The sequence below is a fragment of the Phacochoerus africanus genome, chromosome 4 (assembly GCF_016906955.1).
Source record: "Phacochoerus africanus isolate WHEZ1 chromosome 4, ROS_Pafr_v1, whole genome shotgun sequence".
NCBI lineage: Eukaryota > Metazoa > Chordata > Mammalia > Artiodactyla > Suidae > Phacochoerus > Phacochoerus africanus.
Window position 1 is genome coordinate 119603796 of NC_062547.1, and position 72089 is coordinate 119675884.

Here is a 72089-nt window from a genome sequence, read left to right on the forward strand (position 1 = left end):
CGGTGTTGCTGTGACCTGTAACGTAGGCTGGCAGCTGCAGCTCCAATTTGACCCCTAGCCTAGGAAATTCCATATGACGCAGGTGCCCTAAAAACAAACAAACAAACAAACAAATAAACAAAAACCTAGCTGAGTGTCTGTGCTCCTGAGGATTATAGCTTTCAGACTTTAGGGTCTGTGTGCCCTAAAGTCCCTGAAACAACACTCTTGCTCACGACGTTTTAAATTCCCGTAATGTACCCAGCCTAGTGCTAAGCACACATGAGGAAATGAAGAATCTTCAACTGATTTCACCTCTCTGTATTCCGCTTGTAACTAGAAAACCCAAGAAGAGAAATGCCGTCTGAAACAATTTGCTGATTCTGGACACAACTTGAAGCATCTTGAGCTTTCTATCACTACTGTTGTATTTTGTCTCTAGAATCCACTGATGTCCCGCTCTATAATCACCTTTTTTTTTTTTTTTGTCTTTTTAGGGCTGCATCTGGAAGTTCCCAGGCTAGGGGTCGAAATCAGAGCGGAAGCTGCTGGCCTACACAATAGCCACAGCAACATTAAATCCAAGCCACGTCTGCAACCTGTATCACAGCTCATGGCAACGCTGGATCCTTAACCCACTGTGTGGGGCCAGGGATCAAACCCACATCCTCATGGATAATAGTAGGGATCATTACCACTGAGCCACAAAGGGAACTCCTCATCTGACATTTTTATTTTTATTTTTTTTTCCTATTCTAGTCTTTTACGATTTTTATTTTTTCCATTATAGTTGGTTTAAAATGTTCTGTCCATTTCTACTGTACAGCAAAGTGACCCTGTCATACATATATATGCATTCTTTTTCTCAAATTACCCTCCATCATGTTCCAACACAAGTGACTGGATATAGTTCCCTGTGCTATACAGTAGGACCTCGTTGTTTATCCACTCCAAATGCAAGAGTTTACATCTATGAACCCCTAACTCCCAGTCCATCCCACTCCCTCCCCCTCCTCCTTGGGAACCACAAGCCTGTTCTCCAAGTCCATGAGTTTCTTTTCTGAGGCAAGGTTCATTTGTGCCGTATATATTAGATTCTGGATATAAGTGATATCATATGGTATTTGTCTTTCTCTTTCTGACTTAATTCACTCAGTATGAGAGCCTTCAGTTCCATCCACATTGCTATGAATGGCATTATTTCATTCTCTTTTTTATGGCTGAGTAGCATTCCATTGTGTGTATATACCACATCTTCTTAATCCATTCATCTTTCGATGGACATTTAGGTTGTTTCCATCTCATCTGACATTTTTAAACTTTAGCAACAGCACCACCAAATCTCTCTGGATGTTTACCATCAGTTACTTATCATAACACTCCTGTGGGGCAGGGGTTGTGAGCACCTGCATTTCATGGGCCAGGAAACGTACTCCCGGTGATACACAGGGAATCTGAGGCAGAACCATAATCAGACCTCTAGATACTCAGGGCTATATGTGCCCTGAGACAGTAGTAGGTGAATTTGCATCCTTTTAGGACTTACCCATTATTCAAATAATTCTTTCTCTAGAAAACCTTTCTCAACCACCCCAGTTCACTGTGACTCCTAAAGCACCCCTCCCCAACCACTTCCCAAACTCCTAACATACATCTCATTTGTGTGTTTTGCTGGCCTTTAATCATATTCTCTTTACATGATCAATCATTTTCAACGGATCACAGTACCTACCTGTGGAATATCACCACCTTAAGGCTACTCTTGTTTCTACTCCTCTGCCACTCCCATCACCATGCTGATTCCAAGATGGGGCTGAGAAGGCACAGTCTGTGACCATCACTAGCCTGGATGGCTGCTGAGAACAATGAATTGATATAAAAGTGAACCAGGATGTGTTTCTCAGCTTAACCCAAAAAGGACACACAGATGACCCCTCCCAGGTACCACCTCCCTGATGTTCTCTCTGACCCAAGTGATAACAGCTATTGCCTCCCTACAGCCTTTGCCAATACCATCTGTGAACTGCCCTCTTCATCTCTTAAGTTCATGCAGAAGTCTCACAACAAACCATGAAATGTGAGGCTGAAATGAGACTGTCAGTATGCCCTGGGGAGCTAGGTAAACAAAGACAGAGCTGTAGCAGCCTGCCTCCCATGTTCAAACCAACAAGCCTAAGAGTAAACCCACCTGTCTAGCCAACAAGCTTCCCATTTAACCTGATCATAGAGAAAACCAAAAACATACTGACATTAAAAAAAAAAAGTTAAAAAGTTCACCAAAGAACATTTGGGAAATGAAGAATACGAACTGATGAAATTATCCATTATCTCATCACCCAGCGATAAACACCATTAATATGTTGGTATATTTCTTTTCCTTTTTTTTTTTTTTGTCTTTTCTAGGGCTGCACCCGTGGCATATGGAGGTTCCCAGGCTAGGGATCTAATTGGAGCTGTAGCCACCAGCCTATGCCACAGCCACATCAGCGCAGGATCTGAGCTGCGTCTGCAACCTACACCACAACTCAGGGCAACGCCAGAACCTCAACCCGCTGAGCAAGGCCAGGGATCGAACCTGCAACTTCATGGTTCCTAGTCAGATTTGTTAACCTCTGAGCCACAAGGGGAACTCCAATATGTTGGTATATTTCTTTCTAGTCTTTTTTTTTTCTGTACAAAAGTATTTTTCTCATGTAACTGAAATGGTAGCTTTGTTACCTTTTTTTTTTCACATAGCATTTCACTTAGCACTTTTCATGCACTAAAAATTCCAGGAATTGGAGTACCTGTCATGGCTCAGAGGAAAAAAACTGACTAGCATCCACAGAATGCAGATTTGATCCCTGGCCTCTCTCAGTGGGTTAAGGATCCAGCGTTGCTGTTAACTATGGTATAGGTAGCAGACGCAGCTCAGATCTGGTGTGGCTATGGCTGGCATCTCTAGCTGTGATTTGACCCCTAGCCTGGGGACCTCCATATGCCTCAGGTGTGGCTCTTAAAAGACAAAAAAAAAAAAAAAAAAAAAAAAAATCCCAGGAATACCGCTCAGTGGTAACAAACCTGACTAGTATCCATGAGGATGCAGGCTCATTTCCTGGCCTTGCTCAGTGGGCTAAGGATCTGGCATTGCCATGAGCTGTGGTGTAGGTTGCAGATGCAGCTCAGATCCTGCATTGCTATGGCTGTGGTGCAGGCTGGAAGCTGCAACTCTGATTCAACCCCTAGTCAGGGAACTTCCATATGCTGCAGGTGTGGCCCTAAAACGCAAAAAAAAAGCATGCTGTTAATGCCTTCATAATACTTCCTATCACAGAGTTACCCTGCTAATTTAGCCATGCTTCTATTACTGTTCTGCTTACCTGTCATGTTACTGTTGCTGGAGGGTGGGACCTGGAAACCTGTCCTGAATCATTGCATTGAGTGCCTTTTTAGGAGATAGATAAACAGACCTTCCTCCTGTTAGAGACAGTAACTACAATTCCTCATAACAAACCTATATCTTCTAGCCAGTATCAACAGTAGCCTGTTGATGCCCCACCCCACAGTTCCCTTGATTTGTTCACCTACAGGATGTTAGACGCCCTCCCTGACCTCTGCCAGCTTATCATCTAAAGCGCTAAGCCTCTCCCCTTCTCTGCCTGGAGGTTTTCTTCAGGGTGCAAACCAGGCACTTCTCAACTAAGGAGGGCAGAGTTGATGGATAATCACCACTGCCCCCACCCCACCCCCACTTTCTTAACCCTCCCTGGGAAAGTTCTGAAGCTCATTCTACTCAATTAACAGTTCTTGGAAGGATTGAGCTGCAGTTGCCAGCAGTGGTAACACACTTAATACAGGCTTTCCACCTCTGTTTTACTATCTCCTCCCCTTTCAGAGATGCTTTCTAAAATCCACTCTCAAGTAACTAGCTAACCTCAGCCTTGTCTCCAGGTCTGCTTGAGGGGAGCCCAACAAAAGCAGTCATCGAAAAGCTTACCTAAAAAGGATATAGAAGGGCAAATCCCAATATTTCACAATGGAACAATAAACTACTGCTATTAGTCATTCACTCCATGTGGAAAATGCAAGCGTTTGCATCACTAACAAAAGGACTGTTTCAAATCTCCTTCATTTCTGAGCCATCTTGAGTCACTTCCAGCCCTTTGAAATTTGTCTCCATGATTTTAGTGTCACCAAAACACTAGTCCCCACTTCTTAGTGGCCATTCTTTAGAACACACATATTGTTTCTCTTTAGGACTATTTAGAAATAGCCATTGTGCCTTTAGTGGTTGTTCTGCAAAGATACCCAGAGAAACAGTAATCTGAAATTTCAGTGGATTTAAGCAGACCAAAGTGCCTGCTAAATCCAACCGATAGGTTAAGAGTCTTTGTTTATGCAGCTGTGGCTTGATCTAAACCTGAAGCAGCAGTCAAGTACCACACACATAATTTACTTAGGAGTGCTTGAGGCCAGTTCACAAAGCAATGAACATTTTAAGTAAGTTAGAAAGCAAGACTCTTTGAAACCTCAAACTGTTTACAAAAGAAGTAAGACTCCTCTTTCTATATAAAATAATGCAAATCTTTTGCATATTTCCAGAACAATCTCTACTAAGAGGTGTGTTATAACCCAATGATTAAAGAATCTATACCCTTCCCTTTTCCTCTTCAGGAAAAAGGTAAACCTTTTTCTTCTTCAGTTCTTGCTTTTCTGCTACTTAGTATTTAGAGACAGATAAAAATCTCTAGAGGCTAAACTATAATACATGCCCCATTCCCATACATAACTGAAAGGCAACACAATTCTAAATCACACAATGGGTAGCAGAAAAACAACACAGTTCTGACATTTCCTATTGTGAATATTTTGGTGCTTTTTTGAAATAGCAAATATATTTCAAAAATATTTTTTTTCCAATACCCTAATCAGAGGCTGAGTTTGCCTATCAGTAACCCCATCAGTGACACAACCAAGACTATGGAGCATTTTGCAGCAGAGAATTATGAACTAAAAAAGTCTCAAGTCACATATTCAACTGCACCCCATATACATAATAGCTAAAGAATCAAAAGATGCTTCAAATTTGGCCCTCCTGTTGATATTCAGAAAGGTGGTAAATTTATCTTATAGGAGCTCACCAAGGATGGCTACCTCGATGCCAAAGTCCCATCAGAGGAGGGTGTTAACAGTAAAAATCAAATTCATCTTCTTATCACTAAACGAATGCCCTCAGGTTTTCCTACCAGCTGCTAAAAAGAAACTGACCTTAAAATAGTCACTAGACAGGTCTGGCTGCCCAGCCAATTTATCAGCACTCATTCTGGCCAAAAACCTCAGCTGGGTTTGACGTCCAAGAGATGAATGAGAGCTAACTGTGCAAACAATTCAATCCATGTCTTGGGACTCTTTTAGTTGACAAAGAGAAAAATCCAATTCAAAGTAGCTCAAGAAGAAAAAAAAAAAAAAGGGAAGTAGAAAGTCAGGGAACTTTGGGCAAGGCTGAATCCAAGGGCTCGAAGAATGTCCTGGACCAGAGCTCCTGTCTCTCCAACCTCAGCTCTGCCTTCCCTGGAACACTGGAGTCATTCCATAGACTGGAACCTCTCCAGGGCCTCTGTAATTGTGGGGCTGTCCCTGAGTGGTTGAACTCGAGTCATTTGCCCACCCCTTAGTCTCAGGCTATTTTGGCCAAGGCTGGGGTTACTCCCAGCCATAAATCTAGAGGTGGGGCTGCTCACTTAACATATGAACTGAGAATGAGAAGGAGTGGTTCTGCCAGAGAATGCTGGCCAAGAAAGAAAATATGTTTACTATGATACTTATCTCTCATTTATATACTGTATGCTGATTGAAAGCAGCAACTATGTCCTGCATCTTCTTCCTGCTCAAAGCAGCTGGCAAAGACCCTCAGCTCAGGCAGGAGTTCAACTCCATTTGTTGACGACGAAATGATTGACGCCAGCAGAATAACAACAACAACAACAAAAATACCTTAGGGGTTGCTTTGAGCAAAGGCCGGGCATGGCAGTCCGCAAGAACAAAGGACCTTACCAAAGAGCAGAACTTAGTCACAGCGGTTATTATCTGTAGACACCTGCCTCCCTTGGAGAGCATTTTAACCTCAAATACGAAGTCCAAACAGGCTAGGAGACCTGACTCCATCTAGACTACACCCCAGAACAACACTTTTGAGTGGTGAACTTGTGGCGGGTCCTATATATAGGAGGACTAACTAGCTCCTTACACAGTATTTCGACTACTCACAAGCACTTCTAAGTCCTGACTTTCTCACCAGCCAATCAACCAAAGCCTGCGCAGTAGAGTGTGACAGAAAGAACACTGGGGTGGGTTCTAGACACCACACAGCTTTTAATAAAGATGTGTGATTTTGACCAAAGCACTGGGTCTCTCTGAGCATCAGCTGCCCCATCTTTAAAACAAGGAAGCTCTGACACTCTATAATTCACAATTTACTGAGCTCTGTAACAGGGCAGTAGCTCCCAACCTTGGCTGCACATTAGAAATAGTTTAACATCTTTAAAAAATAACCCTGATTCCTAGGCCACAACTCAGACCAATTAAATATAAATTTAAATATAAATTTCCGATGATAGAATCAGGTGTTAATATATACTCTAAATTTCCACCAGGTGATTCCAGGTGATGTGCAGCCAAGGTTGAGAACCACTATCCTATTTCATGCTGCAATCTTCTAGAAGAGCAAGATGAACAGGGAGAAAAATAAGATCCAGCAAAGCATAGTTCCCAGAGACCCCGTCTACAGTCATGTGGCCCTGAAACTAGTGGCATCTACCATAAGCATTTCACTCACTGCATTAGTAATTATTGTCCTTATTGACAAGCCTCGTGTCATCTGGCACTCAGCATTTTCCAGGGCAAGTTTCCAGAATTAGGGAATTGTTATTTGAGGTGCTGAATTCTGAGTACAAAGAGTCTACCTAAAACCATTGCGGTCAAAGGATATTTTTCACTCTTAAAAGAATAGAACGTTTCAAGGTACTTCACATGTTGCATAAGGAACTAGGAAATAAGAGACACCCAAGTGATAGTTTAATCATTTTCCTCCTCTTATGTAATAACACATGTTTTTGTTCAATTACATGAATCATCAAATTCACTCCAACATCAAAATGCATTGAAAAGCAAGGGAAATACATCCTTGGCAATTAGCTGCTTTTTAAAAGAAAAAAAAAAAATCATAATCAGTTGAGCTTTCTTTGGTTCAATAATACTAACCAGCATTCATGTCACTTTCAATGACAGGTTGGTCTGTTTCACTGAACCTTTTTTCCTAAGGAAAAAACTGCTATACAATTTTGTGATTCACATCCATACCTCCTGCCACATAATCGCATGTTCCAAGCAAGCCTGCCTCCTACGTGCAAGGGCTTGATTTTCACCTTTGTTGTTTGTTCCTGCTCCTCTCTGCTTTGTGAGCTCTGATAGCCTTTGAAAGTAGCAAGTCAGAAATAACTTTGGTTGAAGTTCCAGGAAGTTACCTTGTCTTCAAGAAACTCTATATTTCTTTAAAGACTTCTAAAAATATATCTGACAGGATTATGACATAAATCAGTGAGAAGGTGAGCTCTCTTCACTCCTTCCTTTTAAAAAAGGAAACGTTTTAGTGATTAAATAAAAACAAATGCCTCAGTTGACCAAAGCTAGCTTTGTTTATTTTCCTCAGAGAGACTCAAACTCACGAGACCCATTTTCCACTTTGGGGAGGGAGGTCCCTGTGGAAAAACGGGGCTCATGTTTCTTTTAAATGGCTTCAAATCCAGTAATTCCTACACTTCTGCGTAGCTTGCACTTCTATAGGAGTGCTCAAAATCTACTTCTATGAAACCCTTTCTAGAGTGATTTCTCATAATAATTTGAATTTTGGCTTCCCTGAATTAATCCTATCATGTGATAACACCAGACTGCACTCCTACATGGCAACCCTTGCCGGGAGTTGAGGGGACGTCACTCCTTTTAGAAGGAGCTTGGGTTCCTAATTCACCATTGTCTTTGTCACTCCTACTTCACTCCTTTCAGTTACCATTTTTTCCTTTGGGGTCTTACACTTAGGAAAGTCTCCAATTAGCTCAGGATCTCTGAATCCATTCGAAAGTTTTAAAAAGCTTGTATTAGTAAGCCCATGAGACAGATTAAGATACAGATAGATACCCCTATGTCTCTACACACACACACACACACACACACACACACACACACACACACCCCAGAGATAGAGAGATATAACGACCAGTTTTAAGGAATTGGTGCATGTGATTGTGGGGACTGTAAAGCCCAAAATTTGTAGGCAGGGCTGGCAGGCTAGAAATTAAGATAAGAGTTGATCTTGCAGGCTTGAGTACAAAACATGGAAACTCAGGCAAGGTTTTTATGCTGAGTCTGGAAGTATATTTCCTTCTTTGGAAAACCTCAGTCCACACTCTTTAAGGCCTTCAACTGATTGGATGAAGCCCATCCACACTACAAAGGGTAATCTGCTCCACTTAAACTCTACTGATTATAAATATTAACCACATCTTTAAAAAAAAATGCCTTCACATCAACATCCAGACAGGTGCTTGACAAATTCTTGGGCACCATAGCCTAGCCAAATTGAAAATGTAAAATTAACCATCACAGAGCTGCAGAGAGCAGGGTCCCTTTCTCAGAGATATAGTATTAATGCACTTCTCACTTCACCTCAACCCTCCTCCTTCCTTAACCAGAGGGGCCTTTATCTAGTCCTAAAACCAGAGATCCTCAAGTTCACCCAAAGTTATTGATGATATATTAAGAATTTTTTTGTCTGCTGCAGCAACCCCTCACTGAAGCTATGCATACTACAGGGCTGAGCTACCTGAGTCAGGGAAAGGTCTAGGGTACAAGCATATAAGGGAAAGCCACATCCTCAAGTAATATTCCAGACTATCACCTGCTCCCATTACAGTCCATGAGTGTTCATCAGTGCTGTTTCAAAAGTGCCCTCTTTTTTCCTTTCCTGTCCAAATTAAAGAAAGTTTCCTTTATGGCTTATTGCTAATTCTTCATCACCCACTCATTCTTAAATGTTTTTGCACCCTGACTTCTGCTGTTCACCCCAACCTAACTGAAACCACTCATTGGAGAGTTCTTGAAGACTCAGTTGCTAGATTTTCTTGGGTCCACCCTGCTTTAGCCCTCATTTGCATTTGGGGCTGTTACTACACCTTCCTTTTTTGGCTTTTTTTCTTATCCTCTATATGTCTTATCTGACATCCTAAGTGCAGTACTCTCCAAAGTTTTCCATCAGCTGGGCTCTCTTCTCTCCACCACTCTTTAACAATCCTACCTACCCCAAACTTCATTATTGTGATAAAAAACACTCCCAAATATGTCTCTCTAGTTCCAACTTTTCTCATAAGTTCTCAGTTTATTCAGGACCCCTCTACCCAGCTATCCCTCTGGTACCTATAAATCTCAAGATATCAAAAAGTCATTGTTTGGGGAAAAAAGAAGATCCTATAAAATGCTGTCTACACGTGAAAGATACACATAGATTGAAAGTGAGGGAATGGAAAAAGATATTTTATGCAAATGGAAATGATGAGAAAGCAGGGGTAGCAATACTCATATCAGACAACATGGACTTTAAAACAAAGTCCATAAAGACAAAGAAGGGACATTATATAATAATAAAGGGATCAATACAAGAAGACACCATCACACTCATTAAGACATATGCACACAAAATAGGAGACCCTAAATGTATAAAACAAAACAAATACTAAGAGACAAAGAGAGAAAGTGACAGGAATACAATCAGAGTAGGAGACTTTAACACCTCACTGACAGCAATGAATAGATATCCCAAACAGAAAATCAATAAGGCAACAGAGATCCTAAATTCAAAATAGAACAATTAGACTTAACTGATATCCACAGGATGCCACATCTAAAAAAAGCAGAATATATATATATTTTTAAAGTGCACATGGGACATTCTCTAGGATAGATCATATACTGGGATGCAAAACAACCCTTAATGAAGTTAAGAGGCTAGAAATTATTTCAAGCATCTTCATTGACCACAATGGTATGAAGCTAGAAATAACCACAGAAAGAAAAAATGCAGGAAAAAAATGATCACATAGTAACTAAAAAACATACTACTAAAAAAAACACCAACGGGTCAACAATTAAAGAGGAATTCAGAAAATACCTCAAGACAAACAACAATGAAAATGCAACCTTACAAAATCTATGGGATGCAGCAAAAACATTTCTAAGAGGGAAGTTCCTAGCAATGTAGGCCTTCCTCAAGAAATAAGGAAACTCTCAAATAAATAACCTAACCTACCACATTAAAAAATTAGAAAAAGAAGAACAAAGAAAATTCAAAGTCAGCAGAGGAAGAACTTAATAAAGATCAGAGAGAAAATAAATAAAATAGAGATTAAAAAACCAATACAAAGGATCAATAAAACAAAGAACTGATTTTTTTATTTAAAAAAAACAACAGGAGTTCCTGTAGTGGCTCAACAGAAACAAATCTGACTAGGAACCATTAGGTTGTGGGTTTGATCTCTGGCATTGCTCAGCGGGCTAAGGATCTGGTGTTGCCATGAGCTGTGGTGTAGGTTGCAGACACAGCTCAGATCTGGCATTGCTGTAGCTGTGGCATAGGCTGGCAGCTATAGCTCCAATTAGACACCTAGCTTGGAAACCTCCATATGCTGCAGGTGTGGCCATAAAAAGACAAAAAAAAAATCAACAAATCTCTAGGCAGTCTTACCAAGAAGATAAGAAAGAGGACATAAATGGATGTAACTGATACCCCCAAAAAACAAACAAACAAAAATCTTAAGAAAATGCTATGTAACAGTTAAATGTCAACAAATTGGACCTTCTAGAAGAAATGTACAAGTCTCCAGAAACACATAGCCTGTCAAAACTGAGCCAAGAAGAAATAACTAATTTGAACAGACCAAGATTTATACTAGAAATGAAATAGAATTTGTAATTTTAAAAAGACCCTACAAACAAAAGCCTAGGACCAGACAACTTTCTTGGGGAATTCTACTAAAAATACAAAGGAAAACTTATTCCTTTCCTTCTCAAACTATTCCAAAAGACTGAAAGGGAGAGAATGCTCCCAAAGCTATTCTATGAAGCCACCATCACCCCAAAACTAAAACCAAACAAAGACACTGCCAAAAAGGTAATTATAGGCTAATATCTTTGATTAATATAGATGCAAAATTCCTCAACATAACACTAGAAAATCTAAACCAAAAATACATAAAAAGAATCATATACCACGATCAACTGGGCTCATTCTAGGGTGGCAAGGATGGTTCAACATATACAAATCAAACAATGTGATACACCACATTAACGAGGGAAGACAAAAACCACATTATCATCTCCTCAGATGCAGAAAAAGCATTTGATAAAATTCAACATCCATTCATGATAAAAATTCTCACCAAAGTGTGTATAGAAGATACATATCTCAACATGATAAAAGCCATTTATGACAAACCTACAGCCAACATGATACTCAACAATGGAAAGGTGAAAGCCCTCCCTTTAAAATCTGGAGCAAGGAGTTCCTGTTGTGGTTCAGCAGGTTGTGAACCCAACCAGTATCCATGAAGACGTGGGTTTGATCTCTGGCCTCATTTAGTGGGTTAAGGATCTGGCACTCCATGAGCTGTGGTGTAGGTTGCAGTTGTGGTTCACATCCTTCGTTGCTGTGGCATAGGCCAGCAGCTGAAGCCCTGATTCAACCGCTACCTAGCCTAGGAACTTCCATATGCCACAGGTGTGACCCTAAAGAGAAAAAAAAAATTCTGGAACAAGGCAAGAATGACCACTATCACCACTTACATTCAACATAGTATCGGAAATCCTAGCCACAGCAATCAGAAAAGAAAAAGAAATGAAAGTTATCCAGATTGGAAGGGAAGAGGTAAAACTGTCATTACCTGCAGACAATGTGATACACTATGTAGAAAACCCTAAGATTCCACACAAAAACTATTAAAACTAATAAATGAATTTAGCAAGGCAGCAGAATATAAGATTATTATACAGAAATCTGTTGCTTTTCTTTATAATAACAATGAAACATCAGAAAGTACAAAAACCAATCCCGTTGAAAATTGCATCTGAAAAATAAAATAACTAGGAATAAACCTAACCAAGGAGGTGAAAGACTTATTGAAAACTATAAAACACTGTTAAAGGAAACTGAAGGTGATGCAACAAACAAGATAGCACATGTTCTTCAATTGTAAGAATTATTAAAATGGCTATACTACTCAAAGTAATCTACAGTTTTAATGCAATCCCTATCAAATTACCCATGGTATTTTTAACAGAACTAGAACAAAGAATCCAAAAATGTATATGGAACAACAAAAGACCCAGCATTGTTAAAGCTATCCTGAGTAAAAAGAACAAAGTTAGAGGCATTGCCTCCTAGACTTCAGACAATCCTACATAGCTATACTAATCAAAACAGCATGGAATTGGCACAAAAACAGACATATACAGATCAACACAACAGAAGAGAGAGCCCAGAAATAAACCCACACATCTATAGTCAATTAATCTCCTACAAAGGGGGCAAGAATATACAATGGAGAAATGACAGTCTCCTCAGCAAGTGATGCTGAGAAACCTGGATGGCTTCATGTAAATCAATGAAATGAGAACACTCCCTCACACCATATACAAAATAAACTTAAAAATGGCTTAAAGATTTAAATATAAGACATGACACCATAAAACTCCTAGAAGAGGACACAGGCAAAACATTTTTGGACATAAATCATAGCAATGTTTTCTTAAATCAGTCTCCCAAGGCAAAAGAAATAAAAGCAAAAAATAGAAAAACAGGAAATAATCAAACTTATAAACTTTTGCACAGCAAAGAAAACCATGAACAAAGCAAAAAGACTACTCACAGAATTGCAGAAAATAGGTGCAAATGATCCAATTGACAAAGGATTAATTTCCACAACATACAAATAGCTCGTATAGCTCAATAACAACAACAACAAACAACCTAGTTAAAAAATGGGCAGAAAGGAACTCCCTGGTGGCTCAGTGGGTTAAGAATCCACCATTGTCACTGCTATAGCATGGATCTGATCTCTGGCCTGGGAACTTCTGCATGCCATGGATGCTAACAAAAAAAAAAAAAAAGAAAAAGAAAGAAAGAAAGAAAAGAAAAGAAAAAGGGCAGAAGACCTAAGTAGACATTTCTCCAAAGGGGATATACAGCTGGCCAACAGGCACATGAAAAGATGTTCATCACTGCTAATTTTTAGAGAAATGCAAATCAAAACTATAATGACATATCACCTCAGAATGAATATCATATCACAGGTCATAATGAATAGCATCAAAAAGTCTGAAAGTAATAAATGATGGAGAGGGTGTGGAGAAAAGGGAACCCACCAGCATTGTTGGTGGGAATGTAAATTGGTGCAGCCACTATGGAAAACAGTATGGAGGTTCCTTAAAAAACTAAAAATAGAGCTACCATATGATCCATCAATCACACTCCTGGCACATATCCAGAAAAGATGAAAAGCCTAATTCAAAAAGAAACATGTATCTCAATGTTTAAGCAGTACTATTTACAATACCCAAGACAGGGAAGCAGCCTAAATGCTCATTAACAGATGACTGGTTTAAGAAGACACACACACACACACCACACACACACACACACACACACACAATGGAAAACTACTCAGCCACAAAAAAGAATGAAATGTTGCCATTTGCAGCTACATGGATAGACCTAGAGATTCTCATACTAAGTAAAGACGTCAGAAAGAAAAAGACAAATATTATATAATATCATTTATATGTGGAATCTAAAAATAATACAAAAGAATTTATATTCAAAACAGAAAGAGACTCACTGACATAGAAAACGAAATTACCAAGGTGGAACAGGGGTAGAAGAGGGGTAACTTAGGAAAATGGGATGATCAGATATAAACTGCTATACAAAAAAATAGATAAGCAACAAGGATTTACTATATAACACAGGGAACAAATTTCAATATCTTGTAACAACCTATAAAAGAAAATAATCTGAAATATAAATGTATATTTATATATAAAACAGAATGACTTTGCTGTACACCCAAAGCTATCACAATACTGTAAATTAACTATACTTCAATAAAGTAAAAAATTTTTTAAGTCACTGTTTATTTCTTTGCCAAAAAACTGTGTGTGTGTGTATGTGTGTGTGTGTGTCTGTGTGTCTGTGTATGTGTGTACTCCTGGTACAGACTCTGTATGAATGTACCCTATTTACCAAGTACTCAGGTTTCAACTCTAGGAGTATTTTCTAACCATTGTCTTTCTCTGGCCCGCACATCCACCTCGTTTCCTAGCACTATTTATTCTACCACCATCTGTCTTGAGTCTTTCACACTGTTCCTTCCCTACATGTTCTCCTTGCCATCAGCCTGGAAGGCCTCCTCATCACTCATCTCCTCCTCCAAGAGCCACCTCACTCCACCAGCAAAGGAGTCTCCTTAACATTCCCAAACACACCTACTTGCTCACTCACCACACTTTCGCTCAGGTCATTTCCTCTGCAAGCCCCTTTCAGCAAGTTACCCACAAACCCATAGACTTTGCTTTGCCATTTTGGCATTTTTACCCTATTGTCTTGCCGCAATTTCCGCACCTCTGATTTTTCATTATGACCTTAATTTATCCTGTAAGCCCCTGTAGAGGAAAAGGGTTTATAATCTGAAAGGGCAAATAAGCTACATGCACCAGTATGTCAGGTGTTCATAGAATGTGCTTCAAAGATACTTGTAGGAAAAAGAAACGTGTGTTCATTTTGTTTCCCTCTCAGGAATTTAACCTAAAGATGAGGACTTTGCCTTATACTCATCTATTCCCACGTCCATCCCAAGCCCTGGATAGTGTTCGTCACATACATCTTAAAAAAACTCTGTTACTTGAGGGACTCGTGCATTATAAAGACCTGGAGAAAACCACCCTGCCTTTGAGCCAGGAAACTATCCCAACTAGAGACAGCAAACTGTGGCCCGGGACTGACGGCACATACTTTGATGACCCTTGTAAGGTTTCATTTTTTAAATCAGTTGCTTAACATTCAATAAATCAGAAGTTTGCATTCAAAAGCAGGATTTCCAGTTTCTCTTAAAAAACAGTGACATTTCGCAATATTGGACCTCTATTCTCACTGGATGGCACTTGGCTGGGGCTGAATCAAGGCCCCACCTTAGGACCAAGCCTAGACTTTCCAATTTGCCACACTTCCTTCTTACCCTATTTAAAGTACCAGCCTGACAGATAAAAAACAAAGTCCTACAGTATAGCTCAGGGAATGAGACTCGATATTCGGTGATAAACCATCATGAAAAAGAATATGAAAAAGAATACGTATTACTGAATCACTGTGCTGTACAGCAAAAATTAAACACAACATTGTAAATCAGCTGTACTTCGGGAGTTCCCATTGTGGCTCAATGGGTTAAGGACTTGACATTGTTTCCATGAGGATGCAGGTTCAATCCCTGACATCGCTCAATGGGTTAAGGATGCAGCATTGCCACAGTTGTGGTACAAGCCTCAGCTGCAGCTCTGATTTGACCCCGAGCCTGGCAACTTCCCTATGTCTCAAGTGTAGCCATAAAAGAATGAATAAACAAACAAACAAATAAATAAATAAATAAATGATACTTCAATAATTTTTTAAAAAAGAGTTCAGGTCTGATCCCAATAGACACAGGATTTTAGAACCCCTGACCTTAGTCATTCTGGACCATTGCTTCATTTTGCAGCCCATTCACCAGTCAGGCTCTTCCCGCATGCAAACATGCCAAGGAGTCTTCCAGATTTCGCGCTGCCCTCCATCTCCAGGCTGACCTGCGAAGGCCCATTTCAGAGGGCTGGAGGAGCCATTCCTTACGCCAATTACTGCTCTGACCTCATTCCACTTCCTTTGGCCTTTCTTCTCCTGTGTCTCAAATGAAAGCAAGCCAAGACCCTAAACAAAAACAAGCTTTCATCCTCACTCTCCTTAAAGAACAAAGTAGAGAAATGACTGCCAACCCATCTCAAGTGCAAGTACCTCCCCAGAACAAACACTAGTAGCAGTTTTACATGGCCCAGAGGCCCCAGGCTTCATGGAGAAATGAAGGGAATTTCCGAAGTTGAGCAAAGATTCAACTCTAGGGCTTCCAAAAATGTTTTTCGATATAAACGTCAAAGTTCTAGAAGCCCTCTGGATATTTCATTTAGAAAGCAGATGTGTAGGGACTCCCAGGAATCCTCCAGATGTTTAATTAAATTCACCTCTCTCCATCCAGTTACCTCAGTGACGGCAGACTCAGCCTCCATAACTGCATAAGACGGTACAGTCTGTGAATAGATTGAACTCCTTTGACCCTTTATTGTAGCAGAAATCCTAGTGATTTGGAAAGTAAATTCTGGGTGGGGCACCAGAATATGGAAAGTAATTTCTGGGTGGGGCACCAGTGAAGATGAAAACTGAAACATAGCAAGTCTCCCACTGCAAGTGTGTGGTGAAGTAATGTGTCATCAAATTAAATTCCTCAAATTTTACTGTAATCTTTTTCACCCACAGCTAGTCTTTTCTGAGAGAAAAACATATATATATATATATATATATATATATATATATATATATATATACTCACACACACACATATTGTACATGCATTCATTAATAATTGTACACATGCTGGTTAAGATTTGACTATGCTTTTCTTCTTCCAGAGCTTTTGAAAAACACAATTAGATGTGTCAGGAGAGTGTTACCTAGGGTGTTGTTTAATATAAACAAGGAATGAGATGCTGCCACCTTTTCAGTTGCCTCAACTCTAAAGAAGCAGGAGTTGTTTTGGTTAAAATTCTCTCCTCAGCCTGATTTGTAACCAGAAATGTATCTAATAGGGATTCTGAGACATGTGTCCTTAGAAGGAACTATGCACAACGCAGCTGGGTAGGCACCAGAGGGACTAAAGGTCACTGATTTAATTACTGGTGCCTCCGCCCTCCACGTGTGTGGGGGTAGCACAACTACTGGGACCTCTCCCATGGGAAGGAGCCTGGGTGCCAGGCAGAGTCAGTCTGGCCTGTCGGGGGCACTGGCAATGGACACGGGCAGGCTCTAGCAGACTCAGTCTAAGGCCTTGCTCCCACATGCAATTACCTGGTGACAGCAGAGACAATCATAAAAAATAGTACAAGCATGCCCAGTTCTCCAGGACTGAAAGCATTTCTCAGCTGGGGCTTCTTGCTTCAGAGACATTGGCTAAGGGCTAACCTAGCAAGGGGGGAGCTTGCTCAGCATCCTGAGCCCCTCCTCCCAAGGCACCCCCGCCCTCACCACATCACTGTGTGCCACTTCTCTTCTCTCTGGCTGGAAAGTCTTGGCTCCTGTCATTTCTCGTTCCTTCCCCTGTGTGTCTGCTCAGGCCCTACCAGCCCAGAGCCTGCTTGCAAACTGGCAGCCAAGGGGCTGGACCTCGCCTGTGGGAATGGTACATTCATCCCAGAAGTGCTGTGTTGGTTCACTGTTATGTGCTCAGCCACTCGCCATGCCCCTGGGGGGAGGGTTCCCCCCCCCCAACCCTCTTCACTCGTTCCTGTCTTCTTGGAAGGTGAGCACAGGACCCATCCCCACCCCTTCAATACCTGGCCCTGAGGTCCAGACTCTACACCTTCTAGCCATCACTCTGGGCTCTTTCCCAAGGGCTCCTCTACCACTGTCCTACCACGTGACCTTATTCTTGTACAGTGTCTGTTTCCTTGTAGTCTTTTTTTGTATGTGCTATGCCTCCTTCCTGTTGGGAACAGTGAGCTCCATGAAGACATGGACTTCAGGAATTTTCACACAGGGTATTTTTTAAGGGGTGTTATGGTAGTACCAGGGAGAAGATGCGTGGGCAGGATGACAGTTAGAGACAGGGAAACAGAAATGAAGAACCAGCTCATTTCTTACCCATCAAAACCACAATAAGATACCATCTCATACCAGGTAGAATGGCCGTCATTAAAAAGTCTAGAAATAGCAATGCTGGAGAGGGTGTGGAGAAAACAGAACCCTCCTACACTGTTGATGGGGCTATAAATTGAGGCACCCACTGTGAAAAAAAAAAAAAGTAAGAGGGTTTCTCAAAAAAACTAACAATAGAGTTGCCATATGATCCATCAACCTCACTCCTGAGCATATATCTGGAGAAAACTCTAATTCGAAAATATACATGCACTCCTATGTTCATTGCAGCACTATTCACAATAGCCAAGATATGGAAGCAACTTAAATGTCCATCAACAGGAGTTCCCGTCATGGCGCAGTGGTTAACGAATACGACTAGGAACCATGAGGTTGCGGGTTCGGTCCCTGCCCTTGCTCAGTGGGTTAACGATCCGGCGTTGCCGTGAGCTGTGGTGTAGGTTGCAGACTCAGCTCGGATCCCGCGTTGCTGTGGCTCTGGCGTAGGCTGGCAGCTATAGCTCCGATTCGACCCCTAGCCTGGGAACCTCCATATGCCACGGGAGCGGGCCAAGAAATAGCAAAAAGACAAAAAAAAAAAAGTTCATCAAGAGAGGAATGGATAAATATGTGGTACATATATACAATGAGATACTACTCAGCAATAATAAAGACTAAGTCATTTGCAGCATCATGGATGCAACTAGAGATTATCATACTAAATTAAGTCAGTTAGAAAGAGAAAAACAAACACCATATGATATCACTTACATGTAGAATATAAAATACGGCACAAATGAACCCATCTATAAATCAGAAACAGACTCACAGACAAAAAGAACAGACCTGTCATTGCCAAGGGCAAGGAGGAATGGGGGAGGGATGGATTAGGAGTTTGGGGTTAGCAGATGCAATCTATTAAATATAGAATGGATAAACAAAAAATAAAATTTTAAAAAGAACGAGCTCATCTTCTTTCATAATGTCCTTTGCAACATACAAAGGAGATTCACTCACCCATCCCTCAGATGAGATACTGAGGCCCACAGACTATGATGAAATCACCCACAGATCATGTGTGGGTGGGGCCTGGATCTAAGAGATCTATTAAGGCCAGAAGAAGCGAAAGACGAAAGAAGTATTCCTTCTATCTGGGTAAAGGGAGAAAAGAAAAACCGATGAAAACTTCCCTTTGTGTCATTCATGGTAGAGGTAAATGAAGAGTGGAACAGACTGTCCAAATTAAGCCACCTTGCTCAGCAACCCCCACTCTCCTGGTGTGCATCTGTCACACCTGTGGGAAGAGTCCAGAGGTTCCTGTGGGACTCACTCTGCCCCCAGCACTTACCAAGTATCACAGGTGTTTAGTGTGTGCTAAGCTCATAGTTCAAAAAGTAAGCCAATTTGGAGACTTTTCAACGGGGAACTGTAAGCCTATTTTGCCTTGTAGGAGAAATCTGCTATTTCCACCTTATTTTCACTGCTCTAGGAAAATTGTAAGAATGACTAAGTTACTCCCACACCTGTCCCCTCCCTTCAGTGAAGTGGAGGTGGGGCAAGAGAACCACTGATAACCTTCAGGGCTTCCTGCCAGCTTGGCTGGTCAAGGGTGGACTCATTTTAATTTTGTCAAGTAAAATGAAGACACCGGAGGTTTCTTGATCTGAATCTGTACCAATGGCAAGAGGGGAGGGCAGATTCTGTGTGAGGAACGTGGGGAGTTAAGGTGCAGTTGAATTAGTTAATCTCCCCTGGGAAGGGCCAGAGCAGTCAGGCAACTTATTGGCTGCAGAGTGGGAAAACTCCATGCCCTGGGGTGCTTTGATGTCTCCAACATCATCTGGATAGTAGAACTGAGTGACTGGTGCCAAGACCTCACTCTCAGAAGCCAGGTCAAGCCAGGCTTCATTCCAGGCAAGGCCAGGACCAGCAGCAGAGCTGTCATCAGAATGTCCACGAATTCTTTGAGTGGCATTATCTCAGTGCCACAGGACTCAGTCAAGCCAGAGCATAGCAGGAAGATGACGTGGGGATTCCAAACAGTGAGGCTCTGAATTCCACAAAATCCCATAGCCTTTACAACAACCTTAGGCAGCTTCTCAATCCTCCACGCAATCAGTCTACTACTGCCCAGCTTAGGACACACCTTCCTTTTTCTCACATAGGCATTTGGGGTGACACATTCTCTCCCAGTGGGCTCCTGTGGGATACAGATTGTTCCAATGACTTGATGAGATTTCTGGGTGACAGCTCGGGGATTAAGGATTTGGATTCTCTTCACGTGCACATATTTCTAGGAAGACTCTGACTGGCTGACTGGTAGGGGGAAAATTTGTTGAATTTCTTTTTTCTTTTCTTTTAATGGCTGCACCTACGTCATGTGGAAGTTCCCAGGCCAGGGGTCAAATTGGACCTGCAGCTAGGGGTCAAATTGGACCTGCAGCTAGGGGTCAAATTGGACCTGCCATGGCAGCCTACACCACAGCCATGGCAACAGTGGATCCAAGCTGCTCCTCAACCTATGCCACAGTTTGGGGCAATACCAGTTCCTTAATGCACTGAGGGAGGCCAAGGATCATCCCTGCATTCTCATCATACTATGTTGGGTTCTTTTTTTTTTAATTTTTATTTATTTTTATGTTTGTCTTATTAGGGCCACACCCACAGCATATGGAGGTTCCCAGGCTAGGGGTCTAATTGGAGCTGCTGCTGCCAGCCTACACCAGAGCCACAGAAAAGCCAGATCTGAGCCACATATGCAACCTACACCACAGCTCACAGCAACGCCAGATCCTTAACCCACTGAGCAAGGCCAGGGATCAAACCTGCAACCTCATGGTTCCTAGTCCGATTCATTTCCACTGCACCATGATGGGAACTCCTATATTTGGGTTCTTAACCTGCGGAGCCACAACAGGAACTCCCAAGTTTGTTTGTTTCATTTTAATGATTTTTTTTCCCCATTATAGCTGGCTTATAGTGTTCTGTCAATTTTCTACTATACGGCAAGGTGACCCAGTCACACATACATATATACCTTCTTTTTTCTCACATTATGATGCTCCATCGCAAGTGATTAGATATAGCTCCCAGTGCTATATAGCAGGATCTCATTGCTTATCCATTTTAAAGGCAATAGTTTATATCTATTAACCCCAAATTCCCAGTCCATACCACTCCCTTTCCCTCCCCCTCCCCCTTGGCAACCACAAGTCTGTTCTCCAAGTCCATGATTTTCTTTTTTGTGGAAAATTTCATTTGTGCTGTATATTAAATTTCAGATAGAAGTTATATCATATGGTATTTGTCTCTTTTTGACTTACTTCACTCAGTATGAGAGTTTCTAGTTCCATCCATGTTGCTACAAATGGCGTTATTTTGTTCTTTTTTACAGCTGAGTGGTACTCCGCTGTGTATATATACCACATCTTTTTTTTATTACTCAAATGAATTTATCACATCTGTAGTTGTATACTGATCATCACAATCCAATTTCACAGGATTTCCACATCTTTTTTTTTTTTTTTCCCACTGTACAGCAAGGGGGTCAGGTTATCCTTACATGTATACATTACAATTATATTTTTCCCCCAGCCTTTCTTCTGTTGCAACATGAGTATCTAGACAAAGTTCTCAAAGCTATTCAGCAGGATCTCCTTGTAAATCTATTCTAAGTTGTGTCTGATAAGCCCAAGCTCCCGATCCCTCCCACTCCCTCCCTGTCCCATCAGGCAGCCACAAGTCTCTTCTCCAAGTCCATGATTTTCTGAGGAGATGTTCACATCTTCTTAATCCACTCATCAGTCAATGCACATTTAGGTTGTTTCCATGTCTTGGCTATTGTGAATAGAGCTGCAATGAACATACAGGTGCATGTATCTTTTTCAAGGCAAGTTTTGTCTGGATACACACCCAAGAGTGGGATTTCTGGATCATATGGTAGTTCTATGTATAGTTTTCTAAGGTACCTCCATACTGCTTTCCACAGTGGTTGTACCAATTTACATTTCCACCAACAGGGCAGGAGGGTTCTCTTTTCTCCACACCCTCTCCAGCATTTATTATTTGTGGACTTACTAATGATAGCGTTCTGACTAGTGTCAGGTGGTACCTCACAGTAGTTTTGATTTGCAATTCTCTAATAATCAGTGATGGTGAACATTTTTTTCATGTGCTTGTTGGCCATCTGTATATCTTCTTTGGAGAAATGTCTATTCAGGTCTTTTGCCCATTTTTCAATTGGGTTGTTGGCTTTTTTGCTGTTGAGTTGTATAAGTTGTTTGTATATTTTAGAGATTAAGCCCTTGTCAGTTGTATGGTTTGAAACTATTTTCTCTCATTCTGTAAGTTGTCTTTTTTTTTTTTTAATGGTTTCCTTTGTCAGTTTGATTAAGTCCCGTTGGTTTATTTTTGCTTTTATTTCTGTTGCTTTGGGAGACTGACCTGAGAAAAACATTTGTAAGGTTGATGTCAGAGAATGTTTTGCCAATGTTCTCTTCTAAGAGTTTGATGGTGTCTTGTCTTACGTTTAAGTCTTTAAGCCATTTTGAATTTATTTTTCTGCATGATGTAAGGGTGTGTTCCAGTTTCACTGACTTACATGTGGCTGTCCAGTTTTCCCAGCATCACTTTCTGGAAAGACTGTCTTTTATTCTTGCCTCTTGTGTCTAAGATTAATTGACCGTAGGTGTCAGGGTTTATTTCTGGGTTCTCTATTCTGTTCCATTGGTCTGTATGTCTGTTTTGACCAGTACCAGTACCATCATTGTCTTGATGACTGTGGCTTTGTAGCATCATCTGAAGTCTGAGAGAGTTATGCCTCCTGCTTGGCTTTTGTTCCTCAGGATTGCTTTGGCAATTCTGGGTCTTTTGTGGTTCCATATAAATTTCTTGATTGTTTGTGCTAGTTCTGTGAAAAATGTCTCAACGGTAATTTGGTAGGGATTGCATTGAATCTGTAGATTGCTTTTGGTAGTATGGCCATTTTTACAATATTAATTTTTCCAACCCAGGAGCATGGAATGTCTTTCCATTTCTTTGAATCCTTTTTAGTTTCCTTGATTAATGTTTTATAGTTCTCAGCATGTAAGTCTTTCACCTCCTTGGTCAGGTTTATTCCCAGGCACTGGATTTTTGGGGGTGTAATTTTAAAAGGTATTGTATTTTTGCATTCCTTTTCTAATATTTCATTATTAGTATACAGAAATGCAACTGACTTCTGAATGTTAATCTTATATCCTGCTACTTTGCTGAATTTGCTGATCAGTTCGAATAGTTTTTGGGTTGAGTCCTTAGGGTTTTCTATATATAGTATCATGTCATCTGCATATAGTGACAATTTTACCTCTTCTCTTCCAATTTGGACAGCCTTTATTTCTTTTGTTTGTCTGATTGCTGTGGCTAGCCAAGTTTGTTGAATTTAATTATGTGATCAGACAATCCATTAATGTGCTTCGAAACTCAAAATGATATTAAACATGTCCAGTGAAAAATCTAACTTCCTCTTCCCCATCACCACCCCATCCGTCCCATTCTCCAACCCCTAAAATAACTGATTACTAGTTCCTCAGTATCCTTCCAGTGTTCCTTTATACGAATACAAACAAAGAGGAAAATACACTCATTCCCCAGCCCTTACACAAAATGCAGCCAACTACATACACAAGTTTTGCATTTTATCGGCAATCATTCTCTCTCAGTTTACTGAGAACTTCCTCACTCATTTGTAGCTGTGGAGTGTTTATGTAGTCCCACGACAGTTCATTTGACAGGTGCTCTTTAGATGGTCCGTTAGATGGTGTTCAATCTTTGCTATCACAAAACAGGGCTGTAATGGAAAGTCTTGTATAAATATCTCATTCTATATATGCAAATCTGTGTGTACGGAAACTCTCAAGTGAGATGTCTGGATCCAAGAGTCAGTGCATTTGCAATTTTTATGGATACAATACTATTGCCTTCCACGCAGGTGGCATGTGAGTCCCTCACAAGCCATCGTAGGAGAGTGGTCTGGGGAACTGGATAAGGTTGACGGAAGCTCCTCACAAACTGTAAAGTGCTCTTCTATGTGGGGATTACTCTAGCTGAAAGGTAGTGTCCAATCAGAACATGAGGATTGTGGATGGGGAGGGGGACCCACAAGTGAATGAGAAGTAGGTTCTCATGGGTCCCTAGGGTGTAACCTAGGGCAGCTGCGGAGGATACACGAGCCAGCCTGCTCTACAGGCAAAGGCTCTGGCTGGAAACTGTCTGACTCCTGCCTCAGCACTGCTTGGCCTCTGACAACTTTATCAGGGACAGGAGGACATTCTGTTACTTCAGGGTCAGAGGCTGACTCATCTCCTGCTCCTCTGCAATAAGCACAAAGGCCAAGCAGTCACTCCACCCAGAGACAGCAAGCAGACCTGAGAGCAGCGTCCTTCCAGATCGGTGGCAGGGAAAACAGATCTATGAATATTCATCCACCACTCATCTCGGAGTGTTCTGTGTAAAGACCCTTTGAAAGCTGATGAGAACTGGCATAAAAGGGTTTGATTAATCCCTGAGTCAGCTGGCCTCTACCCCAGAACACATGCAATGGTTGTCATAGAGAGCGGGTTTGCAGAGTAAATGTTTCTGCAGATGTGTGGGCTTGGCATTGCAGCAGCCTCCCACTTTCCAGGAGAAAGAAAGCAGGGTCTGGGATTGGACTGGGCCCTTAAGAACTAAGCCACAGGTCTCAACACCAAACTCAGTGCCAGCTCCCCCAGGAAACATCCTCAAAGTTCCTATTTTTTTTGAGACATCAAGTCTGAGGACGATGGACCTCTACCTGAAAATGCCCCCCTTCCCTGTCTCCTTCCTCAGCCCCCACCTACCCTAGACAGATCATCTCAGACCCTCCTGCCTTCTGGGAAGACTTCCCAACAGCACTCTCCCTGCACAGGGATGCTTCATTCTGCAGTCATTGAACTGCTGGTGGGTACCTCCCATGAAAAATGAGTGGTACACCTTGCCATCTTGTCATGCTCCCCTGCACTGTTTGCCTGCTTTAGCAAAGAGTTTCATGATCCCTGTTCATTCATTCCTATACTCATCTTCACTCAACAAACATGTATTGAGGGGTTCCCGTTGGGGCTCAGCAGTAGCGAAACTGACTAGTATCCATGAGGATGTAGGTTTGAGCCCTGGCCTCGCTCAGTGGGTTAAGGATCTAGCACCGCCATGAGCTGTGATACAGGTCTCAGATGCAGCTCAGATCTGGTGTGGCTGTGGCTGTGGCATAGGCTGGCAGCTGGTAGCTCCAATTAGACCTCTAGCCTGGGAACTTCCATACACCAAGGGTGCCGCTCTAAAAAAGAAAAAGAAAAAAAAAAGAGAGAGAGAGAGTGAGAGATGAGAGAGAGTGAGAGCATGAATTTGCAAGAGTTCCCCCTTTTTTCTGCCTCTGTATATCTGTAAACAGTGACTACATGTGAAGCCTGGAGCTCTGGCAGGCCTCTTGAGACCAGGGGAGGCAGATAAGCAAACACATTGAAGTCAAAAAGAACCAGGGTCTTTGATGATGCAGTTTAATAACTAAATTAACCAATCCTGGAGCTGCCTTTCTGCCAGATTTTTAACTAAGCAAGATCATAAATCCCCTTACTGTCCCAGCCTTATTTCATCTCACTGCCAGTGTTTGTGCATGAAATGCCCCTATGCTCACTGCAGAGATGGCCATCCATGGCAATGTCCCCCAGAAGAGGAGGTGGGGGAATTAAGTACACATGCCATCCACAGTCAGCCAGAGTCTCTGTCCCCTGTGGTGCACTGCCTGCCAGCTCCCTTTCCCTGGTTCCCAGTCCAGTCCTCAGCCCCTGGGGATAGGAGCTCATCTAATCATCTGAGTCTGACTTCTCTCCAGGCTCAAGTCACGAGACCTCACTAGGACTTCAGATGACCTGCCCTTCAGAGGACATAGAGGTGGGGTAGCACCTGGTGACAATGCTAAGAAAACCACATGAATTTGAATCCAGGACTGAAAGGAGGAAAGTGCCCACTAGCAGTGAGGTGGTCTCCAGGAAAAGAGAAATAAGAGAATTTCTAACAGTGCCTGTGCCCACAAACTCAGCTTGCAGTTTTGCAGGGCTGGAATAAGGCATGTGGAGGGGGAGGAGACAGGAAATGATAACATTCCTTTGTTTTATAAAAGACACCATTTACTGAGCATTTACGCCCTGTCAAACTGGACTAAGCAAGGAATAGGCATCATCTCCTTTTCTCCTTACTCTTTCTCCTTTCTTCTTGCCCTGTGAGGTAGAGAGTTCACTGTCTCTCTTCCAGAGAGGAATGTGGAGGAGATTATGTAACCTGCTCAACTCTAAGCTGCCGGTAAGCAGCAGAGCCAGGATTCAAACTGCCTTCAGCCTGACTCAAAGCCCACACTATACAAGGTACTGCCTCATTCATTCCTTGTTTTACTAAGAATGTGCTGAGCATCAGCACTGAACCAGCCAGGACTTGTGCTAAATGTGGAAGGTACAAAGGCAAGAAAGACGTAGTCTCTGCCCTTAGGGAACTCACAGGTCAGCAAGGACACAGCCACATCACCACCCCGTACAGTACCAAAGACAGACAGAGCATAACAGGGTCACCTCATGTGTCCCAGGGGCAGAGAGGCCACAGGAGGAGTCCTGTGGGCAATGATACCCACTCAATTGTATCTAAGGGGGCAGGAAGGCGCAGCACTGCAAAGGGGACCAAACAGCAAAGGTGGGGCTGGAAGACAACTAGGTTAGCTCTTGGCTGGAGGCAATTTGGGGACTGTCTGGGGATATTTTTGCTCATCAGAGTGAGAGGAAGTAGACCCCAAAGACTAGGGATCCTGCTAAGCATCCCACAGTGCACAGCAGAGCCCACAGTGAAGAATTAAGTGGCCTAATCATCCAGCTACAAAGCAGGTTGAGAAACTCTGCTTTACATTTGCAACCGAGGCCAACCCGTCATTGTCCAGACAAGAAGACCAAGGTGCTAAGAGGTTTTGAATCTAAGAAGCCCAGGGCAGGAGGGCCTTGCTGTTGGCCTCACGATGAGTAGTTCAGGCCCTGGAGCCAGAATGCTTGGGCTTGAATTATATGGCTGCCTCCTTCTATGCAGCTTTGAGCCAGTCACCGAACCACTCTGTTTTAGTTCTCTCACCAGTAAAATAAGGATAATGACTGCACTTAGGAGGCAGGGAGGTGGTTCTAGTTATTTTTTGCTGAATACAAACTACCCAGATATAGTGACTTAAAAGTCACTTCTGTTTGCTGACAAGATTGTGGGTTGGTAAATCAACTATACTTCAATTTTTTTTAATTAAAAAAAAAAAAAGGTGGGTCAGGAACTCAAGCAGGCTCAGCTGGGTGGTTCTGGGATCAACATGGTGTCAGGAGGGGTGGAGGGAATCTGAGACGGCTTTTTCACTCTCAGGTCAGGGTCCTTGTCAGGAGCTGCTCCAGGCTCAGCTCAGCTGGCCCCTCTCCCTCTCCTTGTGGTCCCAGGGGCCCCCCCATGGTTTCTCCAGCAGAGTGGGCAAACCTCATATGTGGCACGTGGCTTCTCCTAGAGTGAGTGTCCAAGAGCAAGCGTCCTACAGGACATCTCAGAACTGGCACTTCTGCCATGTTCTAGGGGTCAAAGCAGTCAGGGGGCCCATCCAGATTCAAGGGGAGGGGCATAGACCCCGATTCTAAGTGGGAAAAGCTATCAAAGAATTTATGGCCGTGATTCATCTACCTCAATGGCTATGGGAAATAAATGTGTTGATACACGTAAAACATTTAAAATAGTCCCAGCATGAAGTGAGCCTTGTTTTATATACATTGCTGTCCACACTATCACTTTATTAGTAGCAATACATTCAAAAGCAGCGATGGAAAGACTGGGGAAGCAGAACCTTTTATAGGTGACTGCCTACCTACCTCCACATCCCTTCAAAGAAATGGCCAGTTCATGTCAGAAAGAGGAAGACATAACCTTGACCTGACACTCCTTCTGCCCATGACCGGATGCGGCTCTCAAACATGACTTGTACGTAAGGGAGAGTGTGTCCTCCTGGCCTGGGGCCAGCACAGAACACCAGCTGATTCACCCACCTGCTGGCCTGACTCACCCCAGGCTTGTGTGGAGCTCATCTGGCTGGGGATACCCCCTCTGCAGGACACTCTCTCATGGCTTATAGGCAAAGCCTTCAAAGAAAAAGGAAAATGGTGTTTTCCAACTGTGTCTATCGTCCTTTATAGCAAATATCTCCTATTCTTTCTTCATTCCCATCAAGTTGAATCTACGAAATTGAGTATGCATGCCTGTATGCACTCATCCACACATTTAACAGATGCTTATTAAGCACCTACTGTATACCAGTCACTGAGATAGAGAGGAGAAAGGGTTGCAGTGAGGTTCAAGTCTAGGCAGTGTTCAGATCCTACAGGACAAACAGCTGGAAAGCCAACTCAAATCTGACCTGAAAAGGGAATGTATTGGCTCAACTGAAAAGTAGAGACATTACATGGGATTCTGAGCTGGCCTCAGAATCAACAGGATTTGGTCCTTCTCCATCTCTCAGTCCCCTTTGTTCTGAGCTGGCTTTAGCTCAGGAAGCCTCTTCCAAGGATTGGGGTTCTGTATTTCCAGGTACACATCTTCTTTACAGCCAGCAATCCCCACTGTTCTAGCAAAAGACCTGGACTTCAGTCTTAATGGGTCAACTCAGATGCACTCACCACTGTGACATAAGGCAAGAATATGCTGACTGTCCACGCTAGGGTTATAGGCTGACCCTGGACACAGGGTGTAAAGTGGGGTCAGCCTGCCCAGACCACTCAAGGTAAAATCAGGGAAGGAGTGGGAGTTCCCTGGTGGCCTAATGGTCAAGACATGATGCTTTCATTGCTGTGGCCCTGGGTTCAATTCCTGGTTGGGGACTGAGATCCATCCCACATCAAATGACTACACACTACACAGACGTACAGACACACACACAAACACACAAAATCAGGGAAAAAAGTCAAATACTCTTTGGAAAAATCAGTATTCTTCAAAGAGAAATGGAGAAGCAGCTGTAAGAAGAAGATGCATGGATGCTAAGTAGGCATAGGGGGCGGGGGAGAGATCCACAAAGCAGGGCTATATCAACCAACCATGGTAAGGAGTTGAGATTTTATGCTAAGAGCCTTAGGAAGCCATTGGAAGATTTTCAGCAAGGGAGGGATTTGCTGGCATTTGATCTGATAACAAAAAATTTATGTTGGCAGAGAAAGGATTGCCAGTTGATAAGCTTGGAAGGACTGAAATCGGGGGCATTACACAATGACAGGCAGGGGAGTTTAGTGCCTTAAACTTGGGTACTTGGGTGATAGCAATCACGGTGAGAAAAATGTGGACAGATCTGAGATCCTCCTATAGAAGAGCTGGCATCTGTTTTTGATGGGATGCAGGTGGGGAGAAGTGAAAGAAGTCAAGCGTGATTCCCAACGTTTGGCCGGATCACCTGGGTGAATCATGTGCCATTCACCAAGAGGGCAAGGACATGGGATGTGGGAAGACAGGGACAAATCAGGAGGGTAAAACGGAGAGTTCCACTGTGGTTGTTCTCAAGTTGAGATTCCTGTGGGATTATCAATTGGAGATGTTGGGTAGGTGGGTGGAGGAACAAGTCTGGAATATAGAAGAAACGTCTGTTCTGGAGTTATAAATCCAGGAGTCAGCCTTTGAACATTATTTAACTGTGAAAGACTAAATGGATTCACTAAAGGGAACATGTGTATAGAGAAAAGGAGGGGGGCATCGAATAATTTCCCCAACAAATGTTTCTGTCTGCCCAAACTGGTTAGTACTTAGGTTCTAGCAAATATGGGTTCTCCCACACCTGGACTTGTGTGTTGTGTGTGTATATGTATATGTGTGTGTGCATGCACACGTGTGTGTATGTACAATTCCCTCTGCCTGTAATGACCTCCTCTCACTCCCCTTTACCCTTAAATACTCATTCTTGAAGGACTAGCTCAAATCTACCCGCCCCAGGAATCCTTGCCTCCTTAGCTCCATTGCAAATGTCAGTCTCTTGGCTTCCTATAACTTTTATTGTTTATTCACCATACATTTGGTATTGATAAAACATGGTCTTCCGTTCTGTGTATATGTCCTATTTCTCCCAAATAGCTTATAAACTCTTAGAAAGCAGCCTGCAAACCTTTATACTCCCAACACCTGGCCAATTGCCCAGAAAAAAAAAAAGTTAAAACAAAGATCCATGTTGATCAAGAACACTTACTCCTACTTTCTTTTGGTAGTTTTTGTTCTAGTGGCTGGGAATTCATCTCAAATTCCTATGTTCAGCGAGACAGAGGCTCAGCTAGAGTGGTTCAATCAAAGCCCTAAGAATGAGGCAGCAATTGTTCAATGCTTTAAAATACTTCTGGCAAATATATGCTTGTGTCAAATCGAGAATATGACTCAATCCATATTGAAAAGAACCAGAGGGAAGCAGTTTCCCACAGAGGAAAACCAAAGAATTAAAATGAACACCTATGAACTGCTTCAACTATTTCTGCATCCATCCCTGACTAATGTTCCACTTACATAGAACACACCTCCATGTGTTCGTGCCCATTTAACACTCCCTCCGCCCTTCCCAGCCCAGGTCTCCTACCTTACAGCCTAGAGTCTTTCCAAAAGGTTTCCAAGGGGCGAAACTGGATTCCCAAGCTCCTCGCTGTACAGGGAAGATCTTCCCATCCCACCTCTCGTTCCCACACCTCGCTCTACTACCCCTCAGGTCTCTAGTTGTATTTATCTCTACTCAGAATCCCAAGAGTCTCCAGTCCTTGCAGGTGCCCTCCACCTGGCTCTCCCTGCCCACCCACCCCCAGCAGTATTCTCCAATGAGGCAAATCACCTCTCAATCCCCAAATTCTCTTTAAAGGTGCAGCAAGCACACCCACGAGCTTATGGATGCCAGTGGCTGTGATAATAATACTGAATCAAATCAAACAGGTCTGGTTCAGTTTTCCAAAGCTGACTTTTACTGCTGGTTGAGTCATATCTGCCGGCTTTGCAGGGGTCATATCATTTTCCTTTTTGACTCATGGTTCACTCCAAAACTAGTATAACTCTAGGCTGCCACTTGACCATGACCCTTCCTTTTTGCCTCCAGGAGCACCAGCTGCACTCAGCTCCCAGGGCTCAGCCTGCAGACACTGTGCAATGAAAGAGAACCCAACCTGGAGCAGGATCTCCAGCTGGTTAGTCTGAACCTGTTTCCTTACATGAAAAATGAAGGTTGAAAACACTGAAGTACTGCTGTGAGGCATAAGTGAGAAACATAAGAAGAGTGCCTGGAATTAGGTCCTGCATCCAGGTAGCAACTCAGCCAACATTAGGCGGAATCATAGGCAATTGCTACTGTTATAGGTCACAATGGCCAATTATTGACAATTTCATAGGAGGGTTCAACTCTGCATTAGCTTGCTACTCAGGTAGCCAGGAGATCAGTGTCCAATTGACCGGAGTACCGAGTATCTCTTGAAGAGGTGGGACCTAAGAAGTGGATTTTACTTGTATTATCAAAGAACCAAGACATGCCAGCACTCTCCTAGATGTTTTCAATGCTGGGAGCTTTTCCTGACTCTGAGCTAGTTAAGCAAATCTAATTGAAGAGCTAGGGTAACAATGCGGTTAGGAGCCTAGACTCAGGGAAGAGATTTCCTGGGATCAAACTCTCGCTCTTCTATTCACCAGCTTTGTGACCATGAGCAAGTTTCTTAGATAGTCTCAGTTATCTCTTCTATGACATGGGATAATGCAGAGTTGCTGTGAGAACTAAATAAGTTCTTAGAACACTAAAGTGTTAACTACCATTAACTTGATTTAAGATAGGTGGTGTGGCCTGATATGAGACCTATGGACAGAAATCAGAACCTTGACATTGGAACCTTGCTTTTTTTTTTTTTTTTAAGCACCCCCGCAGTACATGGAAGTTCCGAGCCAGGGACTGAATCTGAGCTGTGACCTATGCCACAGCAATGACAGATCCTTAACCCACGGCACCACAATGGGAACTCCCTTGGAACGTTGCTTCTTGAGCAGCACCAGCATGACAGCCAGGACACCCTTTGGGAAGCTCAAGGACAGTGGATGCCACCACGCAGGGGAGCTCAGGGAACCAGTGGCTTTGCATCCTTTCTGCCAGGTACTTCACAAGAGCAGAAGTAACTCATTCGTGACCTGCAGATTCTAGCAGAAAAGAGATGACAGGAGATGAAAAGGGAGGAGATACAACCACCACATGCCAAGAAGGAGACATCGCTTGTTTTGGTGGGAAATAGAAACATCACTTAAATTTAAAGTTTACTTAGAAACTGAAAAAGACAAAAAAAAAAAAATTTTGGAGTTCCCGTCGTGGCACAGTGGTTAACGAATCCGACTAGGAACCATGAGGTTGTGGGTTCGATCCCTGCCCTTGCTCAGTGGGTTAACAATCCGGCACGCGGCTCGGATCCTGCGTTGCTGTGGCTCCAGCGTAGGCTGGCAGCTACAACTCCGATTGACCCCTAGCCTGGGAACCTCCATATGCCGCAGGAGCGGCCCAAAGAAATAGCAAAAAGACAAAAAAAAAGAAAAAAAAAGAAAAAAAAAAGAAACTGAGATTAATGAGGACAGGACATCACAGGGAAAATGATAACAATGTCCTACAGGCTTTCCCATAACCACTTTTATGTATGTTACCTGACCACATCTACACAAAAAACCTGAGTCAGGTAGGCAAAGCCAGCATCCTATTTAAAGAGGAGGAACTGAAGGATCAAGGAGCTTAAATGACTCACTTGAGCCCACCTGGCCAATAGGTGACATGCTTGAAATCTGAGCCCCTTAAAGACAAGGCCATGTTTATCTTTACCTTCTGAAGGCACTAAAGTTCATGTTTATTGAGCAACTGAATGACAAAACAGACTATACCTCAAACATAGGCTCATGTCCCCGGGCTAGTCCAGGTTCTCAGGATAATGGCTCTGATGCTTATGTTTGATGGAGTCCCAAACATGCAGCTGGGCAGTAATTAGAGGCATCTAAAGGAAGCAAGAGGAAAAGGTTTCAAAAGTTTGTGTTATAAACACAAGAACAGATTTGTGGTTGTCAAGGGGGCAGAGAGTGAGAGAGGGATAGAGTAGGAGTTTGGGGTTTGAGGCAAGCTATTAAATAAAGAATGGATAAACCACAAGGTCCTACTGTAGAGCACAGGGAACTATATTCAATACTTGGTGATAAACCATAATGAAAAAGAATATGAAAGAGAATGTATGTGAATGTACATCTGAATCACCTTGCTGTACAGCTGAAATTAACACACTGCACATCAGCTACACTTCAGTATTTTTAAAAAGTCTGTATTAGAATAGATTAGGTATTTCATAGGCATAATCAGCATAAAAATTTCCCTTCTCCATAACCCTAATGAAAGTGAGGCCATCCACCTATACCTCTCAAGTTGCCATTAAAACATACTGGCATATGCATATGTGTGTGCGAATACATATATACATATACACACACACATACATACATACACATATCACACACTTCATTAATGACATATCTAAAAGAGCACTAACACATCTCAAGAGGGACGCTGAACATCTTTTCTTCTTGGACCTTCAAAAGGAAGGCAGGGAAATAGGAGGTTGGGAACTGAGCAGCCTCGGGCCTTGCACTGGGCTTTCCCTTCATGTCAAGGATGTTGCTCTTCCACCACAATGCAATGGAGATTTCAGTTATACGTGTTCAAGCCCTGCTCTGTTCCAAAGGGATTTTCGGAGTTCTGAGACACTGGAAGAATGAGAGAAGAAGGTCTTTCTCCAAGTGGAGCCTGTCTGATGAAGGGCTGGGGAGACTGGAGGCATCACAACAGCCTGGAAGACAGATGGGCCCTGTGCTCTTTGATGTTAACTGGTGGTCCCTCGATAGTGGGCAAGTACAGTGACAGACATAGGACTGGATGCTCACATGACTTCTGCAGGGCCTCCTGGTGCTGGTGACAGATGATGCTTGTTCCCAAAAGACAAATATTGGCAGCTTTTATTGGCTAGCTCTATCATCGGTGATTCTAATCTGTCTGTGATAAGCAGAGAAATTCCTCAGGGTATAAATTAATGGAACTTATCTTCACTCTCTTGAATCCTTTAGAATTTCCTATCTTTCTGAAATGTTGCACACCACATGTAGGAGGGTGTGTGTCTGTGTTTGCCTCACTCTGCCACTTTAGAAAATTTTATGCTTTCACGTCTTTGATGGCTTCTAGCCTCCATACTCTGTTCTTTCCTTGGGAAACTCTTATGAGAAGCCTATTGGAATTGCTTGATCTGTTTTCCAACTTTTTAACCCTTTCCTCATATTTCTTCTCTTTGTCTTTTTGCATGCACTATGCTATGGGTCAGTTTTTCAGGTGAATCTTCAAGCTCACAAATGTGCTTTTTACTTGTGTCACTTGTGCTCTTCGTCAGACGAATATTTTAGTAATAAAGCTAACATGAAGAAAACTGTGAAACCTGGCAAAAGGTAATAGTGATCAAAATAAATGGAGAGGTTTATCACGTCCTTAAACAGGAAGGCACAGTAGTACAGAACTGACAATTCTCAAATTAACCTATAAATCCAAAACAATTTTAGTAAAACCCCAGGAGAACTGTTTTTAATAGATAAGCCATCTAAAGTTAATTGGGATATGTTTTAAGAATAAAGATTTTTTTTTTAACTCTCTTCCTGCTTGGGACTCCGCTAGATTGATAGTAAAGGAACTATAACAACAAAAACAAAGTAGAAACCTATAAAAGACAAGGAGAATAAAGAAGACAGAAAGAGACAAGAGTATTCAATGCAATGTTGGAAGACAGAACCAGATAGAGGAAAGGTGAGTGATCTATCCCAGCAGAGGAAGCAATGATCTGTCACCTGGAGCACAATGACCACAGGTAAATGGCCAATCATCCCAGTGGAAAACCTGAGATGTCAGCTTTGGAGATAGCAGGTACGCTGAGGGGCTTGGTTGAGGTGAGGATCTAAAAACAGCTGTTGTTAAAAGTTTATTTATGGAGTAATCATACCTTTCTCTCACCTCACACAGTCAGGGTACTAATTTCTCAAGTTGGCGATTAAAGAGTTATTTTCTGCATAATTTAATAGGAAAGGCTGAGACTCCACATTGCCCAGATGCAGGCACCAAAGAGGAGGGCATGGAAGTTTGCCGAAGAAATGGCTGAACTACACAGAATCACCTTTCCCCAAATTGCCCTCCACAAACTGACAGGCACATAAAGAACAGCAAAAGATTCTTTTTTTAACAAGCTCAATGGCTCTAAAGAAAAAGCTTTCCTCCCTCTTTTCTTTCTCCTTTCCTTCCTTCCTTTCATCCTTCCATCCTTCCTTCCTTCCTCCCTCTCTTTCTTCCTTTCTCTCTCTCTCTCATGAACTTCCTGTTTCAATCACCCCTAAATGGAGCCCATGGGTTCACAAGTCCTGCCCACTCACTCAAGACCCCTAAACACTAGATGCTCATTCTTAAATAGGAATTGAGTGCCAAGGCCCAAAGACAGTTTAGGAAAACCTGTAGCATGAAAACGAAAGACCGGGGAGTTCCCTGGTGGCTCAGCGGGTTAAGGACCTTGAGTTGTCACTGCTGCAGCCTGGGTCACTGCTGTGATGCAAGTTTGATCCCTGGCCCAGGAATTCCACATGCCATGGGTGCAGCCAGGAAGAAAGAAGGAAGGAAAGAAAGAAAGAAAGAAAGAAAGAAAGAAAGAAAGAAAGAAAGGAAGGAAGGAAGGAAGGAAGGAAGGAAGGAAGGAAGGAAGGAAGGAAGGAAGGAAAGAAAGAAAGAAAGAAAGAAAGAAAGAAAGAAAGAAAGAAAGAAAGAAAGAAAGAAGAAAGAAAGACCAATGCAAGAATAAGGGGCAGGGGGTGGGGGAGTCTAGAGGAAATAATCAGAAGAAGATAATAAGAGTTTAAAATCTACAACTACAGGAAAATAAGTGAAGATATTATACCCTTATACACAGAAATAGAATTTAAAATTCTATTTCTAAAACAGAAAATAAAATTTTCTTCCAGAAATAAAAATTTAATCAAAATAAAACATTCAATAGAAAGGTTGGAGAGTAAAGATGAGGAAACCTTTCAAGACCTAGCCCCAAAATACAGAGCACTGAAAATTAATAAAGAAAAGATAAATAAGGTAGAGGATGAATCCAAGGGGCCCATCATCAAAGAAAAATGATTTTTTTTAAAAAGAGAAGAGAGAAAATCAAAAGGTGGGAAACATGAAAGCAATACGGCAAAAACATTTCCTAGCAGTAAAATAAAACAAATAAAATAAAACAGTAAAATAAAACAAAAAGAGTCTTTTTCATGCTCAAGAAATGAATAGAATGAAACCCACGCCAAAGTACATAAACTGAGACATCAAAGTTTTTGTGGGACAAGAGAAGGTCCTAATGGTTCCCAAAGAAGAAAAAAAAAAAAAAGGCATAAACAAGGAAACAGGAAAGAGGTAGGATGAGGATTATTCAACAGAAACAGTGAATGTTAGAGATGAGTGAATGTTAGAAATCAATAAGACAGTGCCTTCAAACAAGTGAAGGAAAATTAAGTATCCGCCTAGACTTCAAAGGGTAGTCACATCATGATGGCAGGGACTGGATAAAATAAGATATTTTCAGAAGGCTAAAAACTCAAATACTCCCCCTGCTCATTTTTTAAAAAAGCAACTGGGGGGAAAGTGGGATGGACTCATAATCTGGGGTTAATAGATGAAAACTATTGCATTTGGAATGGATAAGCAATTAGATTCTGCTATATAGCACTGGGAACTATATCTAGTCACTTGTGATGGTGCATGATGAAGGATAACATGAGAAAAAGAATGTATATATGTGTATATGTGTGTGTGTGTGTGTGTGTGACTGGATCACTTTGCTGTACAGTATAAAACTGACAGAACACTGTAAACTAACTACAATGGAAAAAATAAAAATCATTACAAAAGAAAAAAGCAACTGGAAGACTTTCAATTCTCTTAATGACAAGCTAAACCAACCCTCCCATTTCAGGTCAACTAAAAACACTGTATGGGAAGAAATGTATAGAATATATATGTGTGTGTGTAATGTTATATATTTTAAAATATTAAATATATAAGCATATTTTATAAATACAAATAATCAATATTTATTTCTTAAAAGTATCAAAGACCTTATAAGATAACAAAGAATTATCATACCAAAATTTGAGTGCCATACCAAGCACTGAAAGCTGTTTTGCCCTGATCAGGAAGAAACAGCTGCAGTATGGAGCTGGGTTATTTGGAGAGTCTGATAAACACCTACACATTAAGTTGAGGTCCTGAAGGGCTTTACTCTTAGGGCAGAGCTTCCCAAATTTGTCTGCACATTAGAATCACTGGAGAGCTTTTAAAAATTCCAAATTACAGGCCACATCACAGACCAATTAAATCACTGCATCAAGGGGTGGAGCACTGGCATGTGTGTTATTTGAAGCTTCTCAGGGGATGTGAGTGTGCAGACGATTTTGGGAACCACAACTATGGTAGAAAGAGTGAACTGGAAACAACTCTGCCTCAACATGGGTGACTCAGGAGCTCAAGTCTGGAACTTCAGGTGGTCCTAGATTGTCAGGAACAAATGAGAATTCACTGGGGAGGTGTGTGTTGGGCCTCAAATTAGTTGTAAAAATACAACTTTGAACGCAATATCAAGCTTAAGTTCTCTAAGCTGGTAACCAGAGGGGGACAAAAGACACCAGACACAAAGCCACAAATACATGGAGACTTCAGATAGGGAAAGTATTGGGCACAAACTCCAAAACCATAATTCTTGTCTTAAAAGATAAAAAGAGAAACTGAAAATCGCAGCTGGGGGAATTCCCATCATGGCTCAGCAGCTAATGAACCCAACTAGCATCCAGGAGGACACCGATTCGATCCCCAGCCTCGCTCAGTGGGTTAAGGATCCGGCATTGCCATGAGCTGTGGTGTAGGTTGCAGACGTGGCTCAGATCCTGCATTGCCGTGGCTGTGGTGTAGGCCGGTGGCTACAGCTCCATCTGGACCCCTAGCCTGGGAACCTCCATGTGACACAGGTGCGTACCTAAAAAGACAAAAACAAAACAAAATAGAACAAAAATTTCAACTGGGCAGAAGAGACTAAGAAATGACTTTGATTTGAAAAAGAACCAGGTATAAATTCCAGAAATAAAACACACAATATCCATAGTTACGAATTTAATAGACAGATTAAACAGATCAGGTACAGACAAAAGACTAAGGAACTGGAATATAAATCAAAATAAAGTATCCAGAATGCATCACAGAAAGACCAAATGGATGAGAGAGAAAACAGAAGAGAAGATTTAAAAATATTAAATAGGCACTGACGAACATTTGCTTGAAATGTCAGATAGTAAATACTTTAGACTAGCAGGCCTTACTGTGTCTATTGCAACGATTCACATCTACCATTGCAGCTAAAAAAAAAAAAAAGTATATAAATAAGCATGACTATATTCAAAACTTTATTTACAAAAATAGGGGACTGACTCAGAGGCCACAGCTTGTCAACACAACACAGAATTAAAAGATTGAAAATATGCTATGTCTCCAGTTAGACTTTGGAGGAAAATAGAGAGGAATAAAGGCAGTAACTGAAGGAAAAAATTGCTAAGAATTTTCAAGAATTCATGAAAGACAGCAGTTCACAAATTCAAGAGTGAATAAATCCTTAGGATAAATATAAAAAAAATCCACACTTTGGTTTTCAAGAAAAGCAAAAAGAAAGAGAAAAATCTTTTAAAAAAGCTTGAGAAAAAGATTACTTTCAAAGGAGTGACAGACTGATAGCTGGCTTCTCAGTGTCAAAAAATATATATAAAATAAAAAGCCAAAACACAGGGGAATGTTATCCTCAATACACTGAAAGAAAAAAAAAAGTACCTACCTACAATTCTGTACTCAGCAAAAATATACTTCAAAAATGAAGGCAACATAAAGACATTACTGGAAAGGTAAAAATGTAGAGTGTTTGCCTTCTGTAGACATGAACTTGAGGATATCCATGAAGATGCACTTCAGACATAAGGAAAACAATCACAGAGAGAAGGTAAAGTTCAGGGGAGGGGGAGGAGAGCAAAGAAAATGTTAAATATGTGAGTAAATTTAAATCAATATTGACTATGTAGAACAATAACTATTATGCCTTAAGATAGTGTAAATACAGAAGGAATTGAAACAAATAGTAATAATAACATGGAACTTGGGAAGTTGGTATTTAATAATAAAGTGTTTGTGTAATCATAGGAAGGTAAAGGTATTAATATTTAATAAGTCAAGGATGCAAATCATAACTTCTAGGACAACCATGGAGAGAAAAGAAAGTATGTAACTTTCAAACTAGCAGAAGGGGAAACTTCAAACTAGGACAATCAATCACATCAAAAAAGAAGGCTTAGAAAGAGATGGGGACCACAAACACCAGTTGGTATAGAAAGTACAAAATAAAAAGGTAGATTTAAACACAAGGTAGAGTAAATATATTGAATGCAGATAAACTAATTGCTCCAGTTTAAGGAAAAAAAGAAAGCTAAGATTGCCTATCTAGATCAAAAAACAAGCTAATAAACAATCCCAAATATATGCTATTTAAAAGTAACATAGCTTAAATATAATGTAACAGATTATATTATATTAATGTAATATATCAATGTAATTATATTAATGTAATGTAATATATTAATGTTGACAGCAACTGGAAAACATGCTCCAACAAAGTGAGGAAATAAATATAAAAAGAGAAAGACATGGGATTAAGGAAATAGAAGATTGGAGTATGAAGACAGAAGGTTCTGAGAAGAAAGTTTCCAGGTAAAAGGAAGGAACTGATAAACTAATGTTTCTGAGCATGGGGGGAAATATGCTAATAAGTACATGGTGCCTCTGAATGAATATTTGGAAAAATTTAATTTAGATTTATAGAAAATTACACAAGTGAAAACAGAAGCAATGAATAACTCAAAAAAAGGAAGTATTTCATTTATACAAGGAAGGAAATGCAATCATAGTATACTAGTTGATCTTGCAATTAAAAAGTGTTCACCCATTCTTGGAGTTCCCATTGTGGCTTATCGGTAATGAACCTGACTAGGATCCATGAGGACACAGGTTCGATTCCCTGGCCCCACTCAGTGGGTTAAGGATCCAGCATTGCTCTGAGCTGCAGGTGTAGGTCACAGACACAGCTCAGATCCAGTGGTGCCATGTCTATGGCATAGGCTGGCAGCTGCAGCTCCAATTCAACCCCTGGCCTGGGAACATCCATATGCCACAGGTGCAGCCCTGGAAAGACAAAAACAAAAAACAAAAAAAACTGTTTGCCAATTCTTAATGTTAACCTTAATTACTGATTTAACCAAAATATCTTATTGGACAGAAGAGGAAATAAGGTGGGCTGTAAAACAGTGGAATACTTATTAATAAAAGCCAATAAATGATATTTAAAAGTGATGTCAAGAAGCTCCTGTTGTGGCTCAGCAGTAATGAGCCTGACTTGTATCTATGAGGATGAAGGTTCAATCCCTGGCATTACTCAGTGGGTTAAGGATCCGGTGTTGCCCATGAGCTGTGATGTAGGTTGCAGACAAGGCTCAGATCTGGTGTTGCTGTGGCTATGGCATGGGCCAGAAGCTATAGCTCTGTTTTGATTCCTAGCCTGGGAACTTCCATATGCTGCAGGGGCGGCCCTAAAAAGAAAAAAGAAAGAAAGAAGAAAAATTAGCAGTTTAATTATATTATTTAGATTAATGTTAGAAATACCAACTAAAAGAAGTAAAAGGGATTACCCCTGGGGACAAGGAATGAAGAGTTGCAAGAGTAGGAGAACAAATTTCATAATCATAAGCCTTCTCATTTCATTCAGATTTTAAATTATTTACATACATTATTTTGTTAAAATTTAAAATTGGAGTTCCTGTCGTGGCTCAGTGGTTAACGAATCCGACTGGGAACCATGAGGTTGCGGGTTCGATCCCTGGCCTTGCTCAGTGGGTTGAGGATCCGATGTTGCTGTGGCTCTGGTGTAGGCCGGCGGCTACAGCTCCAATTCAACCCCTAGCCTGGGAAATCCATATGCTGTGGGAGTGGCCCAAGAAATGGCAAAAAGACAAAAAAAAAATTAAAAATTAAAAAAATTAAATTAAATTAATAGATTAAAATTTTTAAACAAAAAACAGAAGCAATTAAGAGGATTTTTTCTTACCAGGTAAAAATTAAAATGAGAGTTAAAATCTGTAATTACATTACGCAGAAAGAGACAAATAGGTATCAAAATATATGATAAATTATGTGTTAAACAGTAATTGGCACATAAATAGACAAAGAGATTAATGAAACAGAATAAAGTCCAGACAGATTCACAATCATACAGGAATTCAGTTCATGACAAAAGCACACTTCAAATCAATAGGGAAGGAGTTTATATGATAACCTGGCAAGACACCTGCCAATTCATTTAGAAAATCACTGTTAGATCCCCATCTCACACCTTACACAGACATAAATTTCAAACAGATTAAAAAGTTAAATGCAAAAAAATTTTTTTTTAAAGAAAATGAAAATTATATGTAGTGACTGTGAAATAAGCCTGTAAAATATTTTTAGGTGAAAAAAGAAAATGGTAGTACAGTATAATTAGTATGGTTCTATTTTTTAAGCAAAAATATATGTGAGTTTGTGTGCATGTGTGTGTAATGAAAAGGGCCTGGAACATGCACCAAATTGTTAATATCAGTTACTAGTTTTTCATGGTAGTAATAGTGGGCAAGGTTATATTTCTCAAAAGTGTGGCAAAATTTGGAGTTCTTGTCGTGGCTCGATGGTTAATGAACCCGACTGGTATCTGTGAGGATGCAGGTTCTATCCCTGGCCTTGCTCAGTGGGTTAAGGATTCAGCATTGCCCTGAGCTGTGGTGTAGGTCACAGACGCCTTGGATCCTGCATTGCTGTGGCTGTGTTGTAGGCCCGCAGCTATAGCTCCGATTCGGCCTCTAGCCTGGGAACCTCAATATGCCACAGGTATGGCCCTAAAAAGACAAAGGACCAAAAAAAATTAAAAAGAAAGAAATGTGGCAAAATAATACATGATGATTACTTTCATTTTCTCCTTTTTTCACTTTTCAAATAAAAAAATGTCAAAAGGAAAAACGTTTAAATATTTTAAAGTTTTCATCATAACCTTTAAATCTATTCATCTAATACCAGAGAATTTATAAAAACTGTGTATGTATTTGTTATCTGTTAGAGCTTCTTTGATCTTTAATTCTTTTAGAAAAAACTTTATTGAGCCTTTGTAAGTAGGAAATATTATCTTTAAGTAACATTTATTGAATGATTATAATGGGCAGTTCATATAACTAGCTATTACTATATAATTTCTCCTAACACCCTGGGTTAAATATGGCAGGTTTTCTAAGGAAAATTAAAAGCCAATTTAATTTTCATATCTAGATTATGATATGAAATAACTTCAGAATTCCAAAGCAATAATGTTAATTTTTTCCTTTTTTTATCTTTTTATTTTTTTTAATTTTTTATTTGTATTTTGCTTCTTAGGGCCACTCCTGCAGCAAATAGAGGTTGCCAGGCTAGCGGCCAAATCAGAGCTACAGCTGCCAGCCTACACCACAGCTACAACAATGTGGGATCCAACCTGCATCTGCAACCTACACTACAGTTCATGGCGATGCCGGATTCTTATCCCACCAAGGGGGGCCAGAGATCAAACCCACAGCCTCATGGCTACTAGTCAGATTCGTTTCCACTGAGCCACAAAAGGGAACTCCAATAACGGCAATTTTTAAATTGACTCCTGTACTGTAGAGAATCTGAAAAAAAAAAATGGAGATTAAAAAAAAAATAACATCCCTATATATTATCAGTGGTAAGAACTGCAAAGGAAAAGATACATTGGAAGAAATTTTTCTGGAAGCATCTAATGAAAAATAAATCCTACTTGCCCCAGGTTTTTTTGTTTGTTTGTTTGTCTCTTTAGGGAAGCACCCACAGCATATGGAAGTTCCCAAGTTAGGGGTCAAATCAGACTCCCATATACCACAGTCACAGCAATGCCTGATCCGAACCTCATCTGCAACCTGCACCACGGCTTACAGGTAATGCCGGATCCTTAACCCACTGAGCGGGGGCAGGGATCGAACCCACGTCCTCATGGATACTAGTCGAGTTCGTTACTGCTGAGACACAATGGAAACTCCCTGTCTCAATCATTTTTAAACCACATTAGTAAGATCCTTTTTTCTCTCTCTCTGTAGGGTAGAAAGCAGGTCAACAAAATCAAATAGAAAGCAAGAGAGGGAAAACATCGAGAACAGAGTTTTTACATTATCTCAGAAAACTCAGATAGAGATTTGCGATCTTGAGGAGCATGAAGTCCGTATCATGACCTCTATAGTCCAGCTTGGAGTCCCTTCCATCTCTTGCTGTCATTTACTCAAAGACTAACTGGGCGCCTGCTCTTCGCCAGGCACTGGACACTGGGGATGTGACAACCTCAAACTGCTGTTAGCAGAGGGAGTCGGAGAGATGGATAAGCCAACAGGCGATTACAATTCAGATTTCAAATGCCAGCCTGGAGGTGTGTGCAGAGTGCGAGGGAGTCCGGAGCTCAGACTGCTTCCCAGAAACATCCACTGTCTCTGCAAAGAGAAGCCACACCAAGGGACAGAAGAGAAACACACTCTAAAAGCATTTTCACTTGTGACTGCCAAGTAAATGCCCTGTTAAGGTCACTCAGGAGAGAGTGAAGGTGGACACGAAGGTAAACAGCCAGAGCCAGGCTGTGACCACAGAGGGTCGGAGGTCCTTAGCGGAAAACCAGGACCAGCATTCTCAGGCCAACCCCCTCACCTGGTCCCCGGTCCCTGTCCTTCCTGGTGCTGCTGTGATCCTCCACAGCTGTGCTCTGCTGGAGACACCCACCCCCCCCACACACACACACGCCCTGCACACACTCCCTCTGTTGCCCCCTCCATTTAGCCCTCAAGGGAGGGGTCCCTTCTTTCTTGCTGGTGTTTCCTATGCCCAGCCCAGCCCTGCCCTCCATTCTCCACACACAACAAATGTCCAGGCAGCGACATCTAAGGAATCTGCACAGGACAATCGGAGATGATGGACAGGTTCAAGTGAGGGAATAGCTTCCAATAAGTGGCAAGACTCAGACCTCCCACCCAGCCCAGGGTCCCTTACATCCTTCTCCCTCTCAGGGCCCGGCTTCTGCCACCGTGGCAGGAAAGTGCTCCAGGCCTCTCCCACAGCTCAGCCAGGAAGATCAGATATTCCCTCATTTCACCTCCAAGTGTCCAAAGAAAGGGAGAACCATCAGCCCTGGTCCACATCTGCTGTTTCACTGTAATCATTTGCAGCTCCTGTCTTGCTCCCCAAACAGCCCCAGTTACACCATCACCTTGCCTAGAAATAACCTGCTCTAAGATGGGCAGTGCGAATACCCATTCCTTTCTGAGAAATCCCAGCCCTGGCATGGAGGGAATGATCAGGCCCTGTAGGACCCAGCAACAGACAGACTGCAATCATCCAAAAGTCATACATTTACCAAAATCTGGCTCATTCAGTCTTCCACATCATGTGTGGGACATCAGCCATCCAATCCTGGTTGCATTAGGACAAGATCACTACCGTCCCTTTCCAGTCACCCTTCCAGTGAAAGGTGATGGCTCTGCTCATTAGGAGTCCAAATGAAGTTTCAAGTCCAGCCTTGTTACATGCCACTCAGACCCACAAGCCATTTGTTTACAGGATCGTTCACCTGGTGCAGTGCAGTTCACCTTCAATGCCAGGACCTCCAGTGTTAGAGGACTAGGAAATTTGAGCAGATATATGAGCAACTAAGTATACAAATGAACCTCAGATCTACCTACTGACTGAAGAGAAGGAGACGAATTTCAGCTCAAAAGTAGGACTCTTTCAGTCAGCATCATGTGGTGTGAATGGCAAAATTCAAAGGTTAAGGAGTTCACACTGTGGCACATAAGAAAAAAATCTGCCTAATATCAATGAGGATGCAGGTTCGATCCCTACCTTCGCTCAGTGGGTCAGGGATCTGGCGTTGCCATGAGCTGTGGTGTAGGTCACAAATGTGGCTCAGATCTGGCATTGCTGAGGCTGTGGCATCGGCTGGCAGCTGCAGCTCTGATTTGACCCCTAGTCTGGGGACTTCCCTTATGCCAAGAGTATGGCCCTTAAAAAGACCAAAAAAAAAAAAAAAAAAAATTCAAAGGTTCTCCATCTGATCAGTGAGCTTATGCTATTTGCATGAAGGTGATGCAAATCAGATCTGGGAGGAAACTGGCCCTTTGCAAGCCATTCGCCCCCAGACCCAATCAAATGGAATGAGGACATGATAGGAGGAAGCTATGAAAGAGCAGGCCCAGGGACCCGGCTGGTCTGCGGTCACTGGCCATGTTTTGTCTATTCACTACTCATTTCAATGTTTACTTGGCAAGTGTTGATCCTGCTCCTGCTTTCAAAGCCTCCTAGCGCAAAAGATGATTGTCGTACGAGGAACATCGATTATGTCTGGGCTGCTCAAGTGTCTCACAGGCTGTGAGTGGCTAAGCTTTCAAGACAACCTGGCACTTGGCTCAAGCCAGATTTAAAAACTGTAACACCAGCTTAGAGTGGCATACAGCTACCCCGTGGGTGTGAAACACTCCGACTTTCCCCATATGTCTAAATCTATATGGAGTTTTCTCATTTTCTAAATTAAGTCAGAAAATTTAGACCCGAATTCTAATTCCAGCATCTCTTCTAAATAGCTCAGATCTACTCCCTAGACCTCAGGATCTTCAACTGGAAAATACAGTGGTTGGCCTAGGAAACCACCAGCATCCCTTCCTACTCTGACATTCTGTGGGACTGCACTTCTGGTGTCAGTTGCCATCTGGCTACTGAACCTCAAAATTATTCTCAGGGCCTCAGTTTCCTCATTTGTTAAAGGGCTGCAAATACAATAAGCACCTCACAAGGAGGATGTGGGTTTTCAGGGGGACAGTGCACAGGGCGACATGCAGCAAAGGAGTGCATGCAGCAGGAGCTCAATAAATGCTAGTCTGCATTTTCTCAGCGTCTCCATCCATGAAAGCTGAATGATACTTTCCAGTCTATCTTGTGAAAATTTAAATGAGCTAAAGGGAGAGATGGTACTTAGAATTAAGAAAAGCATACGCCAAAAAAGAAAATTTGCAAAAAGCAGGAATTATTATTATGCAAAAATGGACTGATAACGGAGTTTCAGAGCAAGCAGGAGCAGATTTGATGTGCCTGATTAATTTCTTAAACTAAAACCATTAAGATCTGGAAACTTAAAACCATCTGCTTAAACCCCTGGATTTATCTCAGATGAGACTGAAAGACAGAGAGCAAAGGAGGAAGCTCAGAAGGTTCCAGGGCTTGCTGGGCCCTGAAGACCAGGCCAGGAGGGAGACTGAGGTGGGGGCTCTGGGGATGGTGACGGAGTGACTGTGGGAGGAGCGGAGGTGCTGAGGCAAAGGGAGCAGCTGCGAAGTGAGATGATGAGGCTGAAGCAGAGGGGTGACGGCAGGACTGCTCACTGGGGCTTACAGGACACTGCCACTTTGGCTCTTTTAACAGGAGGGGACCGGGGACGGAGCTAGAAGGAATTTTGCTTCCCTTGTTATGAAAAAGGGTGAGTCCTTCAAAAGAATCACCACAGAAAACAGTGTGCCTCTTTCAGCTGAGAGGTCCAAGAGAAGGCCCTGAGGCCCATAGGCACTGGGTCTCCTCCTGGGAGCCCTGGGCTGGTCGGAGAGATAGAGCTCTGGGCAGGAATCTGGGCTAAGCCATGGGGTATTTTTTCCTAACGTATTATTAGGAAAATTCTTAAACATACAGCACAGTGGAAAGCACTTTCCAGGGAACACTGGTCTAACCCCACCTGGATTCTGTCATGATCCTTTCACTATCTTTTTTTTTTTTTTAGGGCTGGACCCGCAGCATACGGAGATTCTGAGGCTAGGGGTTGAATTGGAACTACAGCTGTCAGCCACAGCCACAGCCACAGCTGCGTCAGATCTGTGACCTACACCACAGCTCACGGCAACGCCAGATCCTTAACCCACTGAGCGAAGCCAGGGATTGAACCTGCACCTCATGGATACTAGTCAGGTTCGTTACCACTGAGTCACACCAGGAACTCCTTACTCTACTTTCCTGATCACATCGATCCATCCATCTATCCCTCTATCCCGCCCCTCTCTGTGTTAATTTTGGTGCATTGCAAAATGACATACAGACCTCAACACCCTTCCCCCTAAATATTTCAGGATATTATCAACTATAGCCCAATATTTTTAATACATCTTTCCTTCTGATGTAAACTTAACATACTATGAAATTCACAAATAGTGAGATAAAAGGTGATGCGTTTGACAAACGCGTGCACCCAGGTGACCCAAATCATCATCAAGACAGAGAACATCCAATCACTCCAAAGCTGGCCCCAGATTTGTTATATGACCTTGGACAAGACCCTGTTACCTTTGATCCCAGCATGTCCCAAACTTTTCTGATCACACAACTTTTTTCTCCAAATGCCAAGCTCCAAAATTCTGTCTTAAACAATTCAGCCTAGATAGAATGTTAAATACCATTTAGTTCAAGCCCCTATATTACAGTTGAAGACATCGGAGAAACAGAGATGTTATTTATCCTAGATCCCTAAATGGGTAGCATAGCTAACGACAGAAAATTAAAACGTATTGAGCAACCTCTCTAACCAGGAAATATACTAGGTGATACATGTGTTGGTTAGACATCAAGATGAAACACGGCTGTATATGTGGAGTATCTGGCATTGTACCTGGCACAAGTAGACACCACGAGTCATTAGTACTCTCCTCCTCTGCTCCACACTAACATTTTGATATGTTCACATGGATAAGCTCTTTATCTCATTCCATTACCATAATAAGCCATGAGGTAGGCAGGGGAGGCATTTACAGGAGATCATACAGCTTGTCCTGATCATCATTAGTAAATGATGGTGGCACCAGGACTTAAATTGAGTCTCCTGACCCTAAATAATTTCAGATGAGACATTTAGGAGCTTTGTCCATGTTCCCGCCAGGCCATCTGGGACCCGAGTGGAAGGGGAGTTTATAAATGCTAAGAAGGATATATATAGCTGTGGTCTCAGCAGTTAGCTCAAAGAGGATCTTCAGTGATCTAGGAAGAACACTTCTCCAACTACTTTGGTCTGAACAGCAACAAAACCAAAGCAAACATTGGCTACTGATACAGTTGCTGTTTTTGTTGTCTAAACTATCTATATTATACTATTGCTTTTCATAGGGGTGGTTCCAGCTGAGACTGAACTGGGATTCATACACTTAGATTATCTGATGGTGACCTATAGGCATTGCTCATTCTGCGTGGGGTGATTTCTTTGGAGGAAATGGCTTGTGGGAGGGCTTGGTGCCAGAGTGCCTGGATGAAAATGGGAAGTGAGGATACAGGTGTCTCTCAAGATTGTGGCCTTCAAGATGTCTTAGGTCTATGCAGAGTCAGATGGAAATGATGTTAGGGTATATATAAGACAGAGTCAGAGAAGTTCCCATTGTGACACAGTAGTATCCATGAGGACTCAGGTTTAATCCCTGGGCTCGCTCAGTGGGTTAAGGATCCAGCATTGTTGTGAGCTGCAGTGTAGGTTGCAGACACGGCTCAGATCCCATGTTGCTGAGGCTGTGGTGTAGGCTGGCAGCTGCAGCTCCGATTAGACCCCTAGTCTGGGAACATCCATATGCTGTGGGTACGCCCTTAAACACACACACGCGCACACACACACACACACACAAAGACAGTGTCAGAGACTAGGGGAGGCGGCACTCTGCATTTTTGGTCATGACCCAGAGGAATCCAGACGCAGTGAATTCTGAAGAAAACTCAGCCCTTGCGTGTGTCTTCTCTGGCAAAGGACTTGGGGTTCCCTCAGAACACCCCAGCAGGCAGTAAACAACAGGCAGCAGTGGGGAAAGGGAATCGGCTTCTCAGGAAGCCGGTGGTGACCTTCTGAGGATTCCAGGAAAAGCTTAAGGGCACTTTAAAGAGGAACTGAAATCCTGTCTCAGGCACTGCCAGGGAAATGTGAGCTAGTGAAGTTGGTGGTATAGAGCTCACTGGGACCAATAAACCGATGAAGAAAAGGAAATTTGGGTTCTCTTAATATTAGCAGTTGACGCAGTCTCTTCCATATTAATGTAAAATTTAGACCAGCCAAGACTATTGTGAAAAATTCCCAAGTCTGCTGGTTTCCATACTGTACTGTGCGTAACAAGAAATCAGAATATATGGCCATAGATCCTCCAAAACAATAATACAGGGCAAAGAAGTCTCCTTAACTTGTAGTATAATAGTTGACATCATTGCTCTTTGCTGAGTTTCCAGCTTTCTAAATCCTGACACTTTTTCCTAGTTGCTAAAAATGAATCCCTGCTCCCAACATTTGTGCCATCTTTGTGCGGTCCCTGAAAAAGAGAGAGAAAACCCATTTGCAAAGGAAACGCCTGAGAAGCGAAGCTGTCTGCTTTGGGGGAAGGAAAGAAAATCAGCTTGTTTTAAGGATATTATTAAAAATAATCCTAGAAACATATTGTCAACTTTCTTCCTATTTGAAATGAACTATGATGTCCCAGAGTGACCAGTAAATGAGAGAAGGGAGAAAAATAAGTCATTTTAATGTGATTTCTTCACTTCTTTAATCCCATTATAAATTGTGTAGGGTTCTCTAGAGACTTTGCCCCCATAAAATATGTGCTCACAGGAGGCTCCCTGGTGAGCTTTCAGATCCAGCTGAGATCATTTGGGGCCGAGGGTGACGTGGGAGGTAGAGGGGTAGGCAAGAAGCAGGGAGAATAGGAAGTGACCTTGCCCCACAGGCCCTGCCCTCACTCAAGCCCCAGCCCAAGTGGCTCATTTTGCTTCCTTTAAACAAGGTCAGAGGACCTTCACTACAGCCCTGAGGCATCACACTCCAAAATCTCACACAGTAAACCCTTCTTAACAACCAACCTGCAAGACAAGGCAGCCCCTCGGGACTAGGACACCAGCAGACACTGTATGTTACACTCGGGCACAGAGGGATCTGCAGACACACCCACTGCCCCAGGAGATGGCATCGCAGAGGAAGACACCCCTCTCAGCTCAACCTCCAGGGCCAGCTCTGTGGCCGCCCTCCTCCCTGTCCCTGGTCCATCTTGAAGCCCTGGAGTCTCAGCTCTCCCAGAGCAGTACTTTGGTGTCTCAGCCCCAGCCACTTTTCTTCTGACTCTGTGTAAGGAGCCAGTGTGTCTACACAACCCTTCTCCCAACAGAGGCTCCCCAAGCATAAGAATACTCACTTCAGAAGCCAAAATCATGACCTGCTGGCTTCTTTCGGCGGGTCAGGCCCAAGGGAGTCATAGATGAAGGAACACATACTGCAAATGAGTGGCAGGAAAGCAGCTGCTTCTGGTAACATGAAGCCAGGCAGGTGTCTAAATTTGGATGGGTGACTGATAAAGAAATTTACTCTGTGCTTTGATTTCCACCTGCCAGCCAAGTGGTTGTTTTTCATATCTCCTGCCATATATTGATCTTCTATTTTAAAGTCTGCAGTTCAGCAACATCAAGTCCATTCACCTTCTTTCCCATTTCTGCAACCCAATCCCCACTCTTAGCCACTTCTAGAAAGAGAAAATCTACTGACATGATGAACTTTTCGTGGGCCTTTATGTCTCTTTACCTCTTAATAAGAGCTATGTCTCAAGAGGTAAGGCTTACAGTGAAGGGTTTTCAGAGAAGAAAGATGATGAGACAGGGAACCCTAAGCAAGCAGGCCTCTCCACTGTCCTCAGTACATCCCTGCTCCTCTGCTCTGTTAAGTTTCTTAGGGGTCGAATGAAAGTGGCATGACATGCAGGTAAGTACGCTGCAGTGTGTTAGTCACAAAAGTTTTCAGCTGGTATCTTTTTGCACTGATGGTTTCATCTGTAACGTGGGGATAGTAATTCTGATATCAGCATTGTAGTGCAATTTAAATGAGGTAGAATATATCTAAAGGGACCTTAAAATTGCACTAATGAAAGTGGGAGTTCCTGTTGTGGCTCAGCAGAAGTGAATGTGACTAGCATCCATGAGATTTCAACTTCGACCCTTGGCCTTGCTCACTGGGTTAAGGATCTGGCCTTGCCACAAGCTGTGGTGTAGGTCACAGACACTCCTCGGATCCCCTGTTGCTATGGCTGTGGTATAGGCCAGCAGCAACAGCTCTGATTCGACCCCTAGTCTGGGAACCTCCATATGCCTCGGGGGTAGCCCTAAAAAGACCAAAAAAAAAAAAGTGCACAGATTGGTTATCCCTCATGTGAAATTCTGGCTGCAAGCTGTATTAGGGCAGGGGCTAGGGCCTGTTCACTGCTTTGCTGAGCCCCCGGCCTGAGCACGTGGTTGGCACCAAGCAGATATTCATTCAATGTATGGAGGGGCAAGATGGCTCCTCTTTTCCAAAAGTTCTTACTGTATCCAGGATATACTGAGAAATAAAACCACAAAGAACATGGGAGGTAGATGGAAACAGAAAGTGGGTCTGCGCAGTTGGTTGCCCTCTAGGTCCAGCCTGCGTGGAATTATCATTAGTACCTGAAAACTGGCATTCAAGATCTTCCTGCAATTTGGAAAAGGGCATAATAAACCTTAAAACGGGAGTTCCCATTGTGGCTCAGCAGTAACAAACCCAACTGGTATCCATGAGGACTCGGGTTCAATTTCTGCCTTCACTCAGTGGGTAAAGGATCCAGCATTACTGTCAGCTGTGGTGTAGGTTGCAGCCGCAGCTCAGATCCCAAGTTGCTGTGGATGTGGCTGCGGTGTAGGCCAGCAGCTACAGCTCTGATTTGAACCCTAGCCTTGGAACTTTCATATGCCATGGGTGTGGCTCTAAATAAAAAAGATATATCAAGAGCCTGCTTTTGTCATTTTAGGGGTTCCATTTCCATAAGACCTCCATGCATATGAATTAGATTGTTTTTATCTCCATTTTATCAGTCTTGTGTAAATTTTTTTTTTTTTTGGTCTTTTTGGGCCGCACCCGTGGCATATGGAGGTTCCCAGGCTAGGGGTCCAATTGGAACTATAGCCACCAGCCTATGCCAGAGCCACAGCAACGCGGGATCCGAGCCATGAATACAACCTACACCACGGCTCACAGCAATGCCAGATCCTTAACCCACTGAGCGAGGCCAGGGATCGAACCTGAGTCCTCATGGATGCTAGTCAGGTTCGCTAACCGCTGAGCTAGGACAGGACTCTAGTCTTCTGTAAATTGAATTATTAGACCACCCCCAAAAAAACTCAAGAGAAGTTGGGGGTAAGTTTCTACCAACACAGTGCAGCCAGCCTTCAAAATGTGTCAAAGTGCTTATATTAACAAAGAAAGATATCTAGATTAGACTCAGTTAAAAGGGGGAAAAAAAGGGTGCCAAGAAACAAAAACAAAAAGAAAAGAACACATGTAACAAATGTTAACGAAGACGATCTCTGGGCTTATTCGTACTTCTTCAATTGGTTTTCTTGAATTTTCATCTGTTTTTACAATAAGCATGAATTCTGCGTATAATTTTAAGAAGGCAGTTAACAAGAGAAAAAGCAAGAAACTACAGTCTCAAAGACATTTTAAGTAATTTGGGAGGCTTGGGAATCACATTAAAAAGTCCCAAATGAACTTATTTACAGAAAAGAAACAAACTCATGGAGAGGCCAAGGGGTAGGGGGAGTGGGATGGACTGGGAGTTTGCAATTAGCAGATGCAAACTGTTGGATTTGGAGTGGGTAAGCAATGAGATCCTGCTGTGTAACAGGACTATATCTAATTGCTTGTGATGGAACATGATGGAGGATAATGAAAGAAAAAGAATGTGTTTTGTGTGTGTGTGTGTGTGTGTGTATGTATACATATATATATATATATATGTATATATATGACTGGGTCACTTTGCTGTACAGCAGAAATAGACAGAACATTGTAAATAGACTATAATAGAAAAAATAAAAATCTTAAAAAATTAAAAAATTAAAGTCCCAGAGAACAAAGCCCTACATTAAAATACCAGTGACATGACCCGAAGGGTGAGGTGGAGCCTGCAAGATGACAAACCAGTGGGTTAGTTGACGAGTTTTTGTCCAGCAAGTCATCTGGTTGAAGAAAATGTCAGTGACCTCTACCTGCAGCTTCCCCAGCCTGGCCACAGTGATCTCCAGCCAGCCTCACTTAGAAACCCATGCCACCGTCACTTCCTCTCCTCTGCCATTTGCAATCTGGGCATCTGCATGAAGCAAAGTGAGGAAACATCCATGCAGTGGGTCACTCATTCAAGCCACAGCCAGAGACCACTGGCCCTCCTTCCTTTGTCCAAGAGGAGAAGGAAAGCCTGGAGATTACAGCTCAACTGGCCATACCTGGAATAAGGCCCCGGCCCAAAGCAGTGGGGCTGCTGGGAATCAAGGCACAGAGAGTTTCCTCCTGCTGCTTTGGGAAGCCCTGAGAACAATCTGATGACTCTGTTCTGCCAAAAAAAAAAAAAAAAAAGTACTCACACAGTAAGAGCAGCCAAGGAAGTATAAGTTCTGGTTTTTCTGTTTTTTGGTTTTTTTGCAGTTGCTACATTTTCCTGTTGAAAATTGCTTCATTATCTACAATGTTGCCTCTGCTTTGCCTCTCCAGCTTTTTTGCTTTACTGAGAGTCCTGAAACTTGCCATGCTGCTAGGGTACATAAACTTTTTCAAAAATTCCTACCACTAGTGAAACTATTGAAAGTTCTTTGTCCTTTTCTGACACTACCTCCTAGTTGTTGTATTTTCAACAATATCCAAGTTCAGAACATGTCCAAATTCCCTGTCTATCCAGAGGGTCTGAAATTCCAGGAAAGATCTAGCACCAGGTTTTCCCAAAAACAAAGGCCTTTCAGCGTAAGCATCACACTGGGCCCAGGGTATTGCTGTATAAAGTCCTGGAGACCCAGGCTTAGTCCCTTCTAAGCACAGAGTCACTGTTCTGGGGCCAAGTCCAAAGTCAAGGTTTTCTTTTTCTTTTCTTTTTTTTTTTTGTCTTTTTCCCATTTTCTAGGGCCGCTCCCATGACATATGGAGGTTCCCAGGCTAGGGGTTGAATCGGAGCTGTAGCCACTGGCCTATGCCAGAGCCACAGCAACATGGGATCCGAGCTGTGTCTGTGACCCATCCCACAGCTCATGGCAATGCCAGGTCCTTAACTCACTGAGCAAGGGCAGGGATCAAACCTGCAACCTCATGGTTCCTAGTCGGATTCGTTAACCACTGAGCCACAACGGGAACTCCAAGGTTTTCAAGACTCCATGTTGGGCTTCTGCTTGCTTTCCTACACAATAAGGGAAAAAGGGAGGAAGACAAGGAAGAACTATAGACTTTGTTGTTGTCTGGGGATGAAACACTTTTTTTTTTCCTTCTAGCCAGTGTAGATATAGAGCCCAGGTTCAACAACAACATTAGGAAACCCCACTGGTTGGATAGATGAATCTGTTGGGACTCTCTGGGTTCCAGCCTTTCATCAAGATTTCAGGACTGAGAAGAGGCAGGGGCATGTTAGCCGACCTAAGGCTTCCTGTTACTAGGAGATGCAGCAGATTAGCGAGATGACTTGTAAGCAGGGATTAGGATCCACTGCCGCCCGGGAGAAAGCAAGGGCTGGGAGGGCTGGCACACAGGACAGGTAAGAGGTGGGGATGAAGAGCTAAAAAAAGGACCCAGAATACAACGTCCTTCACAGTCTGGGAAGGGCAATAAAAACAGAGGTTTGGAGTCCACAAGACCTCAGTTTGGTCACGGGGTACAAACTTTCAGTTATATGGTGAATAAACTCTAGGAACCCAATATATAGCATGGTGGCTAGAGCTAATAATACTGGACCATATACTTGAAATTTGCTCAGAAAGATCTAAAGTGTTCTCATCACCCATGAAAAGTAGTAAGTATAGGAGGTGATGGATTCATTAATCCAGTGGTGGTACTCATTTCACAAGATATATGTATTTTACATGTATATCTAGTTAAGTCATCACCTCATACACCATTTAAAAAATCATGGGGTACAACCTAAACAACAAAAACAAAAAACAAGAAGAAAACCCCCCAAAAAAGGACCTCAGTTTGAATCTTCACCTAATAGCTGGGAAGAACTTAATCTCTTTATACTATAGGTTCCTCATCAATAAAACCAGCATCATAAACCTGTATTTTATTGCAAGCGTTAATAAAGAGGAAGGAAGTAAAGTCAGCTCTGTATATTATTGTTCTGCCACTCCCTCACCATGGGTGCTTACTCTCTTTAAGCTACAATTTCCTTATTTGTAAAATAAAATGATAAAAGCGTATAGCTTGCAGGCTTGAAGTGGGGATTAGATAACACACAAATTCAACAGCATCTGGCAACAGTAAGCACTCAACAGGTGTTAATGATAATGATGGTGATGCTGGTAACACTAATTGTACAGGTCAGGATGCCTGCAACTGTATGTGACAGAAAACTCAAACGGAAGTGACTTAACTTGTAAGAAAATGCTATTACTCACACATGAGGGTCAAGAGGTCCCAAGGTCATGAGGTTCCAGAATGAGTAATTCACTGGCTCAAAAATGTCACCAAGCATCTAAGATCTTTCCTAGTTTCACTCTATGAGTTTCCCAACAAAGTTGTTCCCTAACTTAGTTAAACCCCATGACTGTAAGATGTCTGACACCATGTCAGACGTCCCATCTCCTAACAATTTCCAAAAGTGGAAGAGATCATGTCTTTCCTTTTTAAGAGAAAGGAACCTTTTTTTGGAAACCATCCTGTACACAGCTGACTTTCCCTCATAGCTCATTAGCCATAATTGCAAATGCACACTAACACCTAAACCCATCGCTGGCCTCTCAAGAGATGAACATCATGGTTCTCTTAGAAAGGAAGAAGGTGGGCATGGCTGTTGGGAATGCAGTCAACATCAATCACCTTAATAATGATGATGAAAACTCTAGGCACATACAGAGAGAGAGCTGTAAGTGGGAGAGAGGGGAAAGGACCCTTTAGCTCTTTAGTGTAGCTCTTAAGGAAAGAATCTTTGGGTTCACAAAGTTCTACCCCAAATCTTGGCTCAGCCACTATCCAATTGTGTGACTTTGTGCAATCATTTACCTTCTATGCCTTTGTTTCCAGGGCTTAGAAGGTCAACATCTAAAGGATGTTGGTGAGTAAAATTAAGCCACATAGAGTAAATGCTTAATAAATAAGGGAAATGATCATTAGTGCTGACTTAGCAACAAGCACAGAAGACAACCGGTTGCAATGCCAACAATCACAGAAGCTATCAAATACAAACACTCATCTATACCCACTACCACAGTAGACTCTTTCTTCTCTGGGGCTGCAGAAGTATGTTCAGAATGAGGGGAAGAGATCAGGAGTGCACGTGTGGAACCAAACAGGATTCAATCTGCTGCCATCACCACCATTTAGGAGCTGTGTAATCTTTGCACATTTACCAAATCACCTCGTGCCTAAATTTTCTCATCTGTAAAATGGAGTAATAGCCATTTAGCGGTGGAATTAAACAAGTTGATATAAACGTCTGTCATGTAAACTGACAATATGGGTCAGCTATTGTCATCGGATTTTCTCCTTTTTTTCAATTAACAATTTTTTTTCAATTGAATTATAGTTAATGTATAATATGTTAGTTTGAGGTATACAGCAAAGGAAATCAATTATATATGTAATATACCATATACCATATATAAATACATATTCTTTTTTCAGAGGGTTTTCTCCTTTCATCATAAAGATGTCATTATTCTGTCTCTAACTCACTTGTCATTTTTTTTTTCCAGAGAAAAACTTGGCTTTCATTTCTTGCTCCTTAACAGCCACGGGGCCTCTGAACATCAGGTGCTTCTTCACAAATGTCATCTGCTCATCCATCTTTCTGGAAAGGAGACAAATACAAAGATTTGAAGACCAAAACTCAACATATAATGTCACATTATTTATACTTCTGACAGTTCCGATTTCTGTCTTATTCTTTCTTATCACCCACACTCTTCTTTGGCTTCTTGCCTTGAACTTTTTCCTCTACTATGTCACTACTTAGTACCATCTCCAATATCTCTACTTTCCCTTCTACCCAAATTTTTCTGCATAGTTATTAATAACATTTTTTTATTTTCCCCCTGTATAGCAAGGGGATCAGGTTATCCTTACATGTATACATTACAATTACATTTTTCCCCCACCCTTGGTTCTGTTGCAACATGAGTATCTAGACAAAGTTCTCAATGCTATTCAGCAGGATCTCCTTATAAATCTATTCTAAGTTGTGTCTGATAAGCCCAAGCTCCAGATCCCTCCCACTCCCTCCCCCTCCCATCAGGCAGCCACAAGTCTCTTCTCCAAGTCCATGATTTTCTTTTCTGAGATGTTCATTTGTGCTGGATATTAGATTCCAGTTATAAGTGATATCATGTGGTATTTGTCTTTGTCTTTCTGGCTCATTTCACTCAGTATGAGATTCTCTAGTTCCATCCATGTTGCTGCAAATGGCATTATGTCATTCTTTTTTATGGCTGAGTAGTATTCCATTGTGTATATATACCACTTCTTCCGAATCCAATCATCTGTTGATGGACATTTGGGTTGTTTCCGTGTCCTGGCTATTGTGAATAGTGCTGCAATGAACACGCGGGTGCACGTGTCCCTTTTAAGGAGAGTTTTGTCCGGATAGATGCCCAAGAGTGGGATTGCGGGGTCATATGGAAGTTCTATGTATAGATTTCTAAGGTATCTCCAAACTGTTCTCCATAGTGGCTGTACCAGTTTACATTCCCACCAACAGTGCAGGAGGGTTCCCTTTTCTCCACACCCCCTCCAGCACTTGTTATTTGTGGATTTATTAATGATGGCCATTCTGACTGGTGTGAGGTGGTATCTCATGGTAGTTTTGATTTGCATTTCTCTTATAATCAACAATGTTGAGCATTTTTTCATGTGTTTGCTGGCCATCTGTATATCTTCTTTGGAGAAATGTCTATTCAGGTCTTTTGCCCATTTTTCCATTGATTGATTGGCTTTTTTGCTGTTGGGTTGTATAAGTTGTTTATATATTCTAGAGATTAAGCCCTTGTCTGCTGCATCATTTGAAACTATTTTCTCCCATTCTGAAAATTGTCTTTTTGTTTTCTTTTGGGTTTCCTTTGCTGTGCAAAAGCTCTTCAGTTTGATTAGGTCCCATGGGTTTATTTTTGCTCTAATTCCTATTGCTTTGGGAGACTGACCTGAGAAAATATTCATGATATTGATGTCAGAGAGTGTTTTGCCTATGTTTTCTTCTAGGAGTTTGATGGTGTCCTGTCGTATATTTAAGTCTTTCAGCCATTGTGAGTTTATTTTTGTGCATGGTGTGAGGGTGTGTTCGAGTTTCATTGCTTTGCATGCAGCTGTCCAGGTTTCCCAGCAATGCTTGCTGAATAGACTTTATTTTTCCCATTTTATGTTCTTTCCTCCCTTGTCAAAGATTAATTGACCATAGGTGTCAGGGTTTATTTCCGGGTTCTCTATTCTGTTCCATTGGTCTGTCTGTCTGTTTGATACCAGTACCACACTGTTTTGATGACTGTGGCTTTGTAATATTTCTTGAAGTCTGGGAGAGTTATGCCTCCTGCTTGGCTTTTGTTTCTCAGGATTGCTTTGGCGATTCTGGGTCTTTTGTTGTTCCATATAAATTTCTTGATTGTTTGTGCTAGTTCTGTGAAAAATGTCATGGGTAATTTGATAGGGATTGCATTGAATCTGTAGATTGCTTTGGGTAGTATGGCCATTTTTACAATATTGATTTTTCCAATCCAGGAACATGGAATATCTTTCCATTTCTTTACATCTTCTTTGATTTCTTTGATTAAAGTTTTATAGTTCTCAGCATATAGGTCCTTTACCTTCTTGGTCAGGTGTATTCCGAGGTATTTGATTTTGTGAGGTGCAATTTTAAAAGGTATTGTGTGTTTGTATTCCTTTTCTAATATTTCATTGCTACTATACAGAAATGCAACTGACTTCTGAATGTTAATCTTATATCCTGCTACTTTGCTGAATTTATTAATCAGTTCAAGTAGTTTTTGGGTTGAGTCCTTAGGGTTTTCTATGTATAGTATCATGTCATGTGCATACAGTGACAGTTTTATCTCTTCTCTTCCTATATGGATGCCTTTAATTTCTTTTGTTTGTCTAATTGCTGTGGCTAGGACTTCCAAAACTATGTTGAAGAGCAGTGGTGAGAGTGGGCATCCCTGTCTTGTTCCAGATTTGACTGAGAAGGCTTTCAGTTTTTCCCCATTGAGTTTTATATTTGCTGTGGGGTTATCATAAATGGCTTTGATTATGTTAAGGAATGTTCCCTCTATACCCACTTTGGTGAGGGTCTTGATCATGAATGGATGTTGGACTTTGTCAAATGCTTTTTCTGCATCTATTGAGATGATCATATGATTTTTGACTTTTTTTTTGTTAATGTGGCGTATGATGTTGATTGATTTACATATGTTGAACCATCCTTGTGAACCTGGGATGAACCCTACCTGGTCATGGTGTATAATTTTTTTGATATGTTGTTGGATTCGGTTGGCTAAGATTTTGTCGAGAATTTTTGCATCTATATTCATCAATGATATTGGGCGATAGTTTTCTTTTTTGGTGGTATCTCTGTTTGGTTTTGGAATGAGGGTGATGGTGGCATCATAGAATGTCTTTGGGAGTATTCCTTCTTCTTCAAGCTTTTGAAAGTGTTTAAGGAGAATGGGCACCAATTCCTCTTTATATGTTTGATAGAATTCACCTGTGAAGCCATCTGGTCCTGGACTTTTATTTGTAGGGAGTGATTTTATGACATCTTCAATTTCATTTCTAGTGATTGGTTTGTTCAGTTGGTCTGTTTCTTCTTGATTCAGTTTTGGCAGGCTGTAAGATTCTAGAAAATTGTCCATTTCTTCCAGATTGTCAAACTTGTTGCCATATAGTTGTTCATAGTATTCTCTTATGGTTTTTTGTATTTCTGCTGTATCCGTTGTGATTTCTCCTTTTTCATTTATAATTTTGGTTATTTGGGTTCTTTCTCTCCTCTTTTTAGTGAGTCTGGCCAGGGGTTTGTCAATTTTGTTCACCTTTTCAAAGAACCAGCTCTTGGTTTTATTAATTTTCTCTATTGTTTTTTGAGTCTCTATTTTATTGATTTCTTCTTTGATCTTTATAATTTCCTTCCTTCTGCTGACTTTAGGCCTTTTTTGTTCTTCTTTTTCTAATTCGTTTAGGTGGAGGGTTAAGTTGTCAATTTGGGATCTTTCTTCTTTTTTGAGAAAGGCCTGTATTGCTATAAATTTCCCTCTGAGCACTGCTTTCGCAGCATCCCATAGATTTTGAGAGGTTGTGTCTTCATTATCATTTGTTTCAAGGTAGTTTTAATTTCCTTCTTGATTTCCTCATTGACCCATTGGTTTTTTAGCAGCATGTTGTTTAGTCTCCATGCAGTAGGTTTTTTCTCTTTCCTTTTCCCATGGTTGATTTCTAATTTCATGGCGTTGTGGTCAGAGAAGATAATTGAGATAATTTCTATGCTCCTAAATTTATTGAGGTTAGCTTTGTGTCCCAATATGTGGTCGATTCTTGAGAATGTTCCATGTGCATTTGAGAAGAATGTGTATTCTGATTTTTTGGATGTAGTGTCCTGAAGACATCAATTAAGTCTAACTTTTCTATTGTTTCCTTTAGGATCTCTGTTGCTTTATTGGTTTTCTGTCTAGAGGATCTGTCCATTGATGTGAGGGGGGTATTAAGGTCTCCTACTATGATTGTATTCCCATCAATATCTCCCTTTATGTCTGTTAATATTTGTTGTATGTATCTGGTTGCTCCTATATTTGGGGCATATATATTGACGATAGTAACATCCTCTCCTTGGATGGATCCCTTAATCATATTAATAACATTTTAAATGTGTCTCAAACTTGTTACTCCAGGGTGGTGGTAAATACAAATATATGTATTCTTTGTATTTATTTTCAACCAAATCTATTTTCCACAGACCACAGGGACTGGAGCTGAATCAGCATATGCAAAATGCTAACTAAGGACACAGCAGTGCTTATTATAAATGCTAAATAAAATATGGGATGTCAATAGATATTTGCTGAGGTCCTACTATGTGCAGTCCACTAGATTACTGAGATGACTCAGACACAGTTCCTGCCCTCAAAGAGCTGATTTGCTCCAGTTTGGGAGTGAAAAACTTGTGACTAAGAAAATATTACACAGGGAGTTCCCATTGTGGTGCAGTGGAAACGAATTGACTAGTATCCATGAGGATGCAGGTTCCATCCCTGGCCTCACTCAGTGCGTCATGGATCCAGCATTGCCATGAGCTGTGGTGTGGGTCACAGATGCAGCTCAGATCTAGTGTTCGGCTGTGGTGTAGGCTGGCAGCTGTAGCTCCAATTAGACCCCAGCCTAGGAACTTCCTTATGCCGCAGGTGCAGCCCTAAAAAAAAAACCAACTAAAATAAAATAGTATAAAGAAACATTACACATATGAACACTTCTCAAATAAATATTTAAAATAATAAAGGCCTTGTAGAAAGAATAATGAATTTCGCAGGCTTTGCAATGGAAGTCACTAAAAAAGCATCAGAAGGTGAATATTCTTCAACAACCTTTAATATTTTAAATATTTGAGATTATGTCATTGTTTTCCAGAAGAGATGAAACCCAGATGATGACTCACTAAAAGTGGAAATACTTATCAGCTGCATTTGTTTATCCTTTTCTGATCCAGCCTGAGGGTGAAGCAGAGGTTGTCTGTGAGTCATGGGATGGGTGACTGTGGTCTCTAACCTGGGTGTTTAATCCTAAGAAAATGTGATGCTGACCAGGGTACTGGGGAGAGAAAGAACTTGCTGGATGGAAAGTGGGATAAAATTCCCTTTAGGATTTTTTTGTTTTGTTTTGTTTTGCTTTTTATGGTGGCACCTGCGGCACATGGAAGCTGCCAGGCTAGGGGTCGAATCGGAGCTACAGCTGCTGGCCTATGCCACAGCCCCAGCAACATGGGATCTGAGCCATGTCTGTGATCTACACCATAGGTCATTGCAATGCTGGATCCTTAATCCACTGAACAAGACCAGGGATTGAACCCAAATCCTTGGGGATCCTAGTTGGGTTTGTTAACTGCTGAGCCACGAAGGAAGCTCCCCCTTTAAGATTGCTGTTTCAGTCTGTGTCCTTTGTCTTCCTTGATACAGCAGAAACCAACTCTGTCTCAAGTAAAATCACTTAGAAGGTTATTAGGAACTCACAGAATCCACAGGAGGCTGAAGTTCAGGTTCTGAAAACAGGCTGGAATCAAGACTGCTCCAGAGAGTTTGAGGCATGAGAATCACAGCCAAGTTCACTCTACATTCACGGGGCCCAGGGCAAGCCTACAAATGGAACCCAGGGCTGTGCCCACATCCCACCCACTTTCTCATTCCAGCAGCAGCCCTATTTCACACCACAATGGGCCTCTACACACTGGTGAGAACACACAGCCCTCTCAACCTAGCTCTTTCTATATACCACTCTCCCTCCAATACGTGCTCTCGGCTGCCCCTTGAACCAGGAGCACAAACCTCAAGGCTCTGTCTGTCTTCACAGGCTTGGGGCACGGGGGGCAGGATGCCCAAAATATGGTCTAGAAAGGAGGATATGGGCTCTGGGTGGGGAGAGGTGAAGCCAGAGGAACAAAAGTGGAGTTCTTTGGCCCGGGTCTAGGAAGACACCATCCAATGGTCAAACGTGTCACCTGTCCTCCCCAAGGCTAGTCCAAGCAAAAGGTCCCACCTGAGTTCTTGGGTTTCCAACCAAGACCAGGCACAGAAGTGAAGAGGGAATCTTTAAAAACAAAACAAAACAAAACAAAATAGGGCACTGTGGGCAAAGGTAATTGCCCAGATAGTCCTAAAGCAACAAACACTTATGGCTGTCGCTTAAGATGTATAACTTTTCAACTCATAACAGCTGTTCCCTCCGTGCTAGATCTGGAAGCATGCCCATTACCAATCACACCCAAAAAGAAAACAAATCTCTATTCAATACTAAATTTTTTTTAGTACACCCATCTAAACGATCAGAGGACAAAAGGGTGTTTTTTGTTTTATTTAATCATTGCTGGCATCATAGCAATCTACTTTCCTGTCTCTTTCCACATACCCCCAACCCAATCCCCACTCCCAAAATCTCCACTCTCTTGGAATTTATGTAAATAAGTAAAAAAACTAAGAAAGGCATCAGAGATTATTGTTTAAAAATCCCTCAGATGGACACAAGAATCGTTCAAATACAGCAACAAGGAGAAACCCACTTCTAGGACAGGGCTGGGCTAGAAAGGGACCTGAAACAGAAACATTCACTGTGGCTCCCTCCTGACAAAATACCACCCTGGACTTATGCCCAAGACTCGAGGCAGGGAGGGAAAACAGGGAAGTGGTTTAGAGCACCGCAGAATCCTCACTAAAGAGTCAGATACCTTAAGGAACTCTTCTATACTGTTGGTGGGAATGTAAGCTGGTATAGCCACTATGGAGAACAGTATGGAGCTTCCTCAAAAACAAAAAATAGTTGCCATGTGATCCAGCAATCTTACTCCTAGGCATATATTTGGACAAAACTATAATTCAAAAAGATACATGCAGCCCAATGTTCACTGAAGTAATACTTAGAACAGCCAAGACATGAAAACAACCTAAATGTCCATCGACAGATGAATGGATAAAGAAGAGGTGGTATATATATATATATACACAATGAAATACGATTCAGCCATAAAAAAGAATGACATAAAGCCATTCACAGCAACATGGCTAGACCTAAACACTATCATACTAACTGAAGTCACTCAGAAAGAGAAAGACAAATACCATATGAAATCACTTATATGTGGAATCTAAAACATGACACAAATGAACATATCTACAAAAACAGAAACACACTCACAGACATAGAGAACATACCTGTGCTTTCCAAGGGTGGGTGGGGGGAGGGATGGATTGGGAGTTTGGTACTTGCAGGTGCAAACTATTATATAGAGAATGGATAAATGACAAGGTCCTACTAAATAGCACAAGGAACTAAATCAATGTCCTGTGATAAACCATAATGGAAAATAATATAAAAAGAATATATATATATATATATATATATATGTATGTATGTATAACTGAATCACTTGGCTGTACAGTGGAAATTAACATTGTAAATCAACTATACTTCAATAAAATGAAATTTTTTAAAAAGAGACAGACACTTTAAGTTTCTATGGGTAGTCCCCTATTTATAAAAGAGAGATCTAGTCATTTAGTGTGCAAAATAAATTATTTAATGAAAGCTTCACATGTATGTGCATGTACATGCGGAGGGGAAGAAATCCGCCTTTAGAAGCAGAAAAATCTACATGCACTGATTTGTTACACCTATAATTACGTGAAAAAGGCAAGTTGCTGAGCTTCGTGATGAGTATGGTGACAATTATGTAAAAACAAGGAGGAATTACATGTATATTCATACTTGTATGTTTAGATATCCTGGAAAGGTATAGAAGTAAATTAATGAAAGTGATAGTGGGGATTGATGGTTGCGGAGCTGGAAATGGAGGGGAAGTGAGGTCAAAGCAAAGGAAACAAAAGTTGAGATGCCCTTGCACATAACATCACCTCATAGATCCAGAACATGTATATGTTTATCTATTCAAAATTATAGCAGGAGGGAGTTCCCTTCCTCGGCTTAGCGGTTAATGAGCCCAACTAGGATCCATGAATGGGCCTCGCTCAGGGGATTAAGGATCCGGTGTTGCCATGAGCTGTGGTGTAGGTCGCAGACATAGCTTCAATCCCGTATTGCTCTGGCTGTGGTGTAGGCCAGCAGCTGTAGCTCCTATTCGACCCCAGCCTGGGAACTTCCATATGCTGCAAGAGCGGTCCTAAGAAACAAACAAACAAACAAACAAACAAAATTATAGCAGGAAAGTAAGCTGCACTGTTGGGGTTAGCAAGGATACCCCAACTCCCTTCAGAGAACACACCCTGTTAGGAGCAAAGTCTGGAGCAAATAGGATCATTCTAAAGAAATCATTGGGAAATCCTGAATTACCTGTTTGCTGTATGCTTGAGGCCTGGAATTTGCTACCAGAATTTATGTCTTTTGTTTCTCCCTATTTATTCTTGTTACTGTGGAAGCATGGGAACAAGCAACACAATTTTCTTTTCTTTTTTTTTTTTTTGTCTTTTTAGGGCTGCACCCACAGCATATGGAGGTTCCCAGGCTAGGGATCAAATCAGAGCTATAGCTGGTGACCTACACCATAGCCACAGCAACGTGGGATCCAAGCCATGACTGTGACCTACCCCACAGCTCACGGCAACACCGGATCCTTAACCCACTGACTGAGGCCAGGGATCAAACCCGTGTCCTCATCAATACTAGTCAGATTCGTTACCACTGAGCTACAACAGGAACTCCTCCAAGGAAATAAATTTTTAATTAGTAAAAAGACAAAAAAGATGATAGCTATTTGAAAGAACACAAGAATCCTCCAACACTGCTTGAATGATTGTTTCAAAAGATTTGCTCTTACCTGTTAAAAACTGAGTAATAAAAGGACACTTAGTGTTTTGTGCCAAAATAAGTCGAGGGGACAAAGAATGCTTGTAGACAAGAATGCCCTGATTGCATCATTGCAATTTGATCCTGAGGCTCCCCCAGGATCCTGGAGTGGCTAATTGCGATTTCTATCAACTACTATTTCTATCCACTTTAAACAAGAACTATAGGGTTTAGAGTTTAGTAGTAGTACACAGCCCCCCTTCTCAAGAAAAGAAACAACCAGGCATCTGCCCTTCATCATTGCTCAGAAGGCAAACGTGGGTGTAGAGAAAAGTGGGAAACAAAGGTAAGGCAGGGCTAGGAGATAACTCACTATAAAAGAATGGGGAGAAGCCAGGAGTACCTTTTCTGACTCGGAGATGGAGGGTGGGTCCCCCTGGTAAACACTGTTTGATTTAACCCTTATAGCCTCTCAGTGACGCAGATGTTATTTTTGCTTTCAAGGGAGGAAACAGGCATCAGTGGGTTAAGTACTTGCCCAAAGCCATTCAGCCGCTCTGCTGGGTGGGGGCTGGAAAGGGTGTGCGCTGTGCTGACCAGGAGTGGGGTGGCTCAAAATTAACCTCCCTTCTGTGGGGCCAACCTAATTTCACACGTGGCCTGTATTCCCTTGTGCTCAAATTAATTGGTGAGACTGTCCTATATTTTCCTTCAGAGAGTGACTCTGTTTGAAAGCCCTTCGTCACAAGGGCACAAACATCTTTCCTAAGTGGGTACTATTTCGCTAATTAAGGCAGACTCAAGGCTAGAACAGGCCGAGGGGGAGGGGGGCTGTCTCTGACTCACCCTCTTTGGCTTCCTCTATGAAAATGGATCCTGGGGATTCAAAAGAGGCGAGATGATAAAAGGCATGGCTGGGGTACCACCCTTCAAAGGGTCTGAAAAACATTTGAACACGGCCTCCGTCTGACCCAGAAATAAGGCCTCTACAACTGAAATCTGTTGAGACATTCATCAAAAATATCCCTGCCTCTTCTCTCTTCCCAAGTGCCTCTGGAGCCACAGAAAATCTCCACTCAAATGTTCCAGAACACCTCCTCCTGTTGGCAAAGGAGGACCGAAGCTGTCTAATTTTAGGGGCTAACAGTTGGCATGCAATTAAAACTATATTTATTATGGGCTTCAGAGGAGAATAATTTATTTATGGGTAAATTAGGATCGCTGTAATACAAACATGCTCCCACGGATCGGGAATTAGCTATGCTCAACCAGGGACCGTAAGAACTCTGCCATTTTTACAACGTGGGGCTTATTGTTTCAAAACAAGCGAAAAATCAGACACTTCGAGTCACTTTCCACCATCAGTCCCAAGCACTGCCGGGTTCCAGTCCAGATTGGCTGTGTTTTCGCACTGGGAGAGACTGGAGGAATGTGCTCGAAGGCAACTCTAAAGAAGACAATGATGTTCCCCTTCCTGAAAAGATACTTTCCCAGGGTTAAAGTTCAGAAGAGCAGGCTGAGATGATTGTGTTGTTGTCTTTCGCTTTTGAAACCTGACTGACCAGAAGGTCAGGCTGGGGTAGCTGCGTCTAATGAAGCTGGTTGATTTTGTGTCATTGATTTAGGGAGAGAAGAGCATGCCTTATTATTTCAATAACGAGAAAGAAAAGAAAAAGAAATAAAACAGTTTATAGTACCGCGACCATTGTTCTCCCGAGAGCAAGGTTTCTATAAAACGGTCTGCCAATTTAATACCACCTTTAATTTCCTGCTTTAGAGTTTTCCAACGTGGTCATACTAGGTCCCCACCTTTGCACAATGGCTTTACAAAAATATACAAAGCATAGAAAAATACCCCCAAAGTATGTGTCCCTCCCAATCCAAAAACTCTATCATAATGTTCCTTGCAAGGTAAAACATTTTGATTTTGAACTTGTTTTTGTGTTCTAAAATAGAAGAAAAGTCTCAAACCTAGAGCTAGCATAAAGAAGTATGAAGTAATGCCATTTGCAGCAACATGGATAAACCTAGAAATTATCATACTAAGTGAAGTTAAGCCAGACACAGAAAAATATCATATCGTGTCATTTATACGTGGAATCTAAAAAAAAAAAAAATACAAATGAACTTATATACGGAACAGAAGCAGACCCACAAAAATAGAAAACAAATTTATTGTTATCTTATGGGAAAGGAGGAGAGGAATAAATTAGAAATTTGAGGAGTTCCCATCATGGCTCAGCAGAAATGAATCTGACTAGTCTCCATGAGGTTGCGGGTTCAATCCCTGGCCTTGCTCGGTGGGTCAGTGATCCAGCATTGCTGTGAGCTGTGGTGTAGGTTGCAGATACAGCTCCGATCCTGTGTTCCTGTGGCTGTGGTGTAGGCCAGCAGCTGTAGCTCCGATTTGACCCCCAGCCTGGGAACTTCCATATGCCACCGGTGTGGCCCTAAAAAGCCAAAACAAAAAAAATACAAAAAAAAAACTTGGGATTGACATACACATACTACGATATATAAAACTGATAACCAACAAGGATCTACCATATAGCACAGGGAACTATACACAATATTTTTTAATAACCTTTAAAAGAATCTGAAAAAAAAGATGTAAATGTATGTATAATTGAATTGTTTTGCTGTACAACTGAAACTCACACAGCACTGTAAATGAACTATACTTCAATTAACAAAAAACAAAACAACCTAGAACAGGATCTCGTTTTGTAGCTTCCTGTTACCTAATCTATTTTTCCCAGATTGAGGACTGCATATCACTGGTAACCTGTGACTACATTCCCTGGGTTTACGGTTCTATGTCTTCTTTTCCTGCCCCACTCACAGTTATGCACTGGCCCAGGCCGAAGTGCTTACACGTGTTTCCCACTAGTGCATTTACGGTCAAACCCATTCAGCAGAAAGCGATGTGGAAAGCTGGTAATTACTCCTGAGCACCCACCCTCAGTGAGTACCCAGGCACCTCCCCTTGGATCAGTCTTCAGCATTACAGAACCTATTCTGTTTTCATGAAAACATTCATTACTAAACGAAGTAATCTTATTTATTCACGTACTTGTTTAAGATCTGTCCCTTCTTAGAACATGCTTTCCATGAGCTTAGAGGACCTGACTTTGTAATTCATCCCTGGGTCCACAGCACCTAGAAGTAAGCCTGGCACCTAACAGAGACCCAATAAATGGTTGCTGAAGGAATGAATTCCCTGATGACTATTGGGAATACAAACAATGGATCTGTCCCTAAAGATAGTACTCAAGGTTCTCACAGTCTTCCAGATGGAAGGAGTCTCTCAGGTCACTCAGAGTTGGCAATGTTTTGTTACAGGACCAGATAGCTAATATTTCATGGAGTTCCTGTCATGGCTCAGGGGTTAACAAACCTGACTAGGATCCATGACGATGCGGGTTCAATCCCTGGCTTTGCTCAGTGGGTTAGGGATCCGGCATTGCCATGAGCTGTGGTGTAGGTTGCAGATACGGTTCGGATCCCACATTGTTGTGGCTGGGGTGTAGGACAGCAGCTACAGCTCTGACTCAACCCCTAGCCTGGGAACCTCCATATGCCACGGGTGCAGCCCTAAAAAGACAAAAAATAATAATAATAATTTATGCATATCTGTGTAACAAGTCCTCTTTAGGATTAAATACATGTCAAAAAAAAAGTCATGACCAAGGACAAAAGATGTTGTATGTCTCAGTCTGTTTAGGCTGCCTCAACAAAAGTACCAAGGACTGAGTGCTTATAAACAACAGAAAAGTATTTCTCACAGTTCTGCTGGCTAAAAACCCAAGGTCAAGGCGCTGGCAGATTCAGGGTCTAGTGAAGACCTGCGTCCTGGCTCCTGGACTGACAGCCATCTTCTCACTGCACCCTCACGTGGTGGGAGGGTGAGGGGGCTTTCTGAGGTCTCTTTCATAAGGACGCCAATCCCATTCCTGAGGTCTCCCTCTGCCTTACTACCTAACTGCCACCCAAAGGCCTTAGTCCCTAGTGCCATCACACTGGGGATTAGATTTCGACAAATAAATGCAGGGGGACAAAAACAGCCTTAGCATTAAGTCCCAGTGTTTGCAAACAGTAGGCTCAAAGGACAGGAGGTTGCCTAGCCCTGCTCTGAATGTCAGAAAGTCCCCTCCAGCACTACTTTTTAAAAACCGAATATTTTTATTTATTCAAAGAGCAAGCAGGACTTTAAAGAGCGTGGTCCAAACCCTGTATTAATCCTCTTTCTTTGAATTACAAGACTATTTCCTCCTAGGCTGGTGGGCAATTTTCCAATCAAAGATCCTCAACAGAGTAGTGTCTACACAGTTCTGAGGCCTGTTTCTCCATCAAGACTGGAAATCACTGGGTCTGGGCAGCCTCTGGAATGTGACTTACATTCAGGGGCCTCCCTGACAAGGAAATAGTCTTGTTCATCCATGTCTAGGTTGCAATTTACTCACATTTTCATAAAAACGAAGTCGTATTAGGGCAAAGCTGCCTTTGCTGGCCATAAGGGAAGGAACGTGTCACCAGGGAATAAAACCAGAACCAGTGCATGGTCCTCCGATCTCCAGCCAGAATGGAGGAACATTTGCATAGGTATCTGGAGTTGGACCACACCCCTCCTTCTTCACATCTATTTACATCAGGCAACCTAAACGGAGGAGGAGGGAAAAAAAAAAAAAAAAGCATGTCCACCGTTGGGTTCAGACCTTTACAGACAGGGCTGACAGCCTTAGGCTCTGACAGAAGCCAGCCCGTGGGGTCAGAGAGGCCTCTGGGAGCAAGTTCACCGTTTTGAAGCAGCCTGGCAGATTCAGCAGTAAGGCTTGAGTGGCTGGTAAGTGGTTTCAGATAAACGATACTTGAATCCATCCTGACCCAACTATCTGCGTGGCATGTCTGTGCCCTAGGGGAAAAAAAGCCTTACGTTCCAGGACCGATAAAGCTCTCCAGACTCTTCGGAACTCCAGAACTGACATCGCCCTTGGCAGAGCCAGTGTGGCAGTTTTGCATTCTTACTACATGTTAGGGAAGCTGAGAGCTATTCAGGCTTCATGAGGGAGATTTTCGTTCAATATAAGGAAAAAGAATTTTTTGAATAAATAGTCACATTAACAGAAGTTTTTATCATAGAAAGCAGCAAGTACCCAGCACTGGAAATGTTTTAGCAGAAACCAAAAAATCTACATTGGATGGAAAGCTGGCCTAGCCATAGGTCTCTTCCAGGGTCCTATGTCTTTAGCTGAAAAATGAACTCAAATGTGCCATTTTTCTTTGCCAATTCTGTTCAGCTTACATGCATATGCATGGGAAAGCATTAAGTGGTAAGAGCCAAGAAGTCAGTTTTCCCTCCTGACTGTACTTCTGTGATGGTTAAGTTCATGCATCAACTTGACTAGGCCACAGGACGCAAGACTTTTGGTCTGGGTATTTCTATGAGGGTGTTTTGGGATGACATAAACATTTAAATCAATACATTTAACACAGATTAGATTAATATGTGAATCAGTAAAGCTGACTGCTCTCCTTAATGTGATGGGCCTCATCCAATCAGTTGAAGGTCTGGCTAGAACAAAAAGACTGACCTACCCCCAAGTGAAAGAGACTGCTCCAGCAGACTGCCTTTGGACTTCACCTGCACTACAGACTTCTTGGGTCTTTTTTTTCTTTTCTTTTCTTTTCTTTTTGACTGCCCCATGGCATCTGAAAGTTCCCAGGCCAGGGATAAAATCTGAGCCAATGCTGTGAACTACACCACAGCTGTAACAACACCAGATCCTTAATCCATTGTGCCAGGCTGGGGATCAAACCAGCACCTCTACAGAGACAAGCCAGATCATTAACCCCACATTGCAAATTTGGACTTTGAAAAACTTCACAATTGTGTGAGCAATTCTTATAGTAAATATCTTTCTCTGTGTAGTCATATCCTATAGATTCTGTTTTGCTAGAGAGCCCTAACTAATACAACTGCTTTTTTCAGTATCCTCTGCTGACTTGGCCTTCGCTTTTCAATATCTAAATGCTGGAAGAACTCCTACATTCACTCCTCAATAATCTTCTCTATGACCATCTCCGCAGAGGTGAGATCAGCTAGTCCCATGACTTTATCAGGATCTCACAATGATGGCTTTATATTCCAGTCCCAACTTCTTCCCAGAGTTGCAGACCAGACTACACATCACATTTCTTCTTAGATGTCCACTAAGAACTCAAATGTAGCATATCCTTCGAGTTCCTTTCGTGGCTCAGTGGTTAATGAAGCCAAC

General features: G+C 42.0%; 1 long non-coding RNA gene across 2 annotated transcripts; it reads right to left on the reverse strand.

Moving 5' to 3' along the window:
• Window positions 1–23557: 23557 nt before the first annotated feature.
• LOC125124352 (uncharacterized) lies at window positions 23558–50566 on the reverse strand. Of its 2 annotated transcripts, none has more exons than XR_007134283.1 (3): window positions 50495–50566; window positions 32948–33057; window positions 23558–23816 (listed from the first exon to the last, which is right to left on the reverse strand). It is a non-coding gene; the product is annotated as an uncharacterized LOC125124352 (long non-coding RNA). The 2 variants fall into 2 exon arrangements; XR_007134284.1 differs by lacking the exon at window positions 23558–23816 and adding an exon at window positions 32025–32224.
• Between the last annotated feature and the right edge of the window lie 21523 nt (window positions 50567–72089).